The following is a 67,761-nucleotide window of genomic DNA, read 5'->3' as shown; positions in this document are numbered from 1 at the left end:
CACCCAGCCTGCGACAGTCGGTCCCAGTTTAAACATGTCTATTGAGGCACAACTGCTCTTTTTCCCCAGCAGCAGCTCAGCAAAGCCACCAACCTCTTCTGAGAGCTGTCCCCCAGGCAGGAGTGAGCCACGGCGAGTGCTCGTGTCCTACTGGCGCTGGTTTGGGCAATTACCATTGGGATGCAAAACATCGCTGAGTAAATAAATAAGCAAATAAATAAAATCAACACCATTTTGGAACAGCCATCAAAAAGAACCTTTAAAGAGCAGGGTATGGTACAACTTGAAGTTTTCTGTACCAGACCTCAAACCTCTCTCACAGTTGTGGTCTTCCCCTCCTTTTAAAGCAGGGTCTCTTTAGGAAGTCGGGTTTATGTGATCACAGTGTCTGTGCCCATGGCTGTCTGTCCTCTTCGTTTCTAGAGCTGCCCAATTCAAATGGAATCTGAGAGAGGGACAGAAGTATCAAAAGCTTCTACAAGAAAACACGTAACAGTGCAGAGGGGAGGAAGGAGTTGAGGGGGGAAAGACCACAGCATGAGCCCCCACATCCCCAGGGACTGGCGAAACCACAAGGCCCAGCTGCAGCAGTCGCCTCGAGGCACAAGGCATGCAATCCATGGAAAACAGGCTGGATTTGCAGTGGAGCTCCTAAAGCAACTCACTTTGGGAAACATGCCTCCACCATACTATGCTCTGCCTCTGGAGCCAGGCTGTTGGCACTGGCCATGGAGCTGCCAGGCAATAGCAGAGCTAAGCCAATCCAAGGCTGGACCCACACAGCACCGGTGCCACTGTTGGCACCTCCTGCCCCTCCTGCTGGAGGCTGAACCTTCAAACAGCGATGCTGAACACCCCACAAGGCTTCAAAAACAAACTACATGGGACAGACAGAGAGGGGAGGACAGACAGACAGACGAGGCTTAACATCAGCTGTAGGAGCCATCCCGTGACACCAAGTAATGGGGTAAACAGGGAAGCAGAAGGCAATGGCGAATGGAAGTCACACTGAAGGCAGGTACCGAAGCCACGACACGGTGCTTGCACTCGGCGGCCCCCCTCACAAGGGCAGGTCAGTGCTGTTATGCCGAGTTTTCCGTGAGGTCCCATCATCTCTGGGCAGGGCCCGTTGCAAACTGGACATGGCTGCTGTCTTTTTTAGGTCGATGACCGCGTAGGAGTCCGTCCGGCGGGCGTCAGGGGTGGCAGGAGCTGGCACACGGGAGGCTGGGGGGTTCTGATGGCCCTTGTGCGGCTCAGCCTCCAGCTCCACTTGGATGTAGTTGAGCTGCCGCGGCTGCTCCGGGCAGGGCCGGGGGAAGTCGAAGCTGAAGACATTGGGCACGCAGCTGCGCCGAGGCTTCGGCAGGAAGCTGCTGCGCCGCTGGCCCCGGTGCAGCGCCGTGCTCTCCGAGTTCATGTAGTTCTGGAGGGGATCTTCTTCACCAGCCTCGGAGTAGCCGCTGGGGGAAGGTGTCAACACATCGCCCGCGTCCTCCTCGCCCCGCGGGAGGGGTTGGCATTCCCACACCGGGGGCAGGGATGGCAAGTTCTCGTAGTGCAGCAACGCCGTCCTGCGATGGGAGCAGCCGGGTAAGCCCGAGTCCTCCCGGGGCAGCTTCAAGCGCCCGCCTCGGCAGAGAGAGGAGGTGCTGGGGGGCAGCAGGCCATTGACGTTCTCATAGACGCACTGGGGTGAAGGACACTCCTCCTCACACTCGTTGTTGTTGTTGTTGGCGGGGCAGAAGCGTGTCCTGCACTCCCGGTGGTGCCGACAGGCGCGTCTGCAATTGGATGTGGGACCTAACACGAACTTAACCTCCCCTGGCTGCAGGAAGACCTGGGGATTGCGGTCTTCGAGGGAGCAGCTGCGGTTCCTATGGGGGAAAGGAGGGTGGACTTCAGGCAAGGAGTGCATACAGTGTCGGCCCCTCAACTCCTGATCACCATTGGCTGTGTTGACGTAGGTGTGGGACTGCAAGGAGAGAAGCAGAGGGACAGTGAAGGGAGAAGAGAAGAGACAAGAGCAAAGCAGCTGAGAAACCAACAGGGATGGAGAATAGGTTGGTGGCTGATTCACGAGGAGATGAAAGAATTTCAGAAGTTGGAAAGATTTGGGGGATAAAAAAGCCATTTCTGGATTTGTGGACACAAGGAGAGACTAAAGGGAGTCCAACTGCAGGAGAAACACATCATCTAGTTCATGCTTGATGCATATGGCACAGAACGTTCTGCTGTGCAAATACTAGTGGATTAAGGAAGGCGCCTCAGGCAGAGTGCCTGTTGTAGTGAAGCGTCAGACAGCAGAAGTTTCCAGGAGTAAAATGAAGCAAAAGAGGAAAAAAAAAAGGATGACAAGGTATGAGGATCCCCTGGGTTGCTGAAGAAACCCAGAACTGCCCAGAACCACGAGCAAACAAGCTGCTTGGTCTCTGCTTGCAAACAGGAGAATTTAGGACATCCAGGTTTACCTGCTCATCAGGCCCAATAAGGGCATGAGTAGAGTCTTCACCCACAGAGGAATGCTTCAGGCTGCTCACAGAGGGGTGGTGGGCTGCAGAGTATGGGAGGGTTTCTCCAGAGTAGCTGTGAAATCCATTAGGAAATCCTGGGACAGTGTACCCCAGACCTGGGAGAGAATCAAGACAGGTAAGGGAATTACAGCACTGGTTTGGCACAAATAGAGTTTACCTCCTTTCTGCAGTGAGCTGGTATCTTAACTGCACCCTGTAAGTCAGAATCAACCTCTCTGGGGAAGACCCCTGTGACAAAGCACCTTGTATAAATACAAGGGCTGGGCTCTCTTAGAATCATAGAATCAACCAGGTTGGAAAAGACAGTTAAGATCATCAAATCCAACCATTCCCCCAGGGCTGCCGAGTCCACCACTAAACCATGTCAGTGAGGGGCTCATCTCTTGTTTTACATCTATTTAAATCGTATGGGTCAGCTGTGAGGGAGCACATCCCTGTGTTCCCTTCTCCCAGACACTGAAGGAGCCTTACTGTTGGATGCCTGGGGCGTCCTGGAGAGCTCCCGCTCCGTGGGGTGACTGTTCCTGGTGATGACAACAGGCTCTTCCACAACGTTGATACTGTTACACTGCATCAGGTCCTGGAGCAGGTTAAAGATCTCCTCAGCTCTGGAACACTTAAAGGCAAAAATCCCTGCACAGTAACAAAGAGGAGGGTCAGCAAAGCAAGACAGGGTCCTGCTTTACCAGGAGTGTGCGGAATTCCTGCCTCTAAACGAACAGGCAACTCTGATTTCTTTTGCTGTGTTTAACACAATCAATCCCTGCAACCCACAGGGAAACAACCAACCACTGTGGATTATTGCATCAACAGGAACACAATGTTATGGCTGCCATCTGACCAAATGGTGCATCATTACAAGGAACATACTGAGCATCTCAAGTTCTCTTACAAGAATCAATCCCACACAAGCAGAGGTGTGAAAGGACAGGCTAACCGCTCTTGTTTCAGCTCTAATCTGTTCTAACTCACTTGGCACACAATCCAACTCTCACTGCCAGCGAAAAAGCTACCTAGTGGCTACTCAAAGCTGAACTGGGTCCTGTGGAGCATGCACATGAGGGAGGGACAATGGAATGGTTAAAATCCATATGGAATTAAACAGCATCTCCCCAAAGGAGCAGCCCCGGTGGAGCCTGTGTGCATGGAGCTGCCAATCCAGGCTGGCAGGCACACAAGCCATGGCAACAGGGACAGCATGGCAACAACGCTGCTGCCACAGAGAGGAAGGCTTTCAAAATCCTGGCCCAAAACACAGCTCTCTCTGCCTTGTACAAGGTGGGGAGCAGCATCAGGAAGGAGCCCTCCCAATGCAGTCCACTGAGAAGAATAAAACCCTACAAAGGAGGGAGAAACCTCCCCAAAACACGTCACCCCTCTCATTTCTGTCTGCTTTGAGACTGATGCGTAAGTATGTATCTGCTAAAAACCCTGTAATATATGAAAAGCAAATGGCTCTGCTTTATCACCAGTACCTGGCCCTGAACAAGGCAGGCTGTTAATCACTGCTCTGCATCCTGCAAAAGGCAAACCAGGACCTGAAGAGAAGCAATTCCCACCACTGGCAGCTGATAAGCAGAGGACTCCAGGAGAGGAAAACCCCACGTACATGAATATTAAAAAGGAGCATATGGCACTACAGATCTGCACAGAGCTTTACACTGACACTGAACAGTCACACAGAGTCCTTTCGGGTAAGGAGGAGTTTACAAACACACTAAAAGAATGACGAAACAAACTTTTTTTGCTCCTTGGGGACGCAGATGCCAAGAAAATGTTCAGCTCTTTAAAAGCAAGAGAGACAGACTGGGAAAAGAACTAACAGGCCCCATTGTAAACTGGAGTCTATTCCCAGTGCTGCTGATGACTTGGCACGTACTCCTGGGTGACTCACTTCCCTTCTCTAGGCACAGCAGCCCCATGCATAAGGTCTGTAAAACGTAAAACTCCTCTCCCTCTACCTTACAAAGTACTGCCAGACATAAAATGCAAAGCATTAGGTAGAACCAGCACTAACTAAGGCAGAGAGAATGCATCCAGAAAACCAAAATGTGCTCAGACAACTGTTGCTTCTGACATGCATTTGGCAGCTCTGTGGAACAGAGCTCCAAGAGGGTCCTGCAAAAAGGTGCAGTGATGCCCTTTCACTTCATCTCAAGTTAAAAGATGCTCAACAAAGCTTCAGGCTTGCAAAGAGTACTTTCTAGCTGCTAATGAAGCCCAGCACGCCCTCCTGTGCATCCTTTAGCGCCAAGGCAGAGCCGAACAGCTCTCTGACATGAAATACACCCCATCCAGTGCTCAAGCCTGCTCCACCAATCACCTCACGAGCGCCAATGCACTAGCAAAATGAGAGCATTAGATTTATACCCAGGTCCTGAGCCACACTGTTGTTCTCATCAGTGTTTTAATCAGGAGCATTAAGTGTATGATCTGCACACTCCAGTATTGCGGGGGAACAGAGGCTGCAGAAGGACCTGTTGATTCATCAGATGAACAGAACCTGGACACTCACCCTGCCCCGTCTGGCAGCGCCGGCCGCTCTCGAAGGAGAAGAGGTTGGAGTCGTAGCCATAGCGGCGCAGGCAGAGGTAGGGCCACCTGACAGCATCTCGCTTGTGAGTGTGCAAGATGAGCTCCATCTGTGTCAGCTCCATAATCCCAGATCCCAGCTCGTTACCTTCATCGTCCACGTTCGTTACCTGCAGAGGCCACAGGGCTCAGGACACTCAGTGCACTGGTGTCGCAGAAAAGCCCACCCATGAAGAGACTGTAATTGCTGCGGATTCCCCCTGTGCTTGCCGAGATGCCCCTTTCTCAGCTGAGAGCATGAATTCAGTGCTGGCAGAAGGTGCCAAGCCAGCAGCCCTGGAGACTGTGTGCCTGGCAGTTCAGCTGATGTGTCTCAGCACAGGCACTGGAACACAGCCCTGAGCAATAAAAGGTTTCTCTCCAGTTCCCCATTTCCTCGCTCAGGCTGACTCTCTGTGCAGAGGCAATTTCTACTGCAAACAGAAACGTATTTGCAGCAGAGGTTGCTTAAGGAAAGGGGGAAAAAGCCAAAAACAAAACAGTGATGTATTCGCAAATCTTATAAAGCAAAAGACTTCTCGGCAAGAGCAGAGGTTTTCTTTCTTTTCATGCTTGGAGTCCGACCAACACCGGGCTTTTCTAGTAGTTGGTGCTGTCACAGGCTCTCTGATGGGGATAAAGGTGCAACACTTACCTTGAATTTGGTGGGATGGTTGTCTGGGATGCTGTCTCTGCACAGACAACTGCAGCAGCTCCCCATCACGTCAGTGTAAGAGGTAATCCCTGGGGAGAGGACACAAACCAGAGGACAATTGTATTTTCTCACCAGCTCCTCCCACCGTGCAGCATTTACAGCCTGTTTCCTCCTCAGCCCCCCCTAAACGGGGCCCAGTGGGTTCAGATCTCAAACTCCTCAACACGTTCCTTGATTAATGGGTACAATAGAAGGCTAGTTAAAAAGAACAGCTTCCTTACCATTAGGCAACTGTTGGGGGTTTTTGGAGGAGTGAGAAGAAATTCCCACTACTGTCCCTCTATCCCCTTCGGGACTTCATGGTAACAGGTATCAGAGTCACCTAAAACACAAGGGAAATGGTCCCATCTTCCACCTGACAAGGAGAATACAGCAAAAGAGGTTAAAAAGCAGAGAAGATTAAACAGGGGGTAAGGAGGTTGTGACTGAAGTTCCTTTCAAATATCACAAGGATATTATTTTAATTCACGGCCTGCTTTTTGTATGAAAATAGAAATAATTCTGCAAAGAGCACTCCTGTGATTGCTAAAAAAATACATTGTCTACAGCTAAAAAACCTAAAAAGAAGATATTTTACCCTTTGAAGGTGCTGCTTTGGGACCCTACGCAGGGTTTCTCAGTAGTGCAAAGAAAACACAATGCAGAGAGGTGGTGAGGATATGAGGAACCACACACATCTGCTGCTCAGGAATGTGCAGATACCTTCACGCCATGCAAGGTCCTTAAGGGTCAGAGAACCAGCAGCCTTAAAAGCAAGTGAACACAACAGCCCTTTTGCTTCAGGCTGTGAGAAGGAATGGCAGAAACCCCCAAAGCTCCATGCTCTGACCACAGCCAGCGAGCACAAGGACCAAGCAGGCGGGAGCTGCACGCACTGGGAGTGAGAAATACCATGGGCTTGGATGCAAACTTAAAGGACTCCGCGTGCATTCGAGGGCAGGGGACTCAGCAGCAGGTCACAGGGGAGATGCCGCGTCCCCTTTGGTGAGAGCAGCCACCGAGCTCTCCATCCGCGGCGTGAGGGAATGAAGTCCTATGGGTGAGCAGCCTGGCAGCAGAGCAGTAAACGAAATGAAAAGGCTATTGAAAAGCTCTCCCCCTGCCAGGCCAGAATCTGCCTCAACAGTCGCTCCAAATTAAACCATGAATCACAGAGCGGCCTCTCCGAGCAGAGCCACGCTGCGCCGCTGCCCTCGGGCTCCCACTTCATCTTGGACACCGAATCGCCCCCCAGCTGCAACCCCCACACCTCAGCTTTGGCTGAAGAATGCCCTCCCATGTCCTAACCCTGCCAAGCCCCCCAGAAGAGCAATGCTTGCTTTAGAAAGAAGGAAGGAGCTTGGGCACAAATCAAGCCACCTGCATGGCCCCATCACCCCAACACCACACACGCCCTGTTCAACCCCATCCTATTTGTTTTTCTAGGCTCAGTTATGGATTTACTCCCTGCTGACCTTACAAGCTTTGCTCAATAATTCAGCAACAGATCCCTCTCTGCTCCATCTATTCTGTTCACGGGGGGGCCTTGTCCTCGGCTGTCTCTGCTCTTCCGCTCCCACCGCATCAGTAAAAACACCAAAACCTGGTAGAAAACATGTTACCTTTGTCCCCTCTTTCCCCTTTATCCCTTTTTCTCCTTTATCTCTTTTTCCCCTTTATCCCTTTTTCCCCTTTATCCCTCTTTCCCCTTTATCCCTTTTTCTCCTTTATCTCTTTTTCCCCTTTATCCCTTTTTCCCCTTTATCCCTCTTTCCCCTTTATCCCTTTTTCTCCTTTATCCCTCTTTCCCCTTTATCCTTTTTTCCCCTTTATCCCTCTTTCCCCTTTATCCTTTTTTCCCCTTTATCCCTCTTTCCCCTTTATCCCTCTTTCTCTCTTTCCCTTTTTCCCCTTTATCCCTCTTTCCCTTTATCCCCCTTTCCCCTTCATCCCTCTCTCCCTCTGGTGCTCCCTCCCCACACCTAACCCCCAGTGGGGTTTGGCTGAAGAGCTGCTGCCTACCCCAAGCAGTTATCGTGGTCACAACTGCACCAGCAAGAAGCAAACCCACATCTTGGGGTGCCCGCACGCTCCCTGGGCCCTTCCTGCTCCTCCCCACTGCTCACTCTTTCAGGGCCATCACTTCCACGCTTCACTCCCCAGCCCCTCGCTCCGCGCTCTCCACGCTTCCCCACCTCACAGCCTTTGACCTGTCAAACCAAACACTCCAACGGCACCATACGTTGCTCCCCCCCCCACCCCCAGCCCTGCAGCGCACCCTCCCCTCTCCCAGCACCCAAACCTAAACCCTCCTTAAACCTAACCCCTCCTCAAGCCCCCGCACCCCTCCTCGGCCCTGCCTGCACTGCTGCCTGTTGCTCCCACAGCAGCCCCGTCCACCCAAGCCCCCCCCCCCCACCTTTGCCCTCCTCACCCCAGCGCTTCCCCCTGCTCCCAAGGGACCAGGGCCCCACCGGAGCGCCCTGCACACGGACACCGGGAGCGGAACGGCCCCGCACGGCCCGACGGCAGGGAGGGAGGGGAAGGGGAAGGGGCTGGAGGGAGGAGGAAGCGGCGAGGCCCGGGGATAACGGCGAAGAGGGCGCAAAGCGGACGAGGGGAGCGGGGAGACGGGAGCGCGGCCGGTGCCGGGGGAAGGCCCCGCCGCGGGTCGGTACCTGAGGCGCTGCCCGGCTCCGCAGAGCTGAGGCCCGGGCCCCCGCTGCCGCCCGGCCCCCGGCCCGGCCGCGGGGGTCCGGGTGCGGGGGTCCGGGTGCGGATCGGGCCCCGCCAGCGCCGCGTCCCACAGCGCGGGCCGGGCCCGCCGGGAGCAGCGAGTCCGGCGGCCGCCGCCTAGAGCGTCGCGGGCGGGGAGGACCCGGACGGGAGCAAGGGCGGCCGCCAGGGGGCGGGCTGGGCCCGCGGCGACAGCGCCGCGAGGGGGCGGGGTCTGGGGAGGGGGGCGGGGTCACGGAGAGGGGGGGGCGGGGCTTGGGGGGGTCCCCAGCGTGGGGGGTCTGGGGCAGGGTGCGGCGCTGTGGGGTCAATGGGGGGGCATTGGGGATGGGTCTGGGGCGGGGGAGATGGGGGGGGTGAGTGAAGGGGATTGAGGGGCTGGGGGTCAGCGCCTCAGCACCCTCACAGGGAAGAGCTTCTGCCTAAGAGCTCATCTCAGTCTCCCCTCGGGCAGGTTCAAGCCATTCCCCTTGGCCTGGCCCTACAGGCCCTTGTCCCAAGCCCCTCTCCAGGTTCCCTGCAGCCCCTTCAGGCACTGGAGCTGCTCTCAGGTCTCCCCTTCAGGAGCCTTCTCTTCTCCAGGCTGCCCCAGCCCAGCTCTCTCAGCCTGGCTCCAGAGCAGAGCTGCTCCAGCCCTCGCAGCATCTCCATGGCCTCCTCTGCCCTCGCTCCAGCAGCTCCACATCCCTCTTGTGCTGCTGCCCCAGCGCTGGATCAGGACTGCAGGAGGGGTCTCATGAGAGCACAGCAAAGGGGCAGGATCCCCTCCCTGCCCTGCTGCACACGGGGGGGTTCTGGGCTGCAATGTGTTCAGTTTCCTTCCTTAGAAAGCCCCAAGTGCCCCATGTGTCAAGTCCGAGCCCCTAACAAGGGCTGTACCCATCAATCATCCCATGCTGCAGAGGGATGCAGGAGCGCTGGCAGCAGTGGCGAGGAAGGGGGCCCAGCACCACCCAGGGGTACAAAGTCCACAGCAGCGAGCGGGTCAAGATAAAGCAGTGCAGAACAACCTCCCAGCAAAGCCAAACAGCGGATTAACGTCCCTGGCACAGATCCGAGCCCTTAAAGGGTCCCTGTGGAATTGCAGGGCTGGTTTGGCAGCTCCAATAGGACTCCTGTGCAGGGTTTGGAGGCTTATGGAGATGCTCGTCTGCCCCTTCTCCTTTTCCTCCTCCTTTCCCTTCCCAGGTGATTTTGCAGAGGTATTTGCAAAGCTATAAATCACCCGTGCGCTGTATCCATGTAATAATGCACCAACACTGCCCTGCACGGCCTCCACCAGTGGTGCCACAGAGCCTGGCCACCTCCTCTACCAAATTACCACCCCTGCAGATCCAGGCTGCCATCCTGACCCTGGTCCCCAGAGCCCCACATAACACATGGGCCTCCTCCACTTCATGAAGCCCCAGAGCAAGCAGCAGCTCCTGCGCATCAGCTCTGGTCCAGCCTCTGCCGATGAGAGGGTTTGGAGGGATGCTGCGTCCGTGCCCATCCCTAAAGTCACATCATCGGGCAGGATAAACCTCCCGGCATGTGACAAAGACACCGAAGCACAACAAGGACGCTGTGCCTCGCGTCAGAACCTCTGATACATTCTCCCCTGACTCTTGCCCGGGTGCAATTGCTGCAGCCGAAGCCGGTCTGAATGGCTCTTAGGGAAGAGTCGTCAGGTGAGCAGGGCTTTGGAAAACTAGGACATCCCGCCTCGCCCCTGGCTCACTCCTTTGTGAGAGCCCAGCCGGGCTTTCTCCACCTCTAAATGGAGCTGTAATGACACTTCCCCCTCTTTCATGAAGCTTCGGCTCTTTTCCTGAGCCGGCTAGGAAAATAAATCACGGCGCGGATCATAAAAGCCATCAAAACGGCAGCCTGGGCTGAACCGAGGCGCGGACGGAAAATGAGAGGCAGGGAGCAGCGCCGATGTCACCAGCGCTCCTGCCCCGGGGGGTTAATGCGTATGTGGGTCCCCCCCCTCCCACTACACACACACACACCGCCCTTTGCTCTTCTCCTCCCCGCCTACCGCGGGGTTCCCCTGCCATTGGCTGCCGCGGCAGGTTTAGGCTGAAATCCCTGAAAACCTGTAATTAGGACCCCGCTGACACGGAGCCGGCTCTTGGGCAGGCGGATTAACCACAAAAAGAGAGGGGGGGAAAAACCAAGCTGTTTCCTTGGCTGAGCTTGGATGTTTTCCTTTCGCTTTGCACCGTGTTCCCGGCCCAGCCTCCTCCATTCCCGACCGGGACAAGCCAGTGGACGGAGCGACGGAGCGCGGAGCCCAAGGCAAGGGGAAGGGGCAGGTACGTGTGTGTCGGGGTACTCAAGGGGTGTCCCAGGGTGAGTACGTGTTGGGTTGGGGTGGTGGGGAGGGAGAGCCGCGTCCGGGTGTTGTTGTAAAGGGAAGAGGAGGTGGATGAGGGGAAAGGGAGGGCTTTTGGGGCTGTTTGTCTCTCGGAGGATTAAATGGAGGGGAGGAGAAGGGTGGCTCTGCCCCGCTGAGAGCAGGAGATGGGGTCTGCTCTGTGGTGTAGTGCCAGGGTGGACTGGGCATGGGGTGCTGTGTCTTCTGGATGTGAGGGGGTCCAGAAGGGGTCTGAGCTCTGCCATCCTGCCTCCAGCCGGGATTAGGTGGAATGGGACGTTCTGGGGTTGGCGATGGAGGTTGGGCCCCGTCGCACATGGATGTGCTGGGATGGAGCCCGGTGGCTGCGGGGAGAGGCGGGTGCTGGGGCTCGGTTCACACCCATGGGTTAATGGGTCACTGCTCCCTGTGAACCGGGAATGGTTGGATGGGGAAAAACACGTTAGGAAAAGCCCTTTGCAACACTGGCGCATCCCCCAGTGAGCAGAGCAGCCCGTGGCATTGGTCATGGTCCCCTCGGGTGGTGTGGTGCCATATGGTGGAGCAGGATGCTGAACGCATGGGGGGGTTACACTCACCCTGTCCCCTCGCACTGCTGACCCAGAGACTGCTGTGTCCAGCCAGTGGCACCCGAGTGTTGCTCCACTTGGTGCCATCCCAGGGCCAAAAGGCACCTCGGGCTCCTTTGCAAGCCAGTTTCCAGCCTGGCTCGGGCTGTGCTGCAGGACTTGCTGCTCTGGCTTGCCTTGCCAGACCTCAGCTTATCTCTCCCCAGAAGAGCCGCATCTTTATTGCTCTGCATCTTTATTTCCACGTAGCTCTGCTGCAGCTGTGTTGACAGGAGCTCAAGCGAAAACAGGTTATCCTGTGGGTGAGGTGGTGAACACAGAGCTGCGCCTCTGCGGGCTGCCGGTGCGTTTGGGTGCTTGAAAGGGGATCTGCTCTTTTTTGGTAGGGCTGAGCTGTTGCGTTACCCCGGGCTTGTGGAGTGTTTGGTGCTTCTGGAGGGGGCTGAAGGTGGGATGTTGTGAGATGGAGACTTCAGATAGCCAAAGGCTATGGCAGAGATGGAGCCCATGCTGGGAGCAGGGAGCCTGTGCTGCATGCGAATGGGCCAGGGTGGCTGCGCTGCAAGTTAATGTGTGACCTTGGCAGGAGAGGGCTGGAAAGCAGCTGGAGACAGGGGCTGCTCCCCGGGGAGCCCAACAAGATGGAGATCCCTATGAATCCCTTTGCAGCCACACGGACACCGAGGGGCTGTGAGCAGGCAGGGGAGCGCAGCAGGGACATCACCCATCCTTTGGGGAGCACAGGGGAGCTGAGCAATCGCAGCCTGGAGAAGCTCCCCCAGGCAGAACCAGAGACTTCTAAAGCAGAGGCAAATGACAGCCGGTGGCACTCAGCCTGCCCAACTGGTCTGTCACACATCCCTCTTTGGGGGATGCACCTCCAGCACCCAGGTCTGTGTGCACAGGGAAGAGCAGGCCTCCAAAGCACGCTGATGCCTGGTCCAGGCTCTCCTGCCCCTGCTCCTGAGGCTGGGAGCATCCTTGTATCCCTTTGCAGGCCAGCAGGGAGGAGCAGGAGCAGGACTGCCTGGAGGCAGCGAGGGAAGGCAGGAAGGAAGTGGGGATAAGGATGGGGAGCAGAGGAGACGGACCTGTTGGGGCTGCCTGGCTCCTTAGCATGGGGCGCGTACCTCTGTCACTGTCTGGGGCTAATTACAGGGACTTGTCTGCAGCCCAGACGGCTGCCAGCCGCCGTAATCACATCAAACCGGGCTGGGCTCCCCAGCACATCCCCATGGATCCAGGAGCCCTGCCCTTACCAGTATCCCCAGCATCACCCTGCTGATGGGAAAAGGTGCCCTGTGCATGCTGCCGCAGGGATGGGGTTCCACGGGTACCAGCAGTGCTGCCGGGGCCGCAGAGCATCACAAGGGTCTAATCCCAGCCAAGCCCCCACAGATTAGATAAATGCTACTTGGAGGCTTAATTAACCAAGCTCAGCAGAGGCACTTACCCAGACAAGGTAGCAGCAGGGGCTGGGGATGGACATGGAGCCCACAGAGGTTCCCCTCCATCATCCCCAGGGACACACATCTTCCTTTGGAGCTGCAAAGCCAAGGCTGCTCCCTGGCCCAACACCGGCAGGGCAGCTCTTCACCATGTCAGCAAGGTCAGGGCTCTCTTTGGTCTGCAGATACACAGAGTTGGGACAAGTTACTTCATCTTCATCCCCTCCTGAGCACAGCTTCAACCAGCACCACACAACCAGCCCTGCAGTGTAAGCCCAAACCCCAGGGAAGAGCCAACAGCCCTTTTGTTTTACCCCTGATGAGCCAACCTGCAGCGTTAATCATTGACTCAGGTGCTTGGTGGGGAAACCTGAGCGGTCCTGGCTGATCCCAGCGCCAGAACCAGCCATGTTTGAGTGCAGCACCCAGAGATCCTACATGGGGAGGGGTGTGATGTGTGGTGCAGGGAGAAGGGGGTTTGAAGCTGTTTAGTGGGGATGGAGCTGCTGGTGCTGGCCAGGATGAGCTGGGTGAACTGGTCCTCATGGTGGCACAGATGCAGGAGGACCTAAGTGCGTGGCCTGGGGGCTACCACCCCACAACCTTTATTCTGAGCCCATGCCAAGCTCTTTGCTGTGTAAAGCACTTTCCAGAGCAGTCGCTCAATCCGTGGTGAGCACTGAACCATCCCCAGGGGTGCTCTGGGGCTGTTTGGTCACAGTGCTAGGACCCAGCTGAGCTCCATCCCACCCCATCCCTGTGCCAGGGCAGGAAGCACGGGCAGAGGGCGTTGGGCTCTGGGCTGGTGTCCAGGGAGCCCCAGGAGCCCCTGGTCAGGCTTTGTTTTGGAAAGCCAAGCCAGGAAGGAAGCGAGCAGTGAGGAGCCGCATGGGGAGGAGGGGACGCGCAGGATGGGTTTCCACTGCGTAACCATGGGCCTGGCGAGGTGGTGGCTGCAGAACAATAGCAGCCCTAGGGGAATACACGATTTTCCACTGGATTAGGCTGGACCTCAGCCTCCTCCCACTGCCCCGCTCAGGGCCAGGCCACCAGGCCAGGGATCAGCTGTGCCAGCAGAGGACTGGTGGGGAAACCTCTGTGCTGCTTGAGTGTGGACAGCCGGGGTCTTCCCTGCACAGCTTCAACCCATCCCCATCCCGTCAGTGCCCTACTCCCAGCCTCGCTGAGGCTCTCAGCAGCTCCCTTCCTGTCTCCCCAGCTCATGTCCCTGCCCAGCACTGCATGGCCCCAGCGCGATGAGCCCCCTCCCTGCGGCACTACCACCACCAGCCTCCCGCTGGCCTCATCCGACAGCGACTCCGGCTGTGCCCTGGAAGAGTATCCGGAGCCCCTCACGGAGCCTGCGCCCCCCGAGGTGGGAGCACCCCGTATCTCTCCCAGCCCTGTGGGTGCCATCCATGGTGGTACCCACAGCAGAGCATCCCCAGCCCTGGGATGATGGAAATGGTACCACCATCCACAGTGGTACCCACAGCAGAGCATCCCCGTGATGAAGCACGTGTTTGAGCCATGCAGCTTTAACCCCCCTAAAAACCCACTTGTGTTTCTCTCCTCTACACAAACGCCCTCAGGTCCCGCCGTGCTCCGGCGCCCCAGCTCCGCATCCCTCCTCACCCACCGACAGCATCCAGCTCCGCACCAGAGCCCTTCTGCAGCAGCTGCCCCCTCAGGACTGCGATGTAAGACACCCATCAGTTGGGTGCTGCCCACCCTGGGCTTCACCCCCACCCCATCCCCTCACCTCCACCTCCCCGTGCAGGAGCGGTACTGCCCCGACCTCGCCGAGGAGGAGAGGAGGCAGCTCCGAGCCTTCAGTGCCCGACGGAGACGCGAGGCGCTGGGGCAGGGGCTGGCATGTCCCGTGCCGGGTCCCTGCCATGGCTGTCCCTGCAAGAAGGTGAAGCTTCCCCGCTATGAGCACCCGTTATTCCCCAGTGGGGACCCATCCCCAACCTGGCTCCAACCACCGCATCCCCTCTGCCTTGCAGTGCGGCCGGAGGCTGAACAAGGGGGACCCAGGGGTCTCAGCATCGCGCCTCGGGGACCAGTTCTGGCACCCGTCCTGCTTCTCCTGCCACTTCTGCCACCAGCCCCTCGTGGACCTCATCTACTTCCAGCAGGATGGGAGGATCTACTGCGGCCGGCACCACGCTGAGCTCTTTCGGCCCCGCTGCGCCTCCTGCGACCAGGTGAGTGCTGGGCAGGGGGGAGGCTTTTACCTCCCTTTTGTGTTGTTAAGAGCCCCCATGCTCGTCTGGAGCAGAGGTACTGATGGCCAAGAGGAAATGTTCCTTCCTGAGGCCCGTGCCGAGGCGCAGGGGCTCCTCTCAGCACAGCAAAGCATCCTCCAGGCTACAGGGTTCCAGATGGATCCTTTATGGATAGTTTTCCCCCTCCAGCTGATCTTCATGGAGGAATGCATCGAGGCCGAGGGCCGGCGCTGGCACTTGGAGCACTTCTGCTGCCTGGAGTGTGATGCTCCCCTGCGCGGGCAGCGCTACGTGATGCAGAGCGGCCGCCCCTGCTGCCGTGGATGCTTCGAGAGCCTCTTCGCTGAGCCCTGCCAGGCCTGCGGGGACCCCATAGGTACGGCCCCGCGCCCCCCACCCTGGGCAGGGTGAAATAGGATCAAGGAATGGTTTGGGTTGAAGGGACCTTAAAGCTCCTCCAGCTCCAACCCCTGCCACGGGCAGGGACCCCTTCCACTGGAGCAGCTTGCTCCAAGCCCCTGTGTCCAACCTGGCCTTGAGCACTGCCAGGGATGGGGCAGCCACAGCTTCTCTGGGCACCCTGTGCCAGCGCCTCAGCACCCTCACAGGGAACAGCTTCTGCCTTATCTCCAACCTGAACTCCCCCTGTTTCAGTTTGAACCCATCACCCTTTGCCTTACTGCTACATCCCTGATGCGCAGGATCCTTGTAGCTCCCCTGTAAGGCTGCTCTGGGGCTTCCCAGGCAGGACGTGGGCTGGGAGCTGCCGATCCGGAGCCGGATCCCTGCCGGGCTCTGGCACGGGGCTGCGGGCAGAGCCTCCCCCTCACCCGTGGTTGCCCCTCAGGTGCTGACAGCGAGGAGGCCACGCACCAGGGGCTGCACTGGCACGCCCGGGCCGCCTGCTTCTGCTGCAGCCGCTGCCGCAAGCCCCTGCGGGGGCAGCCCCTCACGGCGCGCCGGGGGCGGCTCTTCTGCTCCGAGCCCTGCAGCCTGCGCCAGGACGGAGCCTCCAGCGCCTCCGACTCCTCCGACTCCGCCTTCGCCTCGGCTCCGTCCCCGGACTCGACGCCCCTGTCCCGAGCCGGCCCCGCGGGCAGGAGCGGCGGCAGCGGGGGCTGCAGGCAGCCGATGGAAGGGGCTGGTAGGGATGCTACAGCTCCGCTTGTGAGGGGGGGGGGGAGCAAACCCAGGCTCCAATCACCCCCTGGGTACTTGATGGGTATGGGACATGGATGCAGCACAAGCAATGAGTCCCCAACCCACTGCCCACAGGAGGGTGAATGCTGGCGGTTGGGGTTTGGTGGGTAAAACCCTCCTCGGCACCCCGAGGGGCTGTGGCAGGGCAGGCTCAGCCTTCCCCTTCTCACCCACCTTTGCTTTCCTTCTTCCAGAGGCTCCTTCAGATCCGGCCCCCGTGCATCCTGCATTTAGGAGTCGGGAGGGCTGCGGCGCAGTGGGTAAGGAGCGGAGCAGCGATGCTGCGCACACAGGGATGCTGGAACCACCGGCCGGACACCCCTCTGCCCCCCAGCCCAGCACAGAGGGTCCCAATGAGCCCAGAGCCTTGGGACACCCAGTTTTGGGGGGCTCTGATCCCAGAGCACCCACAGGCAATGGAAACGCACCCTCCCGAGCGGACACATCCCCTGCCCAGCACAGCCCGCAGCCGGAGAACATCGACCTGCAGGACATCACAGAGGAGGATGACTCCTGGTGTCCCACCTGCTCTTCATCTTCAGACACGGACTCAGAGGAAGAGGGTTTCTTCTTTGGGAAGCCCATTCCCAAGCCTGGGATGAGCTCCCTGGGCAAGGAGCCCCCGGAGAGGGCCAGGGGCAGGACGGCGAAGCCGTGGGGCAGCAGCAAGCACTGCAGCGTGTCCTAGCAGGAGGGACTGGGGGTGCTGGACCCGCGCTGCTGCCCTGCCAGCCCCGGCCGTGCTCTCACCGCGTTCCAAGTGTGTGCTGGATGCAGCTCAAGGCTCATGGGAAGCTGCCGGGATCCTTCCCCCTCGGCAGCCGCTGGCAAACAGCAGCCTGCAATTCCCAGCGGCCTCTCCCGCAATTAGGAACAGGAAAAGCAGGTAGGGAGCAGGGAGCTGTGGCCGCCCTTCGCAGACACGGTGGCAGCCCTGAGAGCAGCCGCATGCAGGGGAGGGGACAAAGGCAGAGCTGCCTGCATCGCCCTGCTGCTGGGGACCCATGGGGACAGGCAGGGTCCTGGCTGCAGGGTGGGATCCTTCACTGGGACACCTTGAAGGATGAACGCCATGGCCAGGCATGCTCCATCCCTCATGGCACCAAGGGAGGGCCAAGGGGCCCAAGGGAGCAGCTCTGCTGCTGCCAACGACGATGCTCCAATAAAGCTCGGCTGAAATCTGACCGCAGGAGAGCCAGCACAGCTCTATCCCATTCCTCCTCACCTCGGGGTCAGCACGGCCTTGACCATGCCACCAGTGAGCCCCCATGGTGGGATCTGCAACCCCAGGAGAGTGGGACCAGAATGATGCCAGAGCAAGAGCTGCAAACATCACAACTGGTTTAATTTAGATTCAAACCAAAGAACAACCCGGGGGGGTCAGAGCACATCCCTGTGAACCAGGAATGGAGCGAGGAGCTGGGGTCGAGGGGAACAAACACTGCAGCCTCCCCACACTGAGCAGGGCTAAAACTAAGCAACCCCCTTCCTCTGCCATGTCCATGAGAGGCGGTGGGACTGCTCCAACGTGTCCATAACACCCTGACCGGAGAGCTCAGCACCCTCAGTGGCTTGGGGTGGCCAAGTCGTAGCTGTTGATGAAGTCCTCCAGCTCCTGGAGGTGATGGATGCGGCCCTGGCGCAGGTTCGCCCTCAGCGCCAGCCCCAGCGCTGCCTCCATGGAGGGCTCCTTCTGCAGCAGCATCGTGGCCACCACTGCGATGGTCAGGCTGAACTGCTGGTAGGACTGCAGGGGAGCAGCACGGGGTCAGTACAGGACACCCCAAAACCTCCCCACCAATAGCATGCACACCCCCCCCCCCCCCCCCCGAGACATTTTTCCCCCTTGGGTTCATCCACAAACCCCATGAGCCCATACAGAGCCCTTCTCGCCCACAAGCACTTCCCCTACAACCACTGTTGCCAAGAGGCGTTTTCCCCCAGTGACCCCAAAAGCACCAAACTCACATCCCACATCACCCTGCATCACTTCTGCCCCCCACGGTTCAGGGGCCGCAAGGACTCACCAGCTCAATCTTCTCCTTCCTGGCGAGGACAGCAGCAGAGCGGAGGTCCCTGCTGGCTGAGGAGGGTTGTGGGAGCCCGGAGCAGAGCTGCTGTGAGCCGCCTGCAGCCTGTGCAGTGGAAAAGGTGAGGAAGAGTCAGACCCTTTGAAGGAGAGAGGGGCTGGGCAAGGTTTGGGCTGAACTGGAGCTACCAGCACCCATTACTAGCCAAGGACTGGGGACCCACTTGGCTCCCTTCTCTCAGATGCAAGAGCTGCCCCAGCTCCCCACCCCAGCATCACCACAAGAGCCCTGCCAGCAGCTTTCTCTTCACCATTAGGCAGTAAATAAGCTGCTCTGCATCGCTCTCGCTGAGGCTGGAGCCCCAGCTCGGTCACGCTCCATCACGCCTCTCGTTATTCTCTTGGCCTGTTCCCAGCTCATTCCCATTTATCGGCATCTCCGGCAGCCAGCGCCGGGGCTGCCACGGGCTCTGCCTCCAGACAAAGCAGCGCTTTAACCCAGCCCCTAATCCTGCCAACAGGATCCTGCTCCCAAGCACCCGCTCCATGCGGGGACACCACGGAGTGAGAGCAGAGACACCCTGCCCCGTACCGGTTTCACCTCACTGGATGCAGGAGGGTGCTGGGTCCCTGGTGAGGTCTCTGATTTGATGCAGGTATAGGAGGAAGCCTCTTTGGGTTGCACCTTGGGCTCCGTGGGACCTCCTGGTGGGACCTGCAAGTGTTTGGATGGCTGAAGGTCACCAAGAAGCTGTGGGTGCACAGGATGGGGGGAGCCAGCACAGCCCTGCCCGCAGCAGAGGCCTAGGTGGGTTCTCCCCTGGGGGGGACACACAATGGGGCTGCCCACCCTAAGACTCACCCCAGCACTGGTGGCTTCTGCCCTGCACTGCTGGCCCTGGGGTGGCTCAGCAGGCTCCGGAGGGGCTGTGGGACTGCAGGGATATGATCCAGCACCAGCCTCAGGGCTGCTTTGGCTGCACGGCTCTACCTGTACAAAGCATTGCAGAGCCCATGGTGAGGGCTGGCGATGCCGCCCAGGCAAAGGGATAAAAGGGTTTGCAAAGGGGTCTGCAAGCTCCCTGGGCTCTGTTCTTAGGGAAGGAAGGAGAGAAGCAGGAGCTGCTCCCCTGGCCCAGCAGAGCTCTTCTCCGGCGGGGCTGGCTCTGTTTCCAAAGCAGAAGGGCCTTGGCTGCCTGCTCAGCCTTGGGACATGCAATGGCGTGAGGCTGGGGCATGTGTCTGTCCCAGGAAGAGGAGCCTGGGGACAAAGGAAAACCCAAAGGAAACCACGGGGCTTTGCAGCCCTGGAGAAGAGTCAGGAAAATTCCCATGCCTGGCAAAGAGACAGCAAAGTGAAGAGCAAAAGGGCTGGATGAGAGCGAGGAGGAAGAGTTACACTGGCCAAGGAGACCCTGAGACACCTCCAGAGGTGCCCCAGGAGAGGAGCGATCTCCTACCAGCGTCGCTCCTGCTGCCTGCTCTGGCTTCACAGCCTCTGTCGCAACCGGGGGATCAGTGGCCAGGCTCTTCTGAGAGGTGTCGGTGGCTCCGGGGCACTTTAGGACCTTCTGACTGGCTGCTGGCAGGTCCTGGAGGACACAGTGCGGGTCAGGGGCACCGCAGCACCGTATGGGGCTCCACTCAGGCAAACCCGGTCACCGTTTGGGATGTAAAGAGTGAAATCCCACAACCTTAGCCTGGGGCTCCCTGCTCTGCACATCAGCTTTGATGGGAGTAAGTGTCTGCGGCTCTTCTTTGGCCACTGGCTGGCTCATCCCAGAGGAGGGAGAGGACTGAGGGGGTGGCCTATACCCTGCAGAGCAAGAAACACAATGGGAGCAACTCCTCGCTCTGCCCAAGCAGCTGATGCTGAGTGGCGAGGAGCTGGTGCTGAGCAGCGAGGAGATGGTGCTGAGCACAGTGTAAGGCACGTACCTCTGGGCCGAAAAGGGGGGGGGCGCATGACCATGGTTGACTTTCGGTGGCCTCTGCGAACACGTTGGAAGGGTCTCCTAGCAGGGCCACGGAAGCCCCAGGGCCTGAAGTCATCCTGGAAGCCATCTCGCTCCCTGCAGGAGCAAAGGCAGATGCAGGGGATGGGATTTAGGCTGGAAGGGGTCTCCAGTGCAATCCCCCGACCTTGAGCCAGCTCCAAAGCTGCATCCCCTTCCTTGGCGCTGTGTCCCCCACCATGGGCACAGGCACTCACCCTGTCTGGTGGGCAGGGGGCCAGGGTGGGTGCTGCCCCTCATTGGGGAATTCAGGCCAGGTAGAGCAGTTGGGGTGGGGTGGCATCATCTCCTGCAGGGAATGAGGTGGGTTTAGACACAGAGCAGGGCAGGCGATGCGGGGGTCTGCCATGCAGGGAAACCTGTCCCCATGCATTGTGCTGCTCACCATGGCAGTGAATGGCCCCTGGTTCATTTCACCTGCTTCCTGCCCCCAGCCCACCACCCCTCACCGGGTGCCAGCCCTCTCTAAAGCACTCCTCAGGTCCTTCGTCATCTCTGGCACCCCAAAAGCATGGAGCGGACCAGTCATTGGGTGCCCATCCCCAGTACTCCTCATTCCCATAGTAGTCAGCAGGGCCAGGGAAGGGCCTGGGATCACAGGACCAAGGCTGCAATGGCAAATCACCGCTGGTAAGGACAATGGCACACACGGAACAGTCACGCAGCTGCCACCCCTCTGGTCCATTTCTCCTCACCGGGTACCAGCCCTCTTCAGAGCAGATTTCAGGTCTTTGGTCACATTCTTCATTGTCCCAGTGGGGTGGAGGCAACCCATCACGGGGTCCCCATCTCCTGTTCTCCTCATTCCCATAGAAGTCATCAGGGCCAGGGAAGGGTGTGGGCTCAGAGAACCAGGGCTGCAATGGTAAATCCCCACCAGTGAGGACAGTGGCACACTGGGGACAGCCACGCAGCTGCCATCCCCCTGGCCCACCTCCCCATACCGAGTACCAGCCCTCTTCGAAGCACTCCTCAGGTCCTTGGTCACATTCTTCATTGTGCCAGGATAGTGGTGGGAGGCAGTCGCTGGGTGCCCATCCCCTGTCCTCCTCGTCCACATGGAAGTCAGCAGGACCAGGGAAGGGCTCCCAGGGATCAGGCTGCAAAGGATGGCAGCTCCCTGGGTTTAGATTTGCTGTGCCTCCCCCTCCCCACCACAGCGCTCAACTCCTTCTGCCTCTCCTGCTCCCCGGGGAACCCCTGGTTTTGGCTACCCCAGATTTGCAGGTGAACCCCAACAGCACCGTCTCCCCTCCCTGCATGGCCCCCTACCCGGCACCACTGGCCTCTGCTTCTCCTGTGCTGGGGCATCTCATCCCAGGTGTTGTGGGGGCCATAAGGCCGGGGTGGTGATGGTCCAACTTGCCAAGGACCAGGCTGTGGAGAGAGCACAGGGAGGTGAAAGCAGGATGGGACCCTCACCTTGACCCTTGCACCAGCTGGATGCTGAGCAGGGATGGGGAGCCAGGAGCCCATCCATCCTCCTCCCCTGCATGAGGTCGCAGACGATTCCCAATTCTTCCCTATACACCAGTGATGCTCTCCTGCCTCCTCAGCATCCTATGCAAAGGAGCATCCCCCTTTCCCCCCAGAGCTCCCCCCCCTTCTCACGACCCTGGCAGCCGGAGCTGCACGGCAGCAGGGGGGTCACAAACCCACCTACCTGCCTGGGGAAGCCCCTCCTGCAGCCCGTGGGCGAGAACATCCTGCCAGAAGCTCCTCCTGGCCGCGGTCCCAGGGAGAAGAAGAAGGGCCCCGGGGCGGGGTCAGCACCCTGCTGTGGAGGGAGAGGTGCGGGTGAGCACATCCCCACAGCACCTCACTGCCGGCCCGTCCTTGCAGCGCGATGGGGACCACAGGGACCCGCTCCCTATGGACACGGGGCCTCCCAGCACTGCAGCTGCTTCCATGTGTTGCAAACCCAAAAGCATAACTACATCCCCCCCCCCCCAACCCCGCCGCCCAGAACAGCTCTGTTAGCTCTAAGCCCCGTCAGAAAGACCCGGTCAGGTTCACAGTACAGCTTATTCACATGCAAGATAGGCGGCTCTTTTGGATTGGCAGAGATCAAACACCCGAACCACAGAACAGCCACAGCACCAACAATGCAGTTGCAATCACAAGCTTAACTTCCCAGCTTGAGTCTTGCCAAAAGCCTTCTGGGGAGGGCGAGGAGGACAAACCCCTCCAGCTGCCCATACAACCAGGTGTGGAACTCTCATTCCCATAGGGTACAATTGGGGTGTTTATGCCTGGTTATTGCACAAAGTGCTGTGGGTGGGACTGTGGTCCAGCCTTGTGGTCGCAGTGTACGGATATTTCTTGGCCACAGGTACATCCAGCAGCCGTTGGATAAAACACTCTTTGGTATCAAGCAGTACAACGGGACCGTGCAGCATCCGCCCCGCCGCTCCACATCCCACAGAGCTCTTCCGCCTTGTCCCTGTGCCCGCTGCCATCATCCTGACCCACATCGAGCTTGTGCATCTTCTTCACTGGTTTTATGCTCCCAACACCTTGGTTGAGCCCCACTTTGCTCGCAAGCACGTCTCAACCTCCCCCGCCCCTGCAAGCCCCACGGGTCTCAGCACCCCACAGCATCATCCCCACGGATCCCAGCCGAGCCGCTCTGGCTCCTTAGCACGGATATTCCCCTGCCCAGCTGGGGCTCTGCATCGGGGCAAAGGACTCGGAGCCGGAGGCAAACGGGCATTGCCCACATTCCCTAGCACAGCCTTTGTGGGTTCCTCGACCACAATGTGGGGTGCAGAGCCGGGCTCATCGCAAGGGACGCAGTCAGCGATGCTCTAACCCGATACTGGGGCTCCCAGAGCCACCAGTGGACACCCGCAGCCCCCATCCCGGCTGGCAGGAAGTACTGGGCAGCACTCACCGCAGCCCCAAAGCGAAGGGAAGAACACGTTGGAGTTTCACCTGGCAGGAGCCTCAGGTAGCCCCAGGAAGCAGCTCTCCTGCCCGCAGAAAGAAAGCACTGAGGAGCTGGGATGAAGCCCTCGGGGCTGCCGAACCTCCCCGCCCCAACCCCGGCTCCATGCAAACCAATTGCAGCCAGGTGCTAATTGTCCCCCGGGGAGCTGCCCTGGAGCCCTTCAGAGAACGTGGCGTCCCTCCCCTCACAGCCACAGCGCAGCCAAATTCCTCCGGTTATCCCAGCTCCAGCAGCACATCCGCCCATAAAGCACTGCTCGATGCACGTCCTGCAAACTGCACCGCATCGGCCCCTGCTCCGTGCAAGGGGGGGACCCCTGCGCCCCCAGGAACATGGAGCACCCGTGCAAGGGGGAACCCTGCAAGCACACTTGCAAGCCCACCACCTCCTTCCACACAGCTCCAGCATCACCTGCATCAGCCACGCAGTCTCTGGGATGCTCCCAGCCTTAATCCTGGAGGGATCTGGGGGAGCAACCCCCGCACCCCCAAGGGGCTGCAGCAAAGTCTGCAGGGATGGTGGGGGGGAAGCAGAGGAGCAGGGAGATGACCCTGACAGGACAGAGCCCAGCAGGGATGGACGCTGCCATCGCACCCACCTTTGCCAACGAGGAGCTGCTCCCTGGACACAGTGGCTCCAGCACCGGGGCTGGAGCTGCTGTGGTGTCCGGTCACCTCCTAACGCTGGCTGTAGCCCTGCGGATGGAGCTTGATGTTGGTCCCAAGTATGGCCGGGCCTCCCGGCGCAGCCAGGCACTGCGTGCCCCTGCCAGGCACCTCCAGCATCCCCTCCTCCCTGTTTCCCTGCATTCCTATGAGAGCAGCACTCCCAGGAAGTCCGAGGTACACACATACCGGTCAGACCTCCAGCCCTTTAACATCTGCCTTGTGTGAGGGGCTGAGAGCAGTGGGAGGCTTTGCTGCTGGCTGGGAACGCTTTGATAACAGCCTGGTCCAAACGGGTCAGTCCAGCAGCAGCAACTCCTGCGCGGATAGGGAGCATGGAGACAAGCTTTTGACCTTGCAGGAATGTAGGAGGAGATAAGAGAGAAGAGGAAGGCCTGAGAGGAGCTCGCAGATACCAAATGTCAGCAAAGGAGGAGATAAAAGGGAAAGCAAAAAGCATGGAATAAAATCCGCCAACGATGCAAGTGAGCTCGCAGGGACGGGGCAGCCCCTCAGCGCTGACTGCTCCTCAAGGCTGCTCCCACCGGGCAGATAACACACAGCTGGTCGGCTAATTATAGTCCCTGTTATAAAAATTCACCACAGCTGTGAATTTGTCTGATTAATTTTATTTACAATTGATTAGTATTGAGAGGCAATAAGCAAGCAGCGCTGGGTGCGCCGGGGAGTCTCCGCTCCACCACCGACGCACACCTATTCCCAAAGATTCTGTCTTTTATACTCTTTTGTACCCGGTACACGTGTCCTTTCACATCCTGTATACCATGGTGTGAGGAATGTGGGTGTGATTCGTGTCAGTAACTCAGAAAACTATTGAATTTATTTTTGCATTTAACTGTATTAACCACGATAAACTTTAAACTAACACATGCTTATGCAAGGTTGTAACCTCAAGCACGGACGTACAGATATGCTGATGCTAAGCCTGATGCTAACTGCAGATGTCCGGTAATGTAAACAAGGCTTGACACCTATTGCGTAGAAGTCACAAAACAGGAAGATTTAAGACCTTTGATTCAGCAGTCTTCAAGGAAGGAAGATAAAGACCTCTAGCAGCAGACTGGCGCAGACTCGGACACTTTACAATATGTGAAAGGACACGTATACCAGATACAAAGGAGTATAAAAGGACAGAATCTTTGGGAACAGGTGTGCGTCGGTGGTGGAGCGGAGACTCCCCGGCGCACCCAGCGCTGCTTGCTTATTGCCTCTCAATACTAATCAATTGTAAATAAAATTAATCAGACAACTTCACGTCTGTGGCAAGTTTTTATGACAATGGTATGGTCTGAGTCTGCGCCAGTCTGTTGCTAGGGGGTCTTGATCTGCCTCCTTGAAGGCTGCTGAATCGAAGGTCTCGAGTCTTCCTGTTCGGTGACCTTTTATACAATAAGTGTTAAGCTTGCACAAGCCTTGTTTACCTTACCGGATATCTGCGGTTAGCATAAGGCTTAGTTTCAGCGTATCTATACGTCCTTGTTTGGACATAACATGCTTGTGGTGACAATCTTGCATAAGCATGTATTAGTTGGTTAGTTTAAAGTTTATCTCTGTTAATATAGTTTAATGCAAAAATTAATTCGATAGTTTTCTAAGTTACTGACACGAATCACACCCGTATCCCTCACATCTCTAATAGCTATAAATCAATTAACTAACTGGGCAGCTCAATTAGCAATTTGGGATTTGGGATGGGAATGCAGCAGCAGCAGGGAGAATGGTGGCTGCAGCACATCCCCTTGAGAGCTGAGCGGCTCCAGATCAGGAGGGGATCCAGAGCAGGAGGGCAATGAGCTCCTGGGAAGCAGGGAAATCGGAGCCATGGGACAGCGATGCCAATTGCTAGAAACTGTGTAAGGATAAGCTCCTCTGCTAAAATCTTGGTATAATAATAAAGGTCCCATTATAGTTACAACCCTGCAGCCAGTTCTCATTCCACACAGGAGCTTTCCTGTCCCTGCAGCGCTGGGGGTCACCCCACAACGATGCAAACCACGCTGGCTTTGGGGCTCTGCAGCCAGCATCCCCGCTGGGGCCGGGTCACTTCAGCACATCGCAGCCCCGCAGGCTGCTTTTCCCAGCTCTGGCCCAGGGAGCGCAGGAGCTGGCGTGGGGCTGAGGCTCCATCCGGGTGCAGCGCCCTGGTCCTGGCTCACGCCGTCCTGCTGCAGCCAGGCAGCGCGGTGACCTCGGCTCTTCTGTCCTGGAGTGTTTGCTGTGGAAGCACACGGGCACCACCGTGTCTCACCAGGGAGCAGGGAAACGGAGGCAGGGCCACCAGCAGTGACATCAGGGCACGGGCATTGGGAAAAGGGGATGGGGAAGGGCCAGTGCCAGGAGTGAGTGAGCTCATGGGGACTGCTCCCTCCTGACGGGAACGGGCACCTCCTGCAGCGGTGTCCGGGGGTGGAGGGGAGGGGGGTGCAGAGAAGCTTTTTCCCCCTCCTAAAAAGCCACGAAGGCTGAGAGGGAGCTGCCGGAGCGGGGGGAAAGGGCTGGGCCCTGCTGGTGCTCACGGCAAAGGAGTCATGGAACCCCAGCCTGCTTTGTGCTGAAGGGCCCTTAGAGCTCCTCCAGCTCCAACCCCTGCCACGGGCAGGGACCCCTTCCACTGGAGCAGCTTGCTCCAAGCCCCTGTGTCCAACCTGGCCTTGAGCACTGCCAGGGATGGGGCAGCCACAGCTTCTCTGGGCACCCTGTGCCAGCGCCTCAGCACTGTACCTCGCTGGTGTCCCTTTATATGTACGACTGCTATTTTATTTGGCATTTTCAATGCCCCCAGAACTCGCCGAATTAATTCTGGGTGTATCAGTTCTTTTCCCTGTGAGTTAACAAATCCTCTTTCCTCCCATATTTTTCCAAAAGTGTGTACTACTCCGAACGCATAGCGTGAGTCTGTATATATAGTTCCATCCTTTCCCTTCAGTGACACTAATGCTTTCCACAATGCATACAGCTCACAGGCTTGAGCCGACCAACTGGCACTCAGGGGGCCTGATTCTATTGTCTTAAATTCTCCTTTTTCCAACTTAACGATGGCATATCCGGACAATCGTTTACCTTCCACTATTCGTGATGACCCATCTATAAATAATACTTCTCCACATTGTAGTTCTTCTTCTTCTAAATCTGGCCTAATGCGTATCTGTTGTTCAATTGTTTGAAAACAATTGTGCACTAGTTCATTACCTTCTCCTGGGTATAGAAATTCAGTGGGGTTAACTGCTCCAATAGTTTTCAAAGATAGTTTAGGGGATTCTGTAAGTATTCCCTCATACTTTAATAATCGGCTATCTGTAAGCCATTTTTCTGCTTGTTGTTGTAACACTCCCCTGATGTTATGAGGCGCATATAAGACAACTTCTCCGTTAAAGGTAAGGCGATTCGTTTCCTCAAGTAATAAGGCAGCAGCAACAATGATTTGTAAACAACTCGGCCAACCCCTGCTCACAGGGTCCAACAGCTTTGATAGCTATGCCACCGGTTTCTTCTGTCCGGCCCATTCCTGAGTTAATCCTCCGAATGCCGTTCCTTCATGTATGTTAACAAATAAAAGGAATGGCCGCTTTAAATCTGGTAGGCTTAAAACCGGTGCTTGACTTAGCTCTCTTTTGAGACTGACAAACTGCTCTTGATCCTGAGGGGTCCACTTGGGTATTTTGTCTTTAGACAGTTGTTCATATAAGAATTTAACTTTAAAGCTATAATTTTCTATCCATAGCCTACAATACCCAAATAGCCCTAATGCCTGCCGAATTTGCCTCTTAGTGACAGGCACAGGTAATTCCAAAATTCCTTTAATGCGCTCTGGATCCAATATCTTCTGGCCGTTAAAGAAATAATGTCCCAAATATTTCACTTTTTCCTCCACAAATTGTAACTTTTCTTGTGATACCCGTAGGCCCTTTTGTGCAAGAAAGTTTAGAAGTCGAATGCTTTCTTTTCTTACATCCTCCTTATTATTCCCTGCTACGAGCAGATCATCTACATACTGTAACAGCACGCTCCCCGTTTGTACCTGGTATTCTTTTAAGAGCTCTTCCAGGGCCTGTCCAAACAGATTAGGGGACTCAGTGAACCCCTGGAGAAGCACGGTCCATCTCAATTGCTGTCTACGGCCTGTCTCTATGTCTTCCCATTCAAAGGCAAAATAATCACGGCATTCTTCTGCCAGTGGACAGGCCCAAAAGGCATCCTTTAAATCAGCCACACTATACCAGGAGTTATGGGGTCCTAGTTTGCTTAGCAGTGTGTATGGATTTGCTACTACAGGGAACCGGGTGATGGTTCTTTTGTTTATTTCCCTTAAATCATGTACGAGCCGATATTTCCCATTTGGTTTCTTTACAGGCAAAATGGGGGTGTTAAAGGGTGACATACAAGACTCTAAGATTCCTTGTGCTAACAATTGATCAATTTCTGGCTTTAATCCTCTCCGTCCTTCTAGGGATATGGGATATGGGATATTGCCTTACCCTCACAGGTATGTGGGGTTCGGAAATTTGGATTTTAATCGGTGGAATTTCCAGTCTACTAATTGTGTCCGGAGAGTACCAGGCATCGGGGTTAATTTGTTTTTGATCATCCACGGTCAAAGGATAAGCAGACACTGTTAGCTCTTGATTTTTCACTTTAATTTCTAATTGCAATTCAACAATTACATCTCGTCCTAACAGATTAACTTCTGCTTCGGGGACGAGCAAGAGTTCACCCATTCCAAATTTATTTTCAGTTTCAAATACCACATTTTTGATTTTGCTTACTTTAAAGGGTTCTCCTTTTGCCCCAATTACTTGTACTTTTTCAGGGGAAACTTTACATCCCTCAGGTATTTGCTTAATAGTTGATTTCTCAGCCCCAGTGTCTATTAAAAAGGTGAACTCTTGTTTATGGGGACCTATTTTTAATTTTATCAAGGGCTCATGATGACTCCGGTCCCCTAAAATATAGAGCCCCTGACTCTCCTATTCCGTTTTCAATATTTCCTCATCCCTGATCCTTTTTCTGCAATTCTTCTTTATATGTCCCTTCTTTCCACAGTAAAAACAACATCTCTGTTCCTTCTCTACTACTACATTCCCTTGTTTCGTTCCAGCAGATCTGTGTTCACCAGTTTGCCCTTTGCGATCCTCTCTGACCGCTGCTACCATCATTTTTACTTGTCGCTTGCTGCTCTCTTCTTCCTGCCTTACGTAGACTTTCTGAGCTTCTCTCAGTAATTCATCCAACCCTCTATTCTGCCAGTCTTCTAACTTTTCAATCTTCTTTCTGATGTCTTCCCATGATTTTGCCACAAACTGAGTTTTGAGGAGCGCTTGCCCTAAAGGGTCGTCTGGATTTACCGCAGAGTACAGCTGAAGGGCTTTCCTCAGTCGTTCCAGCCACTCAGTAGGGCTTTCATCTTTCTTTTGCATTTCATTAAATGCTTTATTGATATTCTGGCCACGGGGTACTGCTTCTCTAATTCCCTGAATTACTATAGTTCTCAGGTCCTGCATATGAGTTCTATGTACCGGATCTTGATTATCCCAATTAGGTCTTTGGAGTGGCCATTTAATATCTGCTTGGGGTCCCTGGACATGTTGAGCATCCCACAGTCTCATTCCTGCTCGTCTAATCATATCTCTTTCCTCAGTAGTAAATAATTGACCAAGGATAGATTGCATCTCATCCCAAGTATAAAGGTTTGGTCCCAAAAATTGATCTAATCTTTCTGCCACTCCGAGTGGGTCCTCAATTAAGTTTCCCATCTCGGTTCTTTTAAAATCTCGTAGGTCAGCCGAATTTAAGGGTACGGAAATATATCCGATCACAGGTTGAGGTCCCCCCATGGGTATTTCCCTTAGGGGGTACATCTGAGCTGCCCCTTTTTGACTCCTAGTTACGCGTCTAGGAGGAGGGGGAGACTCTTGTTCTGACTCCGGTGGGGGAGTGGATGCTCTGGGGACCTCTGGAGGGGCTGTGGGAGCAGGAGGAGGAATGTAAGGAGGGGGGGGTTAGAAGGGTTTTGTCTAACTCTTCCTTCTTTTTCTTTTGTTTAGTTTTTATCTCATTCAGCGGGTAAAGTCTAGCTCCCGGTCTTTCTAGCCACACTTCCGCATATTGACTCTCCTCCGGGTTAAGGGGTTTTTTATTATTAACCCAGAGGTTTAATTGCTGTCTTACCCAATCTTCTTCTGACCCATAGACTGGCCAAAAGACATTTTTAGAAATCTTCTTCCCTCCCTATATCTTAGTACAATATTCTATCATTTTTTGCTTATCTTTCCCTAGGGGTCCAGGGAAATATCTCCAATTGTCTAAGATATATGCCAGAGGGGTATTCTTAGGTACAATGGGTACCCATCCCATGGGAGTCGAAGGCTTGCTGCCCTTCGCCCCCATCTTCTGGAATATCCACAAACACACACTCACTCGCTCCCCTTGTTCCTGGCCCAGTCCCTCGCGGGAGATGGGAGACGCAGTACTTAAGGGTCCACCCTCGCTTGGTTCAGTATATCGAACCTCTCACTCGTTATATTCCAGAAAACCCAATGCCCCCCGAACGGCAAACCTGCGAACAAATTCGCGATATACTTACGCGTCCTGCGTCTTCATCCGGACTCCCGTGCACAGGATTTTATGGGATTTTACCCGTTTCTCCTTTGCTCATATTCTAGCATTTAGGTTCGTCGGTAAGGATGAGGGAAGCTGTTGGTCGCGGGGCCGCGAAATGTCGCGGGGCGCCTCCCCGGAGGACCAAAGCCACCGCTCCTTATCCGAGTCACGGCACCAGAAAATTGTTATAAATTGAGACCACAACGGATCATAATCCAATTCAAATTTTATTAATTATAGCAAGTAGAATATGAGCAAAGACAGCGCTGGACGACAGGGGAGCCTGCGCTCCGCCAACTGCCGTGCTGAGCAGTTCGAACAGCCCCTTTTTATACATCTGTACTTCCGTGTTCATGAAGTAGTGGAGGTACTCTGCGCATGCTTCAGCTGCTGCTACGGGGTCAACTTCTGTCTCCTGGTGGTCCTTGAGGCTGGAGTAAGAAGTCTTCCTCCTTTGTCCTATAGTTGACCTTTTACTCCTATGTCCTTATATGGAGCTTTCTGCCAGTTCCTGGAACATCCCACAGTTATCTTTAGTCAACATCTGCTATGTTTGCATAAGCGGTACTTGGTTTAGTTAGTGTAAGCGATTGCGGTTATCTTATCTTGCACAAGCTGTGTCTGGTGACTGTTTGAGTAAGTGGTTTCATATCTTTTGTTGCCTAACTTTTACATTGGGCTTAACAGAAATCTTAATAAACAATATCTTTATCCATAGTTTCTTACACAGGGAAGAGCTTCTGCCTAAGAGCTCAGCTCAGTCTCCCCTCGGGCAGGTTCAAGCCATTCCCCTTGGCCTGTCCCTACAGGCCCTTGTCCCAAGCCCCTCTCCAGGTTCCCCGCAGCCCCCTCGGGCTCTGGTGCCCCTTGCACCAAGCGGTGTCAGCGGAGGGAAGGGGGAGCTCGGCCAGGTCAGAGCAGGCGCCGGGCACAGGAGGCAGTGGGGCTGAGAACGGCACCGAAGCGGTTCCGGTTCCCGTTCCCGTTCCCGTTCCCCGGCTCCAGCCTCTCCGGAACGGCCGCGCGGGGCCGAACGCTCCCGGTGCAACGCCGGGGCCCGGCCATTTTCCCGTTTCCAGCGCCCCGGAAGTGACGCCATCGCGCAGCGACGGGGCGAGCAGGGGGAGGTGGCAGCATGGCGGCGGCGGCGGCGGCGGCAGCGGCACCGGGCGGGCAGGGCGCTGCCCCGCAGGGGCTGGGCGGGTGGCTGCGCAGCGCGTACCGCTTCGCCACCGACCGCAACGACTTCCGCAGGTGCGGGAGCGGGACCGGGATAGGGACCGGGATAGGGACCGGGATAGGGACCGGGAGCGGAACCGGGATCGGGACCGGGAGCGGAACCGGGATAGGGACCGAGAGCGGAACCGGGATCGGGATCGGAACTGGGATAGGGACCGGGAGCGGAACCGGGATCGGGATCAGAACTGGGATAGGGACCGGGAGCGGAACCGGGATCGGGACCAGGATCGGGATCGGGGACGGGATAGGGACCGAGAGCGGAACCGGGATCGGGATCGGGGACGGGATAGGGACCGGGAGCGGAACCGGGATAGGGACCGGGAGCGGGACCTGCAGTGGGGACGGGACCCAGCGCTTCCGGTCTCTCCCTTAGGAACCTGCTGGTGAACCTGGGGCTGTTCGCCGCTGGAGTCTGGGTCGCCCGGAACCTGACGGACATCGACCTGATGGCCCCGCAGCCCGTCCCGTAGCGGTGAGTCCCTCGGGAGCGGGTGTCCCGGTGCCAGGCGACCTCCGAGGGCTCCGGGAGGAGGGATCGATGGCACGGGGTGGTACCGAGCCCGCTGCTCCTTACCCTGCCTCATCGCCGGTACAGGGAGGAAGAGCTGCCGGGAAGCGCCCGCCGGGACCAGGAGCAGGGTTCGGCCGTTCCACCTTGCGCTGCCTTCGCCTGCAGGAGTGCGTCCCGTCCTCGTCCCGTCCTCATCCCGTCCTCGTCCCGTCCTCCTCCTCCTCCGCGCTGCTGCTCACACCTCAGCCCCGCCACGCCTGGAGCAGTGACAAAGGAGCGGGGGGGAAAGCTTTTAGATGCCAGAGGGAAGGTGGATTCCTCGTGCGAGGCTCACGAGTGGTGTCTTCAGGGATGTGAAGCCATCACGTGTGGGATTTTATTCTGTACCCCCGTCGAGATGGTGTTATAAAAACTTCGTCTTAGCCATTGTCTGATTCCGTTATTTTATTACAAGTGATTAATATCGGGAGGCAATAAGCAAGCAGCGCTGGGCGCGCCGGGGAGTCTCCGCTCCACCTAAGACGCACACCGGGGTCTTTGGGGTCCAGTCTCTTATACTTCTTGGTCCTGGGTCTCAGCCAATCCCTTCTTCTGTACCCGGATGCTGATGTGGCCCCTTTTCATTGTTCTTTTCTTGTTGCTGAGGTCTTCTTTTTTGGCGAAGAAACAACTGAACTCCTTGGTAATGTATTAACAGGAAAACATTTGTCACAAGCTTAACCGCAGCCCTAGTTCTCTTTGTTCTGTACACACAGAATCCCAAGGGTTGGAAGGGACCTCAAAAGATCATCTAGTCCAACCCCCCATACTTTTTATGTCTATCCGTCGAATACCTAAGTTTCACAATATCCTGCAACAGGATGTGTCTCTCAGTCACCCAACCATGCAAACATTTAGGCAGTTGGACAAAGGGATTATCCCTGTGTTTCTTCTTCTCGTTCATCATTGCATTGATAGGAACAAACATCATAGTTGCGATCGTTCTTATACATCTCACACGAAGTACAATGAGCACAAGGAGTTCCAAATTGGTGACACGAATCGTTCCTGTATATTCCACAATCCCCCCCACCTTGTTTTTTAATAACTCATTGATTCGTGTTTTGGCTTCCAGCCTAATGACCGCCTTTTGAGCCGCAGGTAATACTGGAGTCGTATTGGTTTTTAGTATCATCAGTGGGTGGGTTCCTTCCTTATTTGCCATTCCTGGTTCTAATGGCGTGGCGGTTAATTGCGTATTTTGCACAACCGTATGTATAAGTTTGGTAAAACATGGAATTATACAAGGAATAATTAACAATCCCCCGAATATTCCCAATACCACTATACCAACTTTAGTAATCCAGTCCCCATTAAAAAATCGTCCCCAAGATCCTAGCCCTCTGAAACTGATTCCATTCCATGTTTGTACTGGAACGTGAGCTATCTTTTTCATCTCTCTTATAAGTTCATTTATGGCCTTTCCTTCATCAATTTCTAAACAACAATTACTAAGATTAAATTTTCCACAAACCTTGAGCTAACAAATAATCTAAAGCCAGGCGATTCTGATGTATTGCAGTTCTCATTTTGGTATTTTGCTTCGCTATTAATCCTAATGCATCTCCTGTTTTACTATTTCTACTACAGCTTGTAATCTTAGGATCCTGTTCAGCATACATATAGGGGTCTTGTATCCCCAGGACCTGTCTTCCGCCCAAGTTGCCTGCTCATAGTAAGACATTATCCGTTCGGGTGGCCACTCATTGTCCTTCCAGTTACTAATGTGTAGTTCCCTTTTATATCGTTTCCTTCTTAGTTCATCTGTTTCTCTGTATAACTGGACTCCCAAACGTTCTCCTTGGCTTATAGGTAATAAAAGGAAACTAGGTCTGATACACATGATCCTGTCCAATTTTCAGGTAAAAATGCTACTTTATGCTACTTTACCACAGATCCAATAATGTCCATCTGGAGTGGGCCAACCGTTTGGTATATTAGTTCTGTTAGTCCAGTTACGGAATTGGTGATTGATTTCTATAGGATCTCCCCATTTTTCCCAGTCTTTCTTTCTTCTCTCCCATATATAACCTTCACAAAGCAAATTTCCTACTGGTTTGCCATCGTTTTCTAAATTTTGCCAACAACTTTTTCCAATTATATTTGTTTGGAAGATCCATTGCTGCCTCCTATTATTTCCTTCCTGATTTCTCCAGATTGCAGGATCGCTTATGTTACTCTCCATTGCTTCCCAGGGCCGTCTCTCTCCCTGGTTGCTTCCCCCACAAGCGTAGCAGTTGGTTACATTCAATGCTTTAGCTATATTTTCAACGAGATTTACGAAGAGATCTTTAGTAACAGTGGGAATTTCATATTGGACTCCTGTTTCCATTTCACGATAAAATGAGTTGAATAATAAATGATGTTGTATTGATTCCTTAACACTTTCCATAATTTTAATTTGGACTATAGCTCCCGGATCCTTTCCTGTAGCCCGTATTTTAATTCCAAATTCCTTAATTTTCTTATTTTTCCATTTTCCAGTATTCATGATAGTTAGATTGAGTAGGGTACATTTGTGTGGCCCACAGTCTGGCTTTACTGGGGTATTTTGAATAAAGGCTTCTAAAAAAGGGAAATATAACCCTCATTTTCAAGAAGGGAAAATGGAAGACCCGGGGAATTACAGAGCAGTCAGTCTCACCTCTGGGCCTGGCAAAATCTTGGACCACATTCTCCTGGAAGGCAGGCTAAGGCACATGAAAAACAAGGTGTTTGGTGACAGCCAGCATGGCTTCACTAAGGGGAAATCCTGCCTGACCAATCTGGTGGCCTTCTATGATGGGGCTATGGAACTGATGGAGAAGGGTAGAGCAGTTGATGTCATCTACCTGGACTTGTGCAAAGCGTTTGACACTGTCCCACACGACATCCTTGTCTCTAAATTGGATGGACCACTCGGTGGATAAAGAACTGGCTGGACGGCTGCACACAAAACAGTTGTGGTCAATGGCTCGATGTCCGGCTGGAGACCGGTAACGAGTTGTGTCCCTCAGGGATCGGTGTTGGGCCCGGTCTTGTTTAACATCTTCATCGCTGACATCGACAGTGGGATTGAGTGCGCCCTCAGCAAGTTTGCCGATGACACCAAGCTGTGTGGTCCGGTTGATCCGCTGGAGGGAAGGGATGCCATCCAGAGGGACCTTGACACGCTTGTGAGGTGGGCTGATGCCAACCTTATGAAGTTCAACCACGACAAGTGCAGGGTCCTACACCTGGGTCGGAGCAATCCCAGGCACAGCTACAGGTTGGGCAAAGAAGAGATTCAGAGTGGCCTTGAAGAGAAGGACTTGGGGGTGCTGGTCGATGAGAAAATGAACATGAGCCGGCTGCAGTGTGCGCTCGCAGCCCAGAAACCAACCGTATCCTGGGCTGCATCAAAAGGAGCGTGACCAGCAGGGCGAAGGAGGTGATCCTGCCCCTCTGCTCTGCTCTTGTGAGACCTCACCTGGAGCATTGTGTGCAGTTCTGGTGTCCTCAACATAAAAAGGACATGGAACTGCTGGAACAAGTCCAGAGGAGGCCACGAGGATGATCAGGGGCTGGAGCACCTCCCGTATGAAGACAGGCTGAGGAAGTTGGGGCTGTTCAGCCTGGAGAAGAGAAGCTGCGTGGGGACCTCAGAGCAGCTTCCAGTGTCTGAAGGGGGCCTATAGGGATGCTGGGGAGGGACTCTTCATCAGGGACTGTAGTGACAGGACAGGGGGTAACGGGTTCAAACTGAAACAGGGGAAGTTCAGGCTGGATCTAAGGAGGAAATTCTTTCCTGTTAGGGTGGTGAGGCACTGGAATGGGTTGCCCAGGGAGGTTGTGAGTGCTCCATCCCTGGCAGTGTTCAAGGCCAGGTTGGATGAAGCCTTGTGTGGGATGGTTTAGTGTGAGGTGTCCCTGCCCATGGCAGGGGGGTTGGAACTGGATGATCTTGAGGTCCTTTCCAACCCGAACTATTCTATGATTCTATGACACGAGTCATTCCTGTATATTCCACAATGGTTGTTAAAGTCTGTACAATAATGACACGACCCGCTGGGAGTTCTGGTTTTGTGTCGTTTTTAATAAGAAAACTTCCGCTTACAAAAAACAAGGTGTAAAAAGAGTAAAGATTTACAAAAAAATCATAAAAACATGATTTATATTCCACACCCCAAAGACAAAGGAAGGGAGTCCAGGCCTGGGGTGGCCACGGGCCCCACCGGCTGCTTATCCAAAGGGAAAACCAAACCTGTGATGAGGCCCAAATGTTTCCTGGGTGATGTCTGGATGAGATAATGCTGGGATGCTTTAGGGAATGATGGCTGTGAGTGGGAAGGAGAAGCCATTTGGTGTTGCATAGCATTTTAGTGCCCTGCGCTGAGCCTGAACTTGCCGTTGGGGAACAGCAGAAGCACCATGTGGGAGCCGTGGCTGTGATTCGGCTACGTTACATGACGGCTCCTTGAGGATGCTGTTTGTCGAGCACAGGAACTTCCCGGCCCTGAGCAGGACGGCAGCGCGATTGCCATGTGGCTGCAGGTTCTTTGGCCAGTCCCACATGGGTTTTAGGGTAAGACATTCATGTTTAGTGACAGAACTGCCCCTCGCTTGCCCCGGGGGGAACCTCGCTCCACTCCCCACACAGCCTCCTAAAACCACTGTTTTCAAAGCGGGTTTTTGACCATCCTGTAAAGAAATGGAAGTTCCTTTGAAGTAGGGATAATCCAAGTTACGCAGAAAGAGTTTCTGCAGGAAAAGGAGATTAATTAGAACACGAAGTCACTTGATGGTTAATCTCTGTTTTGATTGGGAACACACTAATCCCCCGAGGCTGGGGGGTCAGGCTGGGGGCAGTCCCTGCAGTTAAGTACATGAAGCTGCCACAGGGGACTTACTGGCTGTTGTCTTAAACCCGCGCCTGAACTAAAAGCAGCTGAAGCCACGATTAGGAGCACGATGAATTACGAACTGAAGGAGCAAGCGCACGTGCCCCGCGCTGTGAGGCGGCTGGACGGATCGCCAGCCACGTTCAGGAGCTAATCGGATTCTCTTGTCCCTTGTTGCTGCCTGCAAGTGTCCTTGAAGCCGGGTCTGGTTCATGAGCACAGCACTGCACGCACCAGCTGAAGTCATGAGGGATGGAACAGAAACTCCAAGCAGAAACTAGAGGCTGCTCTGACTTGAAGCCACTGAAAACATCAGGAAACCCACCCTGGGAAGCGGTGCAGCTTTCCCAAGGGGATTTCGCACCCAGGGAAACCTCATCCTCTGCCAACAGCACCCTTCCAGCAGCCTTAACTTAGAGCAGGATTAACTGTCTGAAAGTGCTGATGATTAGCTTTAGTTCTGCCCTTCCTCAAGTCAACAGAGCAGTCGCACAGCCCCCTGCCCAAGCCCATTGCACCCTCAGGGCACTCACACGGGCAGCTCTTGTCTTGGAGCAGCTGCCTGAAGTTTCTAAGCTGTGTTTAAGCTTCTCTTATGGAAAGGCAGACCTGCCAAACGCAAGTTTCACTGAAAACGAACTCGATTCACTTGTTCCTTTCCTGTAAACTGATCGATGTATAGAGCTGTGGCTTAATGTTTGTAACTGCTTAACCAAAGCTGACATTAAACAGGGAGAAAAATAGGACCCAATCTCTCTTACTCGGGCTCTGGGTTGCCAGTGATAAGTTACTGCAGTTTACCCATCTGATAAAGTAGGCAGTAAGAAACGGCTTTAAGGGCCAGGCCTAGTAGCATCATTTAATACATGTAAGGAGGGTGAAGAGGACACTCACTATGAAGATACCATTCCCCATCGGAGGTGTGGAGCTACGCAGCCCTGGGCCCTGGGCAAAAGGGCACACAACAGCAGCAGCCCAAAAGGAAACAGTCACTGGTTGGCGCAGGTAACTGATGTAAGTCGCTTTTGATCATTGAAACACATGGGTTCATAAACTTAGAAGCTTGGTGGAATGCTTCACATCCCCTATCTGCAGTAGCTAGGTATCAATATTAATGTAATAGACACCAAAAACCCCACTGAATTGAGGTTCTATACTCCCAGAGGCAATAAATTCTTCACCTAAGTCCTCCCTGTCCCATCTGAAACCTGCTGGAGGGATTAGCTGCACACACAAAGGCAGTGTTCAGAGCTTGGATTTTGCTGTTCACCTCGAAGAAGGGACACTTGGGCACCTTACACACCTGTAGTTATTGCATATTGAACTTACACAGGCATAACCACAGCAGGGTTCTGCTCACGTGTGGAAGCATTTGCCAGGCTGCTACGGGGAAACCTGTGCAAACGCTGCCAGGATGATGGGAACTCTTATCTAAAAAGCCAAACCTAATCCACTTTTGCATAAGCTGTTATTTGAAGGGGTACAAATACACAGAGCTCAGACGTGTAGCACTCAAATCCTCCTTTCTGAGCTTGTCGGTGCTGCTGAGGACTTACCAAGGTTTCTGTCCCATGCAAAACGTTATTGGATCCAAGGCACCAAATCTAAGGAATCATACAAAAGTAGCCCACCCATCTGTACTGGCAGGTAAAACTCATCTCCCTGTCTCTCCTTTATATAGTTCTCCATTTGCTGCCTCACATTAACAACATCCAAGCCAGACCATAGAATAGTCCTGGTCAGAACTAATGAGGTGGGAGGGAAATGAGGGTATTTTCAGTGCTTTGCAGAGGAGCTGGTTTTGCAGTGTGCATAGTTTAACGTGGCCATGCAGGCAATAAAGGGCAACAGAACGGCCAATCTCTGTAACTGACTTGCTAGCGCAATAAAGTTAGTTAAGATACAGTGGTTTCCATCAATGACGGCAGATGCTGTATCATGCCTGGCCATGGATACATCAAGAGTCTTCATTCCTAAAAACCTAACATTAAGGAATGCCAATTTACTCACAAGTTGGATGCAATAAGGATATGCTAGGAACAGTTCTGTCCCAACGGCTGCTCCTCCCGAGCCCATCTGCCAGCATTCAAAGGCTTCCTGCACCTTCACGTGTGCTCTGAGCATCCCTCAAGGCAAATGACTCCTTGCTACAGGACTGGAACCCCCAGTACAGGAAATCCCAGTGCACAGAGAAACCAGTTCTGCTCCCAGTTGTACCAAAAGCAAGGATTTTGTGTTGCAGACACTCAACTTGGAACTCATGACTGCAACCACTGACTCCAGTCAAGTCACATCACCTGCCTGTGTATTTGCAAGAGTAGAGCCCAAACCTGGAGTTATTCTAATACGCATCAATCTATTAGCAGGATTTGAAGCCATAGCATTACAGGAGGGACAAAGTTTGCTTTACAGGCTAATGATATAGCATCTTCATCTTACTGATGGAGAGAGGTAACTTCCAATCTGAATTTCTGGCAAGCAGGACACTATAAAACAGTGTCTACCATGGAGGGAGCACTGGGCTATGCTTATATAAAGAAGCCTGCAGTAGACAAATATAAACCAAACAGCATAAAACATGCTATACGCTCTCGCTTCCAAATAAAAGCTGAATATTACAGAAACCTCACAGTGTTGGAAAAAGCAAGTTTAATTCCTTTGCAGTATAAATTCATTCCTTCCCTATCAGGGCAATCACTTTCTGACTGCAGTATCCCCACACCTCAGCACAACCGAGCTGATGTCACACGCGGAGAGGCCACTCATGTCAAAAGGTGTCACCAGCAAATGCTACCAAACGTGCCCCCCCTCCATGCCTCGTGTGACAACTGAATTCAACTCTTAATGCCAAACGCTCAGTCAAAAGGCGAGCATCACAGCAGAGAGCCTCAGCTCCCTGCAGGATCAATGGATGCTGCACCAAGGTTTGCTTTCCTGTTGAGTTGGACACACACAGGACTGAGGGATTCAGAGGGAACGTGCATTTGGTAGCCACAGTAAACTGTGACTGCCACTTAGGAGGATATAATCCTCGTATTTAAGAGCGGACAGGCCTGGAAGGATGGATGCGTGGGAAAAATACCAGTTTTCCTTTCCACCTCCAAGATGAAAAAGGCAATTTTAAGCACTATTTTCCCCTTGAATTCTCTTTTTGACACATAGCATTCCCAGAGCTATGAACCCCTCATGTGTCTGATAATCCCAAGATTCTGATTCTTCCAGGAATGTCAACTTCTACCTGTGCTGAAGCCAACTCAGCCTCCCCTGCAGTCAGCAGCCACAATTACTGCTACTGGGTCTCAATTTAGCCTCTTGCATTTTATTCACTGGTAGTAAATTCCCTACCGAGTAAATACAAGGATACAAAGACATTCACTGAAATCCCTGCGGACACTGCTACATCTACAGAACCAGAACTACAACTTCTGACAGAGTCCTATGGGAACTGGTTTAAAACTGTCTTGTCTCCAACAGAATTCGAGCCTATGGTGTCAAAACGAGACCGAATTGCCAAAAAAGACAGGTTTTGGCGACTCAAAAAGCAGCACATTGCTCAGACACACGGGAAATGGGGAACCTCAAGGACAGAGACCTGGCACCACACTGTGCTCTGCTCGCTGTGCTCCCCTCTGCATGGCTGCAGCGAGGAACAGCAGCCACAGCAGCACAGACCAATGTGCCCAGAGGACAGAACAGTCACAGTAGTGGCACTGGAAATGGAGGAAGAGCGTTTGGGAGACTTACCTCTTCCCCCCTCCACCACCAGCATAAGGTTGTCGGGGTGTGTGTGATGGGCAAACGCTGCCAAGAACAGAAAAAGAGGGAGGAAGAGAACCACTTGTATAACTTCGCTACCTGAAAATGGAACCGTTTTTTAAGAAGCTCATATTTGAGGTTATTTCACCTTGAACCACCCCCCCCTCCCCAGACCATGAAGACTGACAGACATCGTGTCTCCTTAGAGGATTCAGATTTGACCATGAAATGTGAACTGCCAAACCCCAACTTAGAAAAACACACCTGAGGCGCAACTGTAGGCTGAGAAGTGACTGTCAATAGTCAGCTAAGGCCCTGTGTTTCCCACAGAATTCCAGACCCAAGACGATCACAGATACAGACGTTTTCGGAGCCTTTCGAACCCAACGTGGAATCTGACATTGAAGTACATTCCTTCCCTTTATGGCCCAGCAGAAACAAAGACGGCGGAGGCTGAGTGCTGCACAACCTCCTTTGTGTGACAACTGCAATCCACGGGCATTGCCCTTAGAGGAGCAAGAGGAGCAGCCTCTCACTGTTGTGGTCTCACCACCACCCTGTTCCCCTAAGGGAAACATGCCACGCTTGTATGAAAGTGCTACTTTGCCAGTGTAAGATGCCTCCGTGCCACCCGCTTCTGCTGTCACAGCCAGGGCTCAGGCTCCTCTGTCATCCTGATGACCAAGCTATGCCAGCAGAAGCCTGCAGCACAGGCTTTGCTTTTGCTGCCACTGTAAACAGATTTGACACACTGCTACATTCCCGGTTTACGACCGAGTTTTGTGTTTGAAACAGACTTCTTTCCAGAGCAGAACTCTTTTCAAATCACATTCCTTGTGAATTTAGCTGCCGGTTCAGTTCAGCCCGCAGAACAAACCATCGAGGGTGCACACAGCCCCAGAAACAGAGGAGGAGAGCTGCAGACAAAGCTTGCCCACCATGGGTTTGCCCTCGATGGATGGCCAAGAACTTGGTATCCCAGAGACTGCTGAGGCCCTGGGCAGTATTATCCCTGGTTGAAGAGCATTTAACATTTCTCTAGCAAGAACAGCTCTGAGGGCCATCAACTCCATCTATCCAACAACTGTCCCAACAAATACCTGGGTGATCTGCGTTTCAAACCTTGGCAATGTGAACAGCAATGGAAGGGGAGGGGACTGTACCTGCTCCTGCTGCAGTTTTATCAGCATTACCAGGTACTGAAGGTTTTTGAAGCCAGCTGAAAAGCTTCAGTATCCTGGTTGTGCTCATCTCTTACACGCCTTACCCAAATCCTTTTTGAGATGAGGGATACACAGCATCAAACCTTCCCATTTCATTCTGGGAGCATACTGGACGACAAGATGCTTTCTAACCAAGATTCTGACTGCAACCTTACGTGTCAGAACGGCACAGCTCGACAGGCTTTTCCAGACCCTGTGTGGCCAATGTCAAGAGCTGATCCCCCTCCTGCAGCGAGCCTTTTTCTCCTACAAAGAGGAAAGATGTGAACGCCAATGGCTGTAAAGGAAACGGAGGCTGTCGGTTGAGTCACGGAGCTCCCCATCATGGGAATGTCAATCTTCTGTCCTTACTATCACTGTGTCTGGATGGCACCTGAGCTTGGAGTTGTTTTTCTGAGATTCTTGCTTTGTCCTGCACTGTTCTTTGAGTGTAAAACAGAATGTAGGCCTGGGTTTTGCACACCTCCTCCACACTACATACATTCAGTTTGGAGTCATTGCAGTGGACCCAAAAACCTAGGAATCAAAGTGAGAAAGAGGATATTAGTAAGGGAGGCGTTAACTCCTTCTGAATGCATTTTGGAATGGTTCAGAGGAAACATCCACAGAGAAAAAGGGCAGCAGAGGAGAAAAGGCATCACTATCGTTTCCTCTCTGGATGCTTTGGAAAGGAGCTCCTGATCTGGAAAACATTTGGACTGTTTCTGTGCCATTAACAGAGTTCAGAAATACCAAACTGTAATTTAACCAACTGTACATTACAGCCCAAAAGCTCCATTAGGAAAAGAAAAATTCCCTGGAGAGAGGCAATTTGTAGCTCTTTCTGCCCAAGTCCGAAGGCAGAATCAACACTGATCCAGCTGCAGAGAGAGACTGCTGGAAAGGCACAAAACCCCTGCGGATGTTACTCATGAATAGTTCCTGTCCAGCTTCAAAACACTTTCTGTTTATCTCATCATCCCAAGGATACTGAGAAAGACACCCAGCTGGAGCAGCTCCACGGAGTTACGCTGCATGAGAAAATGAAGCATTCATGCTGTTAACAGCAAGCAATAAAAGGCATCCCGAAGGGCTGCGAAGCAAAGAACGGCAATCTGTGGCTTTAGGCAAAAGCCCAGAAAACATGCTCCCGGGAAGCCATTCTGGGAAACAAAGTACCAAACGCGGGGAAATTGATTCCAACCAACTTCGCTCAGAAAGCTTTACAACGCACTACGTCTGTGGAACAAAACACGAGGTTCTTGAATCTGTTTCCCCCGTACCAAGGCACACGCACCTCCCTCTGTGTTGTAGCAATATGCTGTGTAGTGTCCTGAGCCAAACCCTTTCCCGTGATGCATCACCACAGCGGAGAGGTCATAGACAAAGGTCTCTTTGTCAAGAGAGGAGAGAGAGTCCCTGCAGCAGTAAGGTTCCATGTTTAATACCTGGTCAAAGAGGACATGGACCCCAATCTTCTCGCGGTGATTACGTTCAGACCACCTGCAAACACAAGGGCACGAATCAAAGACTCCGGCTCCCGCTTCTCGCCTCTGGTGCACACAAAAGCAGCTGCCACTCGACAGCTCTGAAGCGCTTTCTGTGCTCGGGTCAAGCAGGCGGTGTGTAATTCTTTCCTTCTGTTTCCACTCTAACATCTACTACAGTCACCTCCTGCACACAGCTCATTCTGTCACCGATGCCCATTCGTTACCGTTAGGGTACTGCGGAGATTTGCAATGGCCAAGCACAAAGCGAGCCAAACTACCGTGACAGCAAGACAGGGGCTGAAATGCTCAGTTGGAATTTAACCCCCCCCCCCCGCCTCAAATGCCTGGCCTGATCGTTTCAGAAACTGCTCACAGTATTTTGAGCTTTGTCTGCTATGCTTTACTCAATGGGTACATGCATAATATTGGCATTTAACTAGCGCAGGCTTTCCAGCTTCAACAAATCTTTCACTCAGCTCATCCATCTCACAGCCACTCTTTCAAGTTGCCTCCAAACTCAGACAACTGCTGTTGAGTACAATGCAAGGGCATCAGCATTAACATGTACAAAACATTACATTGCGTGCAGAGCAGAAAACACGCTACAAACAGGCTACTGATTGTAATGTGAGAGGCACTCTGAGAGGGAATCACCTCTCTGGTTTGGGTTAAAAATGCATTTACCAGAAAGGGAGAGGTTATGAGCCCACACGAATCACATCTCTCCCAAAGTCAGGTCTCCTGCCTGCCACCACGCAGGGAGCCCCACTCACCTGAATCGCTTAAGGTGCAGCCGGAGGACCTGAGGTAGTCTGTAGATCAGTAACTGCTTTTTAGCTTCACTCAGAACAAGGGGTTTAGGAGAAGACTTTCGCCGTTTGCCTACCAAATAGAATGAAAAACAGCAAGGCAAAGATTGTTTGGGGGGTAATTCACTTTCAGAAGGGGAAACGAGCACATTCTGAGCTCTTTTCTTCCAGCTCGCGTGCACTCACGATGGACGCACAAGTCAACATCGCCTATGGATTCCTTCACAGAGCAGGAACCACCTCTGGACCAAAAGAGAGGAGGGAAAAAGGCTCCTCCTGCCAGGGATTACTCTTTCCAGGACACTGAGCATATGAGTGTACCAGGAGGAAGACAGGTGGCTTCCAGAGCTTCCAGTAAGAAATGTACCTGTTAATTAGATTTCTGCACCTCACTGCACCAGTTCACAACAGATGGGATGCTCCTCCTCCGTCACGGCTGACAAGTGCCCCCAGTAGTTTTTGGCACCGAGGTGCAGGCTGGTTGCCTTCCCCTGGCTTTTTTCAGCTGGTTAAGATTCCCTTACTCATTTCACTCTGCACTAACGGTTATAATTTGGGCTTCCACAAAGAATCCAGGAAAACAGAGTTGAGACGAAGCAGTACTCATCCGCGTCAACACTCCGTGAACAGAGCGGGTGAACCAGAATCTACTCATATCATATACGGCTTTGTGTCAAGAACATCTCGCCAATGGTTATTTCCTAATGCTCTGTGAAGATGTTTGGTAACAGATCTGTGAGCGGGCAGAGAACAGATCTCTACAAATATTTGCTGTTTCAGCTGCTTAGTTGCAATGCAAGTCAAGCTATTGGCATTTTCCTCCCAAGGGGACCAATATTTGCCATAAATACCTGCATGAAAAAATATTTCAAATCCAGCATCTCAGAGCAGCTGAGCTGCATGGTTATAACACAGCTAAAATTATTCTCAGGCATATAATGACCTTACACTCAGACCTACTACAGGAAGAGAGAAGTCATCTTCTAGCTGAGCACAGCAAAACACGTGCATCCATCTAACGGGTATTACATTAACCTGAGACTGCCCAAATAGCATCAGTTCATTGCTTCTTGACAAATGCTTACAGAGAGGTGGAAGCTGGAACCTGCAGCACACCTTGAGAACTCTGCGTTAGTGATTCTGGTTAAAGGATTCAACCAAGAGCAAGCTGCATGCAGATGAATTGTTATAAAAGCTTTCATACGATGCAGAGAGGAGCAAACCACAGGGGATAAGGTTCCTTCTTCTGCCCCTAAATCCAGGCCCTCTCTTACCCCAAAAAGAATTCTTGAGGTTGCCTTCTCCTCTTAAGGCAAGTGGGGAGAGCATGAGTAGGGTCATAGTAAAACCTTAGCAAACTGTGCTGCTGAATGGTGGGGACAAGAAAAATGACATATCAGGTCCAAACTGGTACCCGAAGGAGCAGAAGCTACCAAGAGGAGGAAACAAAACAGCACGAGCAGCAAGGAAGAGCAGTTTTCCTGTACATGCAGATGACAATACCTGTTTTGAGACACACCAAACACACATCAGAAACTTCTCAATTGGAAAAAGAGATGGTACAGAGACAGCATCAGCAGCTCACTTACTGTTGCACTGGTCGCAGGCGTATATCCTCCCTTCCAGCGCCTCAGTCTCGGTGAACTTGGCCAGCATCTCTGTCAGCATGCACTCTGCCTGGTGAACAGGGACAATCCCCTTCTCCATGGAGTGATAGCGCTCGGGGAATTCCAGGGAAAGATCCCAAAAGGGCTCCACAGTGTTGGATTTGTAGTTGCATGTTATGCAGGTGACCTGGGGATGACACAAACGGAGTTACGCGCGTGTACGCCTGCAGCCTGGCAGTTACAGTCACATCTAAAGAGCAGGTTTATGCCCCAAAGGCGTTGCAGTTTCACAGGCAGGATGGTCTGTGAGTCAAGAGAAACATGACTTATTTCCACTCTGAAAGCTAATCTTGAGCAAAGCATTCCACCTACTTTCTCAATCCCCCCCCCCCAAATAGAGCCAGTGTTCATGCTTATGGGCTTTACTTCCTCAGATGAACACTGTTACAGGTATAACACCGATTTACAGCTGGTAACAAGCACCTTGGATCTGTTTTCTACTACAAAAAGTATATGTTAGCATTTAGCACGCCACCATGCTTCCATAGTTTCTCTGCCTTCCTTACGTATCTCAAAGTGTGCAATTCCTTTAACGCTTTATCTGCTAACTATATAGAATCTTTCCTGAACAGAGCATGAAAGGCCACATTTCAGATGCATTCGTTTTCTCGTCTCATCCCAAGAGTATTATAAATAAGAAGAGCAGAAAAGTTTTCAGTTAAACTCAGAGGCAGAAAGTGAGAACTTGAGGAAGCAACAAAACAGCTCGGAGAAGAGAAGGCTGCGTGGAGACCTCATAGCAGCCTTCCAGTATCTGAAGGGGGGGCTCTAGGGATGCTGGGCAGGGACTCTTCATCAGGGACTGTAGTGACAGGACAAGGGCTAATGGGTTAAAACTTAAACAGGGGAAGTTTAGATTGGATCTAAGGAAGAAGTTCTTTACTGTGGGGGTGGTGAGGCACTGGAATGGGTTGCCCAGGGAGGTTGTGAGTGCTCCATCCCTGGCAGTGTTCAAGGCCAGGTTGGATGAAGCCTTGGGTGGGATGGTTTAGTGTGAGGTGTCCCTGCCCACGGCAATGGGGCTGGAACTGGATGATGTTAAGGACCTTTCCAACCCAAACCACTCTCTGACTGTATAAAACCAGAGAGCAGATCTGGTCAGACCCTGTGGTACTGTGAGAATCACCCACCAGAAACCAGCTTCCAACCTTGCAGCTTCAGGCACTGAAGTAACTTAATGATGGATTTGTAGCTAGAAGACAGGGAAGGAATCCTGTGCATAGAGGGGTTTGAAACGAAACTCAGTGCACATACACAAGTAGAACAAACAGCCTGGCAAGTTATTGATAGTGTATCATAGGTGCAGATCAATTACACTGATTTGTGAGTATCTTCACATTGTTAAAGAGACCGATCACTGAACCTACATCAGCCCCAACACCCCACCATCCAGAGCCAAGGGAATGAAGAACACTGAGCTTAGAGGTCCACAAGAAGCTCACACACTGCAGAGATGATTCAAATGAACCAGGACTTCAAGCGGCCCTGCCCTGTAAGCCAAAAGCTTTGACTTGAGAAAAGCACCTTTTAATCTTTACCGTGCAGGTAAGTTTTATGAAGGGGATGCTCGCTAGCACTGAGAAGGATGATAGAAACAGTGATGAGAACGTGCACACGCGGTTTGATCTCCCAAACCCTGGAGTGTCAAGTTCTGCACAAGTTTCCTTTCTCCTGGAAAGCAAAGGTAGTGGAGAGCTTTCAAAAGGCACTGGGTCTGTTAGGGAACAATACGTTTCAGACAAGGGAAAGGCACAGGAATGAGACCAAGCAGCACGACAGGCACTTTCCCACAGAAACATACGTTAAGCATGCTCAGTGTCTCGAGATGACTTCCATATGCCTGCAAAACCCCCCAAATTGTCAGAGAGAGCTAATTTGTTACAAGCCCTCTCTGTGCTCCATCATGCTCGTTCTAGACATGGAAACAAAACCAGGAGAGGAAACCCCAAATTACAAAGACATTTAAAAAGCACAGGAGAAACTGAAAACTAAAGGCTTCTTCTGTACTTGGGCACATTTCACTCCGAAGTGGCTCAAGTCAACTGAGTTTACAATACCCGTGGCAAGGATGGAGAATGCTGACAACCTCATAGCAACTCCTCTCGCATATCTGGGGGCTCCTGAGGAAACAGAGCTCGGATGAACGGCTCGAAGGGATGCCTGTGCAAAAGCAGATTCATACCTGACTAAGCAACTGCCCATGAAAAATGGTGTTCACCACCTTCAGGACCTGCTTGGTGAGCTTCCTCTGCGAGAAAGGGATGAGGATCCTGCGCTTCGTTCCTTCCGACTCCAGCTCCTGCTGTACTTTATCCAACAGCTCGCAGAGGAATTCCTGAGCGTCCTGCTGATCGTACCCTCGGAACGCCGGGATCAGGCTCCACACAGAGTGCAGCATGGCGAAGGGCGACACGAGCGCCCACTTGCCAGACCACATCACTCTGAAGAGGGTGTGCAGTTCGTGACAGAGGGAGATGTGCTTTGAACTCGGTTCCTTGGGCTGGATCAGTTCTAAACTCCTGCTTATGGAGGAGCCACCATTTAAGCCAGCTGGCAAGCTCTGCGTGCCATATGATCCCACTTTGTCAGTCTTCCCTGACTCGTTAGCAGCAGCCCCGTTTGCCAACTTGCCAGGCATCCTGGACTTGCCATTCACAGTTTTGGCTAAGAGTTCTTCCGTTTCACAGAGATCAAGCGTCAGAAAACATTCTCTGAACTTCTGGAGGTGGCTCAGCACTTGCAGAATGGAATTCATGTAACACGTGTTTCCCAGGTTCCTCAGACCCGTCACCCCGGGGGTCATCAGAGGCTTGCGCCGGATGGAATAGAACTGCTTGAACCTGCTGCTCTGCACCTGCCTTGAGGTAGGGGAAGCGGTCGCCACCTCCCTGAATTTCCTCGGAATCAGGCTCTCTCTGTGCACGTGAGACAAGAGCCTCGCGCTCTTCCTGGGAGGAGCGTTCGCCAGCTCCTCCAGGAGCTGCCTCTTCATCTCCCGCCGCCGCTGCCTCGCTGCCTCCTTCTTCTTCTCCAGCTCTTCCCTTTGCTTCTTCTCTCGTAGTTTTCGCTGGCCCCTGGAGCTCTTCTCGAACCAGGTCCGCAGCGCCTTCGCCAGCAAGGACTGGCGCCTGTGCCAGAGGGCTGTAAGCATCTGAGACTGTCCCTGAGGGCTCCTCTGACGGCTGCACACGTCCTCTCCCAAAGCCATCGACCGCAATGTCCTGCCACTTCTTGCGGATGGGTCATGCTTTTGGCTTTTAATCGCTGACAGGGAACTTCTCAGCAGCTTCAAATCACCCTCCGGGTTATCATTCAAGACGTAATCTTCACAAAGGTAACAAAAGACATACAGATCATTCACTTCCATTGCCAACGGATGCCTGGTTTCTTCAAAGTGTTTAAGTGCATGCTCCTCGATGTACCTCCCGCAGGCCACGTGGGAGCACTTCAGGCAGGCCCAGATGGACTCCGTGGTCTGGCAGTCCACGCAGTGCCACTTCTGGGGGTTCAGGATGGAGTGGTCCTGGGCGAGTCGTAGCCGCCCAACATGTTTGCATCTATCCATGTCTTACAGAAGTCTTCGCTGCTTTGACCTTGGAAGGCAAAAAGACAGAGAGAAAAGGGGCTTAGAGCCACGGCACATGTTTAAAACCATCTCTTTCGTACTGGCTGTAAAGGCCTATAAAAACACAGACGTTGAATCTTGTCAATCTCGACCTCAGTTTTCCCTCAAGCAACTCCATTATTTCTGTGGGCAGTTTTTAGTACCAGCCAAAGAGACTGGATTGACAAGGTCTACAGCATACAACTGTCTATCTGTCTACTAGGGACAGCCCAGCTAGCTGCCAGCACGCCTCACCCAACCTGAATGGCTCGCTTCCAAGGAGAAAAAGATTAATTCAGTCCACACACACGCTCGATCTTTAGCTGCCCTCTTGGAAGTGATACATGCAAAATGAATTTGGAATGGGAACGCATGTCACCAGGACCGGGCTGAGGTTACTAACTCCTCGCAGAAGCCACAAAAACACCAGATAATTGTCACAACCAGAGCATGTGCAAGCCCGCAGGCTCTCCGTTCTACCCTGGAATTCTCTCATTTCCCACAGCCTCCCAAACGTTCCAGTGTTTAAAAAACATCAGGAGGGAATAAAAACTGAAACGGGCTCGAGTGAACCTAAAGGAACGTCTGCAGGTGTACACGTTTGCAGGAGCACACAGACAGAGAGGAAGCAACTGATTTACTGCACTCTAACTGAAGAGAAATCAAAGCAGCGCTATTAGAAGGCGCAGAAAGCTTTTACTCCGTGTCCTGTACCCATGTGCTTTATAGAAGACGCTCAGATGTACAAAGAGCACAACTGACACTGGGGCGTCTTTGTATGCTCCCTCCAATGCTCTGATCCAAGGGAAAGAGATGAGGGCACGGCTACTCACGGAGTCCTGTTCAAACATCCTTCCCCCCGCGCCGCCGCAGCCCGGGCACGGAACATCCCCATCGCAGCCGGAGGAGTCTTGGCGGATCTTCGGGAATTTAATTACTACTTAAGTCTTCATTGTAAGGCAGCGCAGCTTCAAAGCCCTAGAGAGAGGATATTCGTGTGATGCACAGAAACAAACTGAGAGCGCTGGCAGGGCTGCTTTGGAACAGGATTAATCCCCTCGGCGCAAGAGCTACTGCGGAGAACGCATTTATGACAGAGACCGGAATGCTCTGGAAGTCGAAGCCGGAGCGCACGGAGGAACCCAAATGGAAGGGGGCCCTGTGGAATTTCGTCTTTCTGCTTTCATTTTCGCATAATCTATAAATCTGCTGGTCACGTGCAGCCTCTTCATCATCAGCCTTTTGTAGCGGACGACCCAACATATGGCAGAGAGAAGATGTGGAGTTCAAAAAGACGGAGCGCAAACGTTGCACCTCCTGCGATCACTTCGGTGCTGACTTGGTGAAAGCAGGGGGGAGACGGGGCGGGGGGAGGAAAGGAGGCAAAAAAGCTGTCCTGAAATATCCAGTAACAAACAATAGAAATGAAGTCATGAATAGTTGTTAAGTGTGAACTGCAACAAAGAACTGCGGGGGAAAGAGAGAGAGGAAAAAGCTGCCTTTTGCCCAAGGCAGAACTGATTGCAAACCCATACCTGTTGTAATAACCCAAGAAAGACGAAATTAACTCACTTACACACCTACAGCTTGAACGCAACACAGAGCAGTGACAGGAGAGACAGCGAGAACAGGCACAAAGTGGTTGCAGATGTCGCAGAGAGCGTCGGAGCCGGCACATGGAATGCGCAGTTAAAAGGAATCACTCTACAAGGAGCAAAGTTTAACACAACGGAGGCTGTGGCTTCCCCAGAGACAGCTATGGAGCAGCTGCCTCTATCTGACCAGGCCAAGCAAACCTGTCCTTAGTGGCCCTCAAATCATGCAGATTTACTTTAACTCCTATCTTCTTCCAGTGACACTGCTGCTAAAGATGGACTCTGTTAAGGAAAAAATCAAAGCTCTTCTGTTCTTTAACTCTTCTCAACTTCAGATTAGAGCACAAGTGGCCACTTCCGCATTCATGTCCACGGAGTGATCCGCAGTGTCTAAACAACCCTTTCCGCTGGTTGGAACAGTTCAAGCAGCTCTGCACCTCTCCTTTGGGCAGAGTCCATCCCCTCACAAACCCTCAGGCCTGGAAAGGCGCTTTTGGAAATCCCACACTAAACAAAGGGCTGGTTTGGTCTCCGAGCTGGAGCCGTCCCTTCCCACCTCCCTCTCACCTTTCTCCCCGAGCCTTTTTCTCTCCTTTTTCCCCGTTATTTTTTGTGCTCAGGTCTTGATGGAAAATTGTGGAATAATCCCGTCTAGCCTTGGTGAGACCAAGTAGCGTAGATTCCAGCTTGAAAGAGTATAGACACTATGGTAACATTGACAGCCTTCATTTACATAAAAGAATACTAATTATGTTGTATCATCAACATCTGTGATTCTGCTCACTGCCATATGCGACAGGGTTGGGAATTTAACCCTTGAGTCTCACCAGGAGAGCTGAGATTTGTGCCGTGGAACAAAAACTGAGCCTTTGAAATACCCATTCCCTAGAGGCTGATGAAATCACCGCCAAGGGAGGTCACCCACCAGCCCTGCGAGGGCTCAGGACACAGCACGTTCCAAGCGCATTGAATTCGGCTTCAGGTCCCAATGCCGATACGTCGCTGGTTTCAGCTGGCTAACAGGCTACAAGGAAATCAATCACACACCAGATCCAGTGCATTAAAGAATCATGTTTAACAATGAAGGAGGCTGTCAGTGTATAAATCACAAGCCTTTTGTCAACTGCTTTTGCTTTTCCTGTGTGGGCCAGCAAGGTTTCCTGTTCGGAAAGAGATTTTAAGAGCGTTGGTGGGTTAACAAAGCAGCTTTGTTACACCTTAATTTGGTAATTCTCAGCACAAAAGCATCTTTGATGCTGCCTGTGATGTTCCCCACCTGTTTCTCTTCAGGTATCTATGGATTATGGATACTTCCCTTGCAAATCTAAGCCTTAATACCATATACACCCAGGTGAGAAACAGTATTTAACCCAAACCACTTCAGTGATAGCTCTTTTCAGCTTCCTCAGACAAGAGGAAACCTGTTTGGCATCAGTGGGGCTGGCTGTGGAGCATCTGCATCACTCACCCATCAGGAAAACTGGCTCTCTCACATCGTGCACCGCAGGTACTAAAGGCAGCTGGGGTGCCTGAGGGTCAGCCCTGCCATCCCGCTGCAAACAGGGAACACGTCACTGGAAGACGTGCGCATGATGAAGAACTAAATCTGTTCCTCTCTTTTCCATAGGTAAACAAACAGCTTGCCCCAACCAGCAGCGAGAATAAAGAGAACTCCCTGCCAGGAGAAATGACAGAGCGACGATGAAAGGAAAGCCCAAAGATGAGTCAGAGCCTGTAAACGGGCACGCAAAGGGGAAACAAACCCGGGCTGGAGCTATTCAAGATACTGCAAGGAGTGAACACAACTTTGGGTGGTTGCTGGGAGAAGCCACGAACAACAAGAGAGTTTAAGGATGGAGAATGAACACCTTACATTCGTCTGGAAGCGAACAAACTGAATCTTGGCAATTCCAGTATTCCAGGGTTCTTTCTTGGGTTTACAATTCTTTTTTCCATCAGGGTAGATCTCATTTTAAGCACTAGCTATGAACTTCTCTTTTCTCACATACTTAGAACTTTCCTTTCCCAGATAAGGGATGGGGGAAGGAAAAGAGGGCAGGAGGAACAACTTAACTGCTCCGCATGGAGAAGCAGCTTGGAGCTGCACTGCAATACAACTAAAGATGGGTTAAACCTGGTGTAAATAGGAAATAAAAGGAAACTAAGGACACAGGTTTAGCCGGCAATGGTTTAGAGATCATTTGAAAAGATCTCACCTTGCAAATCACAGTATTTAAACACTGGGTCAAACCCTACTTTCTGTTCTTGCATGGCTCATGATCATGGAAAAACTTATGGCAAGATCCTGTAACGGCTTCAAGAACCAAACGCAGCCGAAACAATTTGGCTCTTGACCCTGCGAGAGTGTTAAAATAAACCACATGACTTTATTATGCTTCTCTGTGCCATTCTTACACATTTTGGAGCTGATTAAAGACATCTGCACAGATCTGTCGACACTCGCTACTTTCTTCTCCTAAGTAAATGCGCATGAAGCAAAGAGGGAAGTTCAGGGATCAGGAAAGGCGCTGGATGTTCAGCTGAGGACACTGGAAGTGGCTTTCATTTGTCCCAGAGTTGAGTCCAGAACAAGGAGAAGGTTTTGGTGCTGACCCAAACTCCTGTAAGCTGCAGCCTGGAAATCATCTCTAAGGCCAGGAGGGAGGCTCAGCCTGAACGGTTCTTCCATTCACACCTTCAGCCCTCTCCTGGGGGTGGCAAAAGGGAAACACCTCACCAGGCCACGGGCAATCGGCGCCACATTAGAGCATCCTTGCCTTTTATCTTCCTTCTCTTTTCGTTTTAAAACACTGTTGGAAAAAACAGCCTCTGATATCCTTGCTCTCCATCCAAAGTACACACCCCACAGAAACCTGCTGCGCTGGACCAAATAGCTTTAAAAATCCTGAATGCAAAAAGCCAGACACCTTCCCCTCTTCCCCCATTTAGGAGCAGCGCTGGAGAATTTCTACCATGCTGCCAACACTCCAGAAAGCAAATAAAGAGATATCAGAGAGACTCGAGAGCTAAAAATCACATATAACTCTCAAGAACTGTATTCCTTTGATTATTTAACCCACCCATTTGTGAGGAACCAATTCCTCAACCAGCTGCCTAACAAAAACATGGACTTGGAGCTGTGCGGAAGATGGGAACAGAAAGCTCCTGCTCAAGACCTTGGTGTTTCTCTGCCAGCAAGAACCCTCTGTGTCCACACAGCAAACCTGCATTTGCCTCTCCAAGCCACCGGCAATAGCGCTTTGTCAGACACGAAACCTCCCGTCATTGAGAACTCCATTAGAGAAGAGGAATTGCTGCGTGAAGGAATGAGTTCCATCAGCACATCACCTGAGCAGGTATCCTGTATCCTTACAGAGCCACTGCATGGTCCAGAACTACTCAAGCGCTGGACCATGGAGCAAGGAAAACACCCAGGCAAACATGCAAGAAGCTCTTTCTGTTTCTCTTTCTCCCAAGAGCCATCACCTTGCCTGGACAGGAATGGGTTTCTCCCTTCACTCCTCTGGTTCAAACCCTTCCAGACTTTCAAATTGCATCTCCAAAGGGTAACAAGAGCCCTGATGACTTTTTCAATTACTCTGAAAGCATATTTCCTTGGAAATTGTCAGCTTCCTACCCTCCAGTTCCTGGATTCCTCCTATCCAGGCTGACGTTCCATCAAGTCAGTCACAGGCAAATTAACACAGCTGACAAAGGGGAAAAAAGAAGGGAAAACACAGGAGGAAGAGTTAGAGATGAGTCAGGATTCGGTGTTTCATTGAAGAGGCAGCAAAGCAATGAATTAAACAGCTCCTGTGAATCCATGAATTACCCACAGTGTAAAAGACAGATGACAAGAGAGGAGACACGAGCTATGACAGCAGCAGCAGTCGCTGCTCCCATCTCCCTCCCGAGCATCGCCCTCCTCATCCCAGCACACACGAACCTCCCACCTTGATCCAAAGCATCCTGAATTCCACAGCATCTCCCCTGGAAGCTGGCTGGTGTCCTATGGGAATCACAGCAAGCTCAAAGGACTTCCACTGGTTCCAGCCATTCCATACAGGCACGGGAGGACATCCTCCCACCCCCTTCTGCTGTTCCAGCTCCCAAGCTATAATCACAAGGGAGCTTGACGAAAATGTGACTTCCCTGCCAACTTCCACAGCGAGTTCTGGTTTATTAACTCCTTTAAGTTAATTATAACTATGTCAACGTGAAACTGTTCCTGGGAGCTCGCAGCGTGCTGTAAAGATGTGCTCGAGGCTCAAAACTGGAATCTCAGGAATCAGTTTGCAAAGAAAGATCCAATTATTGCAAAAAGAAACCCCACAACCAAGCCCCAAACCCTCAGAAACCCCAAAGCACGAGGATGAAGAAAATCTGGCATCCTTGGTGGGAGAGAACATGACTTCTGCAGGACTTGGCTCTCGGCATCATCTTGGGATGCTGAAGTTGATGGATACCGGTGCATAGCTCATTTTACAGTACAAGGAAGGGCACAGCCACTGTGGTGTGCTGAGTACAATTAGCTCCCAACACGTCACACTCCACAGCAAAGAGAACAAGGCTTCAAAGGGCTCCAGTTAGTCCCTGGCACCAACCCACCCACAGGGATTGAGCATCCTCCCTATGAAGTTCTGTTCTCGTGTATTTAGGGGGGTAGCTGAGGCAAGACAAGCGTTTGCCTCCCGTTTAGAGATGTAAATGTCCCAAACCTACCAAACCAGAGATGTTAACATCCCAATTCCGTAACACACCAGGAAGGGAAAGCTTAGCTACACTACAACCTCTCTGCAGATACACACTCTCTTTACTAGAGGCTTGCTGGCAAACTCCAACCAAACCCCATCAAACTCCTTTAGTTTGGTTCAAATACATTTATGGACTAGAATACATTTATGACTACACCAAAAGCCTTGGCATCCTCCAAGAGCAGTAACTCAGACTTCATACAGGCCAACAAAGAGTTGCAAATGTGCATCTGTCTTCTATCCACATTCCTTCCTGATGAAGATCCTCTTAAAACAAGAGCCAGTTCAGCGGTCACGAGGAATGGAGCCGGCAGTTTATGGTTTGAAGATAATCATGGAAGGGCAAAGAGAAGGGGAAATCCTTCGGCTCACAAAGCATTTCCATACAGCCCCCCTCAGGAACCAGCCAGGTTATTTGTGCTGCCATCCACGTTCTCCAGATGTCCAAGTTTAAACTTGGACGTTTTAGAAGCACGTTAAAGATGAAACACGAATATTCTTATTAAGCCAAACTCCCTGTTTCTCATCTAAGTGCAGGAGATGAATAAAACCAAGTGACTGAAGCCCCAGGTAGAGCCCCCACTACCTCAGTTTTCACCTTTAGCTTCAAGAGCAGCTTTTCCATGTGCAATACAACCAATCCTATTTATTCCTTAGGGTCACCATACACCAAGCAAACAGAAAGATGCACATCCTGCAATTCCCTGGGAATGGGGGAAGTTACAATGCAACAGCCCTGGAGGTTAAAAAGCATTATTAAAATGCTATATACTTCTCAGTTCAGGGCTTTCCAGAAGTTAATGTTTCTTCATTTATGGCAATACATAAAATTCTCCCTCTCCTTTCTTTTCATAAGCTTCCCAGCTTTTGGTTTGGGCTTTCGGAGGTGTTAATAAGCTGGGAAACACAATATGAATACACCATATAAAAGGGGCACGCACTGTACATGAAACCGGTCCACAGGATAGCCCAGTTCTGGTGCACCAGTCCAAAAGGGAAAGAGCCAGCGCAGGAATTCCACTGGTACTTACAGCTGGAGAAGCCTGGAGCAAATAGAGGCAATCTGAATTATCAGAATCAAGCAGGAAAAAGCTGGTTTGCATTAGGACAGTCTGAAAGTAGATGGTAACTGCCCCATATAAAGCAATCATTTCATTTTATGAGTCAAGCAAGCAGCTTGATAGAATCCATGAATTCCCATCCAACCATTTCCTTACTTGTGACAACCGCAGATTGGGACACACCAAAGCGTTTTAGAGTCTCCCATGTGTTTGCTCCTGCTCGAGCACACAGTGACAGAGCTGTCATGGATGCAAAATCAGTGGCACCGACTCCAAGTCACGAGCTCTACATCCATTTTTGCTATTGGGAAATTCAGGTTTTAGGCCCCACCACCCCAAAACTGCAGGGATTCGCACCAAAACTGCGTTCTTTTTGCTTCCTTTCTCGCTTAGCACTGCCCAGCTCGGTTTGCATTCAGGCTTAGTGAGAGTGTTCATAGGTCAGGACCTGGGCACACGTGAACAAGGCACCCTAGGTATAATTAACAGGGTACAATGAAACAAAACGAGCCATGTTCTACTTCAACGTGGCCAAACAAAGCAGGAAGAGAGGGGGGGAAACAGGCATTCTCTGGTGCCCCCACTTTCCCTACCTTATTATTATCATGGCCTACTACAATGCAGCCAAAAAGCCCCATTTTGAGGGCATGCAGAAAGCATTAATTCTTTTGACCAGACTCCTCAAACATGATTTTTCCCGTTCAGTGTCTATCAGATTTATCACCAACAGTCACATAACCCACACATTCCGAGTCGAGGTTCACACCAACAGCTCAGAGATGTTAAAAACATTCAAACCCACACGCTCAACCTTTGATAGGGAAAATCCTACTCCCTTCCCACCTGCCTTCACATGAACACCACCAAATTAAACAGAACTTCCCACTGCTGGCAAAGAGCTTCGTTAGCACGGTCAGGCCCGGGTGCGTTTTGACCGATGGTACCTTGCTGCATCCCTCGCATCACTCACAAACCCCGCTTACTTCTGCATCAAAAGACAATTATAATAAACCAAATGTGCTTATAATAAAACAAGTAAGATATGCAGTTATAATAAAACAAATAAGATATGCAGTTATAATAAACCAAACCCATTGCAGGGGGACGGGGTGAAGTTTTGGAGCTCCAACGTGTCAAAGAAGCCTCCCGCTGCTGCTCACAACACCACGGGTGGCTGCAGCACGGATCAGTTGAAGAGCCCCAGCATTCAGCGGCAGCCTAACAGCCTCCTCGAGGATCTCTTTGTGATCGACACAAAGACGGATCGTACCAGAGAGTGAATACTTGGTAAGTTATGGGTAGTCCTCTCCTGTTCTTCCTCCCCCGTTTTAATTCATATTCATCTTGGCAAAATCTTAAGACAGACTATTAACTAATCTAAACCAACATCACAGCTGATACAACACATAAAGCAATCAGTCAAACGAACATGTCAGTGCCATCTACTGAGGCAATAAAGAACGAGACAACCCCAGCAGGCTCTGCCCTATTATCTTCACAGCCATTATGAATAGGCAAATAGTATTAAATATAAGTAGGGTATTCACAGCCACATTTTGCAATGTTTGAAGCAGGAAAGGTGCCTCCGATACATTTGAGGAGCAGAGATTACAAGAAGCCAAAAATAACGAGGGGTTTTGACACAGCTCTCCATCATTTTCTTTGCCTTCTCTTGCCAATCAACTACTATCAGGTCTTTGAGGAGTGAAACAGAGCAGCAGCTAGAAAATTCTCTATGGGTTTTAATGCACGCTGTTAACTGGTAAATGCAGTAACCCACAGTGACCAGTGTAGCCAAATGCAGCAAGGACGTCTGCCTTTTTTAACCAACACACCCCAGGCATCAGCCCAAGATGCTCCACAGTATTTATCTGTGTAGCATCCATGAGCACTGCCACATCCTTGGCTCTAGAAGCAGCAAATGACCTGACCCAGCCTTCGCCTGGACCACGGCGCTCTACCAAGGTCTGCTCTGTTCTCTTGTCAACAAAGAATTAGACAGAGATTTACACATCCTCTTCTCTGCTCAGCTGATGCCCCTGTTGTGTGCTTGAAAACAAACCTATACAGCAAACCCTCCTCTTCCCAGGTGTGCAAAAGGAGACCTAAAGTGGCATTGATAAACCTAACAAGAGTATATTCAATCTCAGCCCTCCCTGCATCCAGCCCAGCAGCTGATGCCAAAGGCTTGCTCTTCTAGTCTCTGGTACCGAAGGAACGATTTCACTCGCTTAAAGGCACCTTTCCCCCCCTCCCCATTCCTGACGGAATTATTCCTAATTTGCATATTATGAATCCTGTTCTGGCTGAAATCCTTTCCTATAAATTACAGGGGATATCGGAGCAGCGCCTTTGTCCTCACCACAACACGCCAAGGTAACAGAACGAGGTAGGAGACGGGCACACGGCACATACCGGGTTGTTAATCCCCTTTAAGAACTGGAGATCAACCCGGGCCCCATTCTACACTCGGATAATTTATTAAAGTAACAGATGCTGGGAGGTTAGAGTTCATCACATCAATTTGTCTTGAGACGAAACGGCAACAAGGCAAGGGAAGGAAAGAGGGAGAGGTGGATTTGCACCTCTTTTGATTTGATTTCCATCCTGTGCCTCCGCAAGCTGTTCCTAAAACCTTCCCATTGGATAATAAACAGGATGTTTTCTTCCTCATTCCCTGAGTCAGTCATCTCCATAGTGTCCAAGCTGAGGAAAAGAGCGGTGCGTATTACAAAGCAGGATTCCTCAGTCCACCGTTGGCAAACACTCGCTACTTCCATGCTCTGCCAGGAATATTCCATTTCCCCCAAACAAACTCTCGTGAGCAGGATCTTCATCCTTGCTCTCATTCAGGTGAATTAACTATTCTTAGTTAAACAGATTTGCTTCTAGTCTTAGCCTGATAACAGATTAACTCATGACTGGGAGGATTATAGACTTACCTCTGGACCGAAATCACTTCTGAATCTGAGTTACAGCTATTAGTTCCTTAAAGCTTAGCTGAACAGCTTTTAGTAGCTCCTTTGTATTTTTGAAGGAATGATTAAACATCATTAAATCCAAGCTAACGGCTTTCTCACAACTCCGGTGAATAAACAGTTTGCTGATGTAACTTCTGTTTTCTAAAGGAAGAGCAGAGTTTTACATTGATTTTTTGGGGAATAATTAATACTACCCTAAGCCTAGAATACTTGTCCTTAACACTGAAACACGTTTTTCACGTTTGTGTGGGTTTTCAGCACATAAACCCCCTCTTTGTTCTCCTCAGAGAGAAACAGCTCCCGAGACCAACCTGCTCCTTTGTACCCAGCGTGGCACTTGCGTTCCCATCACGCTTCTCCAGCTGCAGAAGACACAACCGATTCTGCAGGGACGGGCAGTGAAGCCCTCCTGTTACACCAACCAACATGCATTTAAGCACGGCTTCTTTCTACGTGAAATAGCAAATACCCCAGATACGACACCAACATTTCCATGCCAGCAGCAAACGGTTTCACTCCACACCAGCAACATGGAAAGCAGCCACTAAGCAAAGAGTCACCCTCCCGATGTCCTCCTCCTCCTAAAAGGAAACCAGTCTGTCCCCATTGATGAAGGTCCCTGGATGCAGGAGCTGCGGGCATCAGCGTGGGGCTGGAATGAGATGGTTTAGTTCAACCCTGACAGCTACAGGCAGCCGATCTCCTTGGGTTCCCAAGCACTGTTCCATGAGCGGATGGGGTTTGCTTTTTCAGTAACACACAATCCACTTGTGGTTAATTCACCTTTAGCCCTCTGGATCAGCCTAAGCCAGCTGCAATCCCTGCATTAGAACACAGCCTTTTCCCCTGTTGCTTAATGACTGGAAAACCCCTGAGCATCCAAAACCAGATCGGGTTGTCCCGTTCCCGCAACACATCTATAGCTACACACACACAAACAGACACACAATCTGTTCAAATCAATCCTTAGGTCTCTCCCTCCACCCAGAACCCCCCTGAACTATTAAAGCCCCACAGTGAACACAAATGTGAAGCCCAATTAGTCAAAGGAGACATTAGCACCTCGTTGCCCTGAGCTACACAAACCTGCAGGGTAGGGAAGTCTTCACCCCGACTGCGATTGCTGAAGTTCAGCCTAAATGATTTCTTCCGACGCACTCCAGTGCTGGATTTATGCAGATAATGTTCAAGCTAGAAGCCAGCCACAAATCTCTATCATTTCCTTAATACACAAGGCACTTGTTATTCAGCTGGAACACATTTAATATACAGCATAATGTGAAAGTCTAAACTATCTCAAATTAGTGGGTAGAGTTAACTGCAGCACCAGGCAAGAGGCTGAACGGGTCCCATCACACCAAAAGAAAGGATTTCATATAAACCACAGTTTTGCTCTTTGAGGAGGAGGAAAGCACGTTTGTCACAAAGTGATTGCAATGAAGTCAGGCTCAGAGACACGGATCCCTTCGGGAAAGCAGGGAACAAAGCTGCAGCCGTGCAGAAACACAAACCAGCGCTCACTGCCCTTCCCAGGACACTCCTGTTAGGATTCCTGGCTAAAAGCTCCTTACCCCTTCATCCGCACACCCACCTCGCCAGGCTGCAAGGGCTCTTCTTGCACCGACTGCATTTAGAGTTCAAACCCTCCAATTGTCTTCAGAGGCTTTTCAGCAGCATGAGAGAGAGGGGCAGAATGTAATTATGGGCCAGTATTTCTTAATCAAATCTAAGCCGCCCACTGCAAGTGAATGGGAAAACATGGTTGCAAGGCGATGCTTCTCAATCAAGTGCCCGGCTCTGCCTTTCAGAGCGAATCAGGGAATGGAGCTGTGGTCACCATTCCTTAATCGGCTCAGCTGATGTCCTATACAGGAGCTCAATGGAGGAACACAGCTGTGGCCCATAACTCTTGACTTGATCTTCCATGGTTTGACTGAAAAGCCTGAAAAGCACATAAACGCACTAAAGCTTTTCCCCATTAAATTGGTTCTTTCTAAACCATCACTGGCTTTGCCTGGAGAAAGGGGGGAAGCTTCTTTTTCACTGCACTCGGTTAGAGGTTGAGCGTAAAAGTTCGGGTGATATATACCACACATTGAAGTGCACTACAATAGACCAGGCTATTATTTACTTGTAAAGACCTCGATGGAGGATGTTATTTAGGAGCTCCAATGTTCTGTAGGGATTCCTGTGCTCGAGGCCGCGGGTTTCGCCGTGGCTAAAGGACCCTTTTGCATTTCACTAAATCACAACCATCCAGAAAGCATCCCTTTAACCAGATGTCTTTTCAAGGGTACATCCACGACCGCCACGTTAACACCAGGTACCTTTCCAATGCGCTCATGCTAAGGCTGAGCTGTCAGTTTTCTGCCTGCAAACGTGGCTGAATTACACAGCCGAGGCAGCGCGACCAGACAGCAAGCGTGCACACCATGGGGAGAAGCACAGAAAGAAGCCGGTTTTCACCCAGCTGCTGCATTTTCCTTCCCCTTTCTCAGTAAAGTTCTTCAAAGGCCCCACTTCCCAGTGAATTCCGTTGTAATTCCCGGGTTAAAGGGACTTACTGAGGGCGCCTGCTTTCAACATCACAACTTCCCCGTTTCCTGAGCGGCCTTGGTGGTGCAATAGTTAACGTGGGCTCCTCACTATTGTGGAAGGGAAAAGCTAATTAACGACACAGCACAAAGCAGCCAAGTTTGATTTGTTTTCCAGCTATCTTAGGGCTCCTAAAGCCACTAAACTTACAGCTCCTAAAGCCACCAACTCGCTCTTAACGCCGCCGCAGAAAGTGAAGGGATTTTTCTCCTTCCAAACCCATAGCGTGTGCATTTTAACCTGTGTTTCCCTCGGTGTTCTGGGCTGTGAATTACTCCAAATACACCCATCGTTAGCTTGGGACCACTTAGAAATCACTTCCCTCTGACGCTGGCAAAGGGGAGAATTCCCACCTCCATTTCTACCTGCCCTCCCCTCACTCCCACTGTAACCTGGTTTGTTCAGTGGCGTGGCAGAGCTGCTCCATAGGAGCCTGTGAGCTGGGGCTGTAATTCAATGTCTTTTGAGCCATACACGACTTAACAGCCTCGCACGAGCCATCTTTGATCGGAAGTCTCATAAGGACCAACGTGAAGAGCATTAGCACTGGTCCATGGGGTGATGTGAACACGCAACGCGGGCATTCCGAGCTGGAAATCCCCTTTTGAAACGGCAGTGGTTAAAGAACTCCTCGGTGTGCTCCAGAGCAAGGATTCGTTAAGGGTTTCGTGCTAACGAGGTTGGTTTCCCATTCACTGACACTGAAGGGGGGGGGGGATATTTTCTATACAACCCACATCTACTCAGCAGCCTGTTCACTGTGGTGAAGTGTTGAGGAAAGGCGAAGTGTTCCTACACCGAGCAATTAACAACAGGCTGCCGAGACAAGAGCATCTCCGAAGGTTTCATTGCCCAAAGGAGAAATAAACCCCAACCGACACCAAAACCAAGCCTTGATGAAATACTCAAGATGAAAACCACCAAGGTTGTTAAACACAGTGAGAGGCTTCCCGTGTCTGCAGGGATTCCTGCAGGAAATAAAGGGTCTTTTGGAGCATCTCCCACCAGGCGAGCTGTCGCTAGAGCTGCTCCATCTTCCTTCTCCCCCTTGCTGCACCCAATCACAGGCAAAGTCTTCAGACAACTTATGTTGGTCTCTCTCGTTTCTACCAAAGGCATTTCACTATGAAAACAGCCAACAAAAGGCAAAAAGGCCAAGAAAAATAGGATCTGAAAGGACATATTCAGTAATTCACAGCAACTTTGTCACTAGGGAAAGGGTTTCTTGCCACTCGTTCCGAGGAGCTGGGGCAAAACAGCAACTACTCTTACAAACGCCTATCAACAAGCATGGTTTAGCACTGAAGAAGACAACCAGAGAGCTGCAAACACACACACGCACCAAGGGAAGGATTCTGATCAGTCCCAAGAGACCCGCTGCAGCAAGGACCCGCACTGGAGCCTTTCACAGCCAGGAGCAGAGGTGATCCTCCCAGCTGAGCATCCCAGGCAGCAGAACCCCTGTCATCAACAGCACAGCACACAAAAGGAGATCCTTCGCCATTCCCTTTGAGCTTCCCAATCCAAGCACTGATCACACCAAGCACACGAGGCTCCTTCTCTGCTTCACCATCCTCACAGGGCTCCAGGGTGTCTTGTCCACCACAGGGCTCTGCATCCCTCGCAACCCCATTCTCCAACAGGACCTGCAGCGGCAGATTCCTTCCTAACGATCTTCGGGCACTGAATAAACCCCTGGTTTGGATGCAGTGGCTGCAGCATTCCATAAACCGCTGCATGCGTGACTGTCGTTAAACCCCGCTCCTGAGCAAGCACAATTCTTCGTAACACACCAGAACTTGCACAAGACCAAGAATCACTCCAGCCCTGAAAAGCTGCCAACTTCAAACCCCCCTTTACACTTGAAGTCGGCTCAGATGAGGAGGAAGAAGGATGAGGGGGGGAAATAAACAAGCGTTTACCGCTCGTTTGAACGCTCGCAGACATCAAATGCTGCTCGCTTGGCGAGTCCTGTTCAAGCGTTTGCAGCTCAGCTATTTTCAAAGCAATTCAACCCAACACCAAACGCTTTCGGTGCCCTCGCTCCTTCTGTTTTTAACCTCCTACCAACGCATCTGACAATTGTTCAACAACGGAGCCTTGTTCTGAAGGCAGAGCCACGGCAATTCAGCGCAAAGCCCAGCGATGCTGCACGTAAACAGGGCATAACTCCAGACACTTCACTCCTTTAATCCAAGGGCAAGTTTAATCCGCAGTTCACACCCACATGGAGTTTATAGTCACAACTGCACTGATTTATCCGCTCTCATCCTCCCGCTCCGCAGCTCTCCCTCGTCTCCTTCTCATATCCCAACCATCCGTTCCCTCTGCTCCAGGAGCAGCTCCCATCTCCTCTCCCTAACACCCTATTTCTGCTTCCTGCTCCACCTCCTGATCGCCCGGTTTAATCCGGGCCCTATTTCTCTCCTTGCCTTCACCACCAGAGCCATTGCTACCACATCAGGAGCTCCAACTCTTGAGTTGTGCCTGGGCTGAGGAGCCAGCAGCGCCCATCACATCCTGCTCCACTCGCTCCTCAGGCTGCAGCAGCATCTCCTCCGAGGCAGTGGTACAGGAAAGGGCCCAATTTGGGAACATTTCACATGAAAAGAGGTCTATTACTCCAAGAGCATCCTTCCCTGGCCAGAAGTACGAGGGTAGCTCTAAGTAAGGATGCTTTCCCCCCCACCCCGTATATTCCAAACCAAGCGGGTGCTGCAGACACCCATCAGTGCTCTCCCGACTGTACCCGGTGTTAAAAGAGGGGTTCAGAGCTCCGGACCCATCATGACCCCCATCCCCGTTGTTACTCCCTGCGCTGGAGGGGGGGGTTGAAACACACCCCCCCCCCCCATTATTATTATTTCGTTTTAACTAAACACGACCCAAGCCCCCATTCCCTATTCCCCATCCATAGGGAATGCATTATCCCTGTTTTCGGGCCCTTCCCAACCACACACAGGGCTTAATGGGGCAGCTTTTCCATACACCCCCCCCCCCCCCCCCGCCAGCCGCAGCACCCACCGGGATGCGCCCCCCGCGCTGTGCCCGGCCCGGCCGCCAGGGGGCGGTAAAGCCGCCGAGAGGCGCCGGTACCGGGTGGAAGGGGGGGGGGGAGAGGGGGGGGGGTTTGAGGAGAGGCGGGGGGGGGGGGGGGGAGGGGGGGTTCGAGGACAGGCCGGGCGGAGGGGGGGGGCTCCCGCCGCTCCCGCGCCTCAACAAAGGGAAAGTTGCGGCTCCGCCGAGCCCGGCGCGGGCCCCCCCCCCCCCGCACACAAAGAAGGCGGCGGGGGGGGGGGTGGGGGGGGTGGGGGGGGGCCGTGTGTGTGTGTGCGGGTCAGGGTCCGCCTCACACCTCCCCCCCCCCCCCCCGATCACACCATGGGGGGGGGGGTGCCCCGAGGACCTCTCAGCACCCCCCTCACAGTGGGGTGCCCCCCCCTTCACCCTCCCGCCCTCAAGGGGGGGGGTTCACCCTCTCCCCCCGCCCCCCCCCCCCCCCCCCGCGAACGGCCCCTTTATTTACCGCCATCATCAGCACGCGCGAGCTGTCACCCAGCGCGAGACACCCCGGCCGCCGCCGGCCACGCCCCCCTCCCCGCCCATTGGCCACCCGCCGCGCCCGGCCCCGCCCCCTAGAGCCCCGCCCCGCCCCGCCATTGGCTGGAGCGCACGCCACACAGCGCTCGAGCGCCTTCCCCCCCCCCCCCCCCTCCCGTCCGCTCCTCCCCATTCAGAGCCCCTGCTTTACGCCAACTCCGTAGAGCTCTCACAGCGCACCGACGCGAGCCGCTTTACGCAATCTACGCCGCCACACCGGGAGAGCTCCACTCGGAGCTTTACGCACTCTGCGTAGCCGCTAGGGTGGGCTCTTCAATGGCGCAGCGGGAGGGCAGCTCCGCGGGGCGGTGACGGCGCCGGCCCGGCCCCCGCCGGTGACGTAGCGGGCTTTGTGAATCGCAGGCTGAAGTTGGGTTGAGGCACGGGAGGGTAAATAAGGATGCTGCGGAGACAAAGAGACTGGGAACGGGGGCGGCGCGTTCCAGGGGGGGCTCTGAGGTGGTTGTGTGGGGTGGGGGGTACCCCATAGGGGCCCTGAGGTGATGGGGGGGGGGTTCTGAGGTGATGGGGTACGTGCCCCCATAGGGCCACAGGCAGCACTGAGCACAGATGGAGCCTGTGATGGAGGTCACTGCCAGGCCCCCTGGTCACACACAGGAGCCATGAGGGGATGGAAGCATCTTGGATCAGAGACAAAGGGAAGGATGGGGGCCGGGATGAGCACGGGGCAGCCACACTCGGGGGTCACCTGTACCCATGGGGACAACTCACTTCTTCTGCAGCCTTCAAGCATCACCGGGGAGCAGGCAGGAACTTGCTCTCTGGCTCCATGACCAGTCGTGGACCACGCAGCACAGCTCAGCAGCATCACACACACAGCTCCTTTGCACAGAGACCAAGCGTCCCCCTCATCTCATCCCAAGTAAGCTCTGAGGCAAAGCACTGCAATTTACTGGGAGCCAGGGTACAAAGACACTGCAGAGCCTGGGGAGCTCCTTCAGCAGCCAAACCTTCCCATTAACCCCCCCTTGCTGGGGGCTTTGTTGTGTTCGCTCTACCCCTTCCCCTTCTGAGCAGCGCCGGGGCTGTTCTGAGCCCGCACGGGCACAGCAGCGCAGTCACCCACCTCTCAACTCGACAGCTCCCCACTGCAACAAGCCTGTAAGGTCTGCTAACAATTAGGAGTGATCATTAATGAGACCCTGAGGTCTCTAAAGCTCAGCAGGGTGCAGCTGCTATGGAAGTACTTCCTCACGCAAAAACGGCACAGAACAAAAGCCACAGCATCCCCAAGGTGGCAGTGAGACCCAGAGCATCCCTCTGCCACCGAGTGAGCCCGGTAACGTCAGCCTCTCCTTCCACCTAAGAGGTGAGACCCACAGCCACACAATCACCCATCCCCTTTAGGTCAGGCTT

The 67,761-nt window shown here is 52.7% G+C and overlaps 5 protein-coding genes across 23 annotated transcripts in view; 2 read left to right on the top strand and 3 right to left on the bottom strand.

Moving 5' to 3' along the window:
- Nucleotides 1-8,614, bottom strand: part of FRS3 (fibroblast growth factor receptor substrate 3) — an 11,641-nt gene extending 3,027 nt beyond the window's left edge. Inside the window, exons 1-9 of one of the 14 annotated variants that reach the window (XR_010616650.1) lie at nt 8,478-8,614; nt 7,275-7,402; nt 6,042-6,175; nt 5,761-5,849; nt 5,050-5,236; nt 3,006-3,167; nt 2,472-2,629; nt 305-1,975; nt 1-193 (exon numbers count right to left, since the gene is read on the bottom strand). The exon at nt 1-193 is cut by the window's left edge and continues 3,027 nt beyond it. Coding sequence is in view for 11 of the 14 variants with exons in the window: in XM_065698312.1 (XP_065554384.1) it covers nt 1,061-1,975; nt 2,472-2,629; nt 3,006-3,167; nt 5,050-5,236; nt 5,761-5,826 (1,488 nt within the window). In the remaining 3 variants the exon portion in view is untranslated. Of the gene's footprint in view, nt 1,976-2,471; nt 2,630-3,005; nt 3,168-5,049; nt 5,237-5,760; nt 5,850-6,041; nt 6,176-6,397; nt 6,506-6,711; nt 7,035-7,274; nt 7,403-7,821; nt 8,008-8,477 lie in introns of those variants that run through there. The other 13 variants (XR_010616652.1, XM_065698312.1, XR_010616651.1 and 10 more) reach the window with 13 other exon arrangements.
- A 1,300-nt stretch (nt 8,615-9,914) lies between these two features.
- Nucleotides 9,915-17,529, top strand: PRICKLE4 (prickle planar cell polarity protein 4). Its single transcript, XM_065698734.1, has 9 exons — nt 9,915-9,998; nt 10,716-10,835; nt 14,134-14,289; nt 14,507-14,614; nt 14,695-14,832; nt 14,924-15,124; nt 15,335-15,521; nt 15,993-16,289; nt 16,540-17,529. The coding sequence occupies exons 1-9, from the start codon at nt 9,915-9,917 to the stop codon at nt 17,031-17,033; spliced, it is 1,785 nt and encodes a 594-aa protein (XP_065554806.1). The 3' UTR covers nt 17,034-17,529.
- Nucleotides 17,530-17,669: 140 nt separating this feature from the next.
- On the bottom strand, nt 17,670-24,157 carry LOC136023796 (basic proline-rich protein-like). The gene is made up of 16 exons (XM_065698681.1): nt 24,116-24,157; nt 23,938-24,034; nt 23,283-23,361; nt 22,053-22,166; nt 21,662-21,766; nt 21,334-21,489; nt 21,085-21,246; nt 20,839-20,997; nt 20,587-20,678; nt 20,313-20,446; nt 20,069-20,190; nt 19,835-19,966; nt 19,237-19,365; nt 18,967-19,089; nt 18,373-18,480; nt 17,670-18,092 (listed from the first exon to the last, which is right to left on the bottom strand). The coding sequence occupies exons 4-16, from the start codon at nt 22,092-22,094 to the stop codon at nt 17,910-17,912; spliced, it is 1,647 nt and encodes a 548-aa protein (XP_065554753.1). The 5' UTR covers nt 22,095-22,166; nt 23,283-23,361; nt 23,938-24,034; nt 24,116-24,157; the 3' UTR covers nt 17,670-17,909.
- Nucleotides 24,158-31,733: 7,576 nt separating this feature from the next.
- On the top strand, nt 31,734-32,794 carry TOMM6 (translocase of outer mitochondrial membrane 6). 2 transcript variants are annotated; one of them, XM_065698683.1, is made up of 3 exons: nt 31,734-31,876; nt 32,235-32,333; nt 32,538-32,794. In XM_065698683.1, the coding sequence occupies exons 1-2, from the start codon at nt 31,758-31,760 to the stop codon at nt 32,329-32,331; spliced, it is 216 nt and encodes a 71-aa protein (XP_065554755.1). In that variant the 5' UTR covers nt 31,734-31,757; the 3' UTR covers nt 32,332-32,333; nt 32,538-32,794. The 2 variants fall into 2 exon arrangements, with proteins under 2 accessions (XP_065554755.1, XP_065554754.1); XM_065698682.1 differs by having other exon boundaries at nt 31,741-31,876; nt 32,457-32,794.
- A 3,650-nt stretch (nt 32,795-36,444) lies between these two features.
- On the bottom strand, nt 36,445-66,781 carry USP49 (ubiquitin specific peptidase 49). Of its 5 annotated transcripts, none has more exons than XM_065698245.1 (7): nt 66,632-66,781; nt 50,632-50,776; nt 48,377-49,787; nt 46,117-46,321; nt 44,492-44,600; nt 43,526-43,731; nt 36,445-42,765 (listed from the first exon to the last, which is right to left on the bottom strand). In XM_065698245.1, exons 3-7 carry the CDS (start codon nt 49,757-49,759, stop codon nt 42,572-42,574), a joined length of 2,097 nt encoding a protein of 698 aa, XP_065554317.1. In that variant the 5' UTR covers nt 49,760-49,787; nt 50,632-50,776; nt 66,632-66,781; the 3' UTR covers nt 36,445-42,571. The 5 variants fall into 5 exon arrangements, with proteins under 5 accessions (XP_065554317.1, XP_065554316.1, XP_065554319.1 ...); XM_065698244.1 differs by lacking the exon at nt 66,632-66,781 and adding an exon at nt 66,311-66,382; XM_065698247.1 differs by lacking the exon at nt 66,632-66,781 and adding an exon at nt 66,311-66,382 and having other exon boundaries at nt 48,425-49,787.
- Between the last annotated feature and the right edge of the window lie 980 nt (nt 66,782-67,761).

Source organism: Lathamus discolor, chromosome 19 (assembly GCF_037157495.1).
Source record: "Lathamus discolor isolate bLatDis1 chromosome 19, bLatDis1.hap1, whole genome shotgun sequence".
Taxonomy (NCBI): domain Eukaryota; kingdom Metazoa; phylum Chordata; class Aves; order Psittaciformes; family Psittacidae; genus Lathamus; species Lathamus discolor.
Note: the sequence above shows the minus strand (reverse complement) of the source record. Positions and strands in the feature narration are given on the sequence as shown.

Coding starts and splice junctions, on each gene's coding strand:
- PRICKLE4 (XM_065698734.1), top strand. CDS start 9,915: ATGGGCCTCCTCCACTTCATGAAGCCCCAGAGCAAGCAGCAGCTCCTG. Junction 14,833..14,923: donor ATGGCTGTCCCTGCAAGAAG/GTGAAGCTTCCC, acceptor TCTGCCTTGCAG/TGCGGCCGGAGGCTGAACAA. Junction 15,522..15,992: donor GGCCTGCGGGGACCCCATAG/GTACGGCCCCGC, acceptor GTTGCCCCTCAG/GTGCTGACAGCGAGGAGGCC.
- LOC136023796 (XM_065698681.1), bottom strand. CDS start 22,094: ATGTTCTCGCCCACGGGCTGCAGGAGGGGCTTCCCCAGGCAG. Junction 21,490..21,661: donor GCAGAGGCCAGTGGTGCCGG/GTAGGGGGCCAT, acceptor CATCCTTTGCAG/CCTGATCCCTGGGAGCCCTT. Junction 18,481..18,966: donor CATCCAGTGAGGTGAAACCG/GTACGGGGCAGG, acceptor TCCACTGCACAG/GCTGCAGGCGGCTCACAGCA.
- TOMM6 (XM_065698683.1), top strand. CDS start 31,758: ATGGCGGCGGCGGCGGCGGCGGCAGCGGCACCGGGCGGGCAGGGCGCT. Junction 31,877..32,234: donor GACCGCAACGACTTCCGCAG/GTGCGGGAGCGG, acceptor TCTCTCCCTTAG/GAACCTGCTGGTGAACCTGG.
- USP49 (XM_065698245.1), bottom strand. CDS start 49,759: ATGGATAGATGCAAACATGTTGGGCGGCTACGACTCGCCCAGGACCAC. Junction 44,601..46,116: donor CGCCTGCGACCAGTGCAACA/GTAAGTGAGCTG, acceptor TCTATTTGGTAG/GCAAACGGCGAAAGTCTTCT. Junction 43,732..44,491: donor CTGCACCTTAAGCGATTCAG/GTGAGTGGGGCT, acceptor TTGTGTTTGCAG/GTGGTCTGAACGTAATCACC.